Source organism: Phoenix dactylifera, chromosome 14, assembly GCF_051530095.1.
Source record: "Phoenix dactylifera cultivar Ajwa chromosome 14, Ajwa_hap1_PhDact_Kaust_v1.1, whole genome shotgun sequence".
In the NCBI taxonomy this organism is placed as follows: domain Eukaryota; kingdom Viridiplantae; phylum Streptophyta; class Magnoliopsida; order Arecales; family Arecaceae; genus Phoenix; species Phoenix dactylifera.
This window is the reverse complement of record NC_143203.1, coordinates 12,762,516-12,834,604: the sequence shown is the minus strand read 5'-3', so window position 1 is coordinate 12,834,604 and position 72,089 is coordinate 12,762,516. Positions and strand designations below refer to the sequence as shown.

At 38.8% G+C, this 72,089-nt stretch overlaps 2 protein-coding genes across 2 annotated transcripts; one reads left to right on the top strand and one right to left on the bottom strand.

Annotated features, from left to right (window-relative positions):
* Positions 1 to 24,382: 24,382 nt before the first annotated feature.
* LOC103724383 (uncharacterized) lies at positions 24,383 to 35,884 on the top strand. The gene is made up of 3 exons (XM_008815617.5): positions 24,383 to 24,682; positions 35,333 to 35,497; positions 35,596 to 35,884. Exons 1-3 carry the CDS (start codon positions 24,448 to 24,450, stop codon positions 35,640 to 35,642), a joined length of 447 nt encoding a protein of 148 aa, XP_008813839.3. The 5' UTR covers positions 24,383 to 24,447; the 3' UTR covers positions 35,643 to 35,884.
* A 4,840-nt stretch (positions 35,885 to 40,724) lies between these two features.
* Positions 40,725 to 45,937, bottom strand: LOC103698989 (uncharacterized). The gene is made up of 5 exons (XM_088710536.2): positions 45,013 to 45,937; positions 41,937 to 42,016; positions 41,530 to 41,794; positions 41,161 to 41,440; positions 40,725 to 40,988 (listed from the first exon to the last, which is right to left on the bottom strand). The coding sequence occupies exons 1-4, from the start codon at positions 45,737 to 45,739 to the stop codon at positions 41,175 to 41,177; spliced, it is 1,338 nt and encodes a 445-aa protein (XP_088566662.2). The 5' UTR covers positions 45,740 to 45,937; the 3' UTR covers positions 40,725 to 40,988; positions 41,161 to 41,174.
* Positions 45,938 to 72,089: the final 26,152 nt, after the last annotated feature.

The following is a 72,089-nucleotide window of genomic DNA, read 5'->3' as shown; positions in this document are numbered from 1 at the left end:
GAATGTGCATATGCAGAATCCCAGATTTCTCTAACACCCATCAACCCTTCCAATAATCTAAATCGCATAAATTCAGAAGCATGATGTAAGACTCTTAATGTAGTAACTAGAGGGCTTTTTCTGGCATTTTCAATAAGTCTCTAGTTCTTAGCCAACCATATATGATAGACAATATACATACATACATACGTACATATATACATACGTACATACATATATAATAAATCCATCTGTTTGTTTAGGTTTTGGGTCACGTGAACCCTTAACTCAAACTCAAGTCGATCCATTTAGACCTCTAAAAATTGGAATCGAAGTCAATCAATCCTATTTTAAGCTTGGACCAACCTAACCCATCAAGCATGATTTGGTTTTTTTCTTGGGTTGAAACAAACTCACTATTCCTTAGACCTAAAGATTGGGGATTTGGAGTGGGGAGGTGGTTGGGGGGGGGGGGGGGGGGGGTCATGACATAGGGATTTGTGATTTGGTTGAAGGCTACCCTGGATTGGTGATGTAAACATCTAGAGTTTTTGCAAAGATAGGGAGTGTGTATTTACTCTTGTGTGGATGGCTAGCTATAATAATTGAGTATATAGGTGAAATTAGGAGTTGATCTAGGGGCAAAGAAAAGAAAAATGTTGCAACAAAATTTAATTCTAGGAGCTTGGGCAAGGCTTTCAGAAATTAGATAGGGATCTATAATCAAGATAGTAATTGGGCTAAGGAATGATAAGCTAAGGGAAACCAAATACAAAACAACTAATTGATTACATATTGGAGATCTTGACTTGGAGAAGGAATAAGCATGTATTTAAGAACACTTGGCGCAATAAAAGAGAGAGGATAATTAGCTATGGGTGTGAATTGGGTAGATTCTAGAAGGATCAAGGAGAATGGGACATGTGGCTGTTTAGTTATTAGGAGAGAGTAAGCATAGGAATTAGATCTAGGGGATAGAGTGGGATTAGGGAGATCCTATAGAGATTGAGATGGTGTAAGGAGAGAGTGTCAAGTAGCGAAAATCTATATAATTTAATTTGAGGAAGAGAGTATGTGAGATTTAAGTAGAGTAAGAGTAAACATGGTTAATTACAGAAAACAATATCATGCAATGCAATTTGATATGATGAATATGATCATGATAAGCACCATAATTAAATGAGGGATGAGAGTATAATCACCTAATGATGATAGAGGTAATATATGCTGCAATTTTGACAAAATTCAACAATGGATAACAAGAAATGGTGACGTAAGGATATTCAATGAGACTTTTATTATGGCATGGCTACGTGCCCCTTTACAAGTATTGATCTCTTAGGTTTAATTAGGAAAATTTTGTGCATGTCTAAAAATTTAAGATGATGGTGTTGACCCCCTAATGGATTTTGATGAATACAAAACACTAGAGTATAATTCCATTTATCTTAACAATTTAATTGAGAAATTCATGTGTTTTATTAAGAATATTGTTAAGAAATGTCTAGGCAAGTTCCCATAATTTTTATGAATTTATTGAAGAATTTTTTTGAGATGAAAGAAAAAGTTCAGGGACAGCCGAGACGTCTCCTGATAGTCTCAGAGACGTCTCTGGCACAAACAGGAAGAACTGGCACACTTGGAGACGTCCCCGGCACCTGCCGAGTCGTCCCCACGACAGCGAAGTCGACTCTCTCAGTAGCGGAGTCGACTCTCTCAGTGGCGGCAGAAAGGCAGTTTTCAAGAGATATGCGCGAGACGTCCCCACAGCAAGCAGAGTCGTCCCCACAAGTAAAAAGGAGACTTCCCGAGTCGTCCCCAAGATAGCGGAGACGGCTCTCTCAGGGTTTTCCAGAGAATGATTTTTTTCGGTGATAAGGCAGCGGAGACGTCCCCTGAAAGAGCGGAGTCGGCTCTCTCAGGGAATTCCAGAGGACATGTTTTTCGGAGATAAAGAAGCGGAGTCGACCCCGAGACAGCGGAGTCGTCCCCATTCAAAAAGTGCAAACAAGCAGAGTCGTCCCCGTAAAGTGCCGAGTCGACCCCAGACAACGTAAAAAGTAAAATCTTGTAGCCGAGACGTCTCTCGTTGAAGCGGAGACGTCCCCGGAGCGCCTGGGACGCGACTGACAACTTTTTCAGGTAGATTTGAATTTCAAACGGTCATATCTTTGTGTCTAACGGCTATATTTGCTTTTTGGGCTATAAAAGGGACCTCTTAAGTGCTTCTCAACAACTTTTCACCAACCCAAAAGCTAGATCATTTAAGAGAGAAGCAAGAGAGAGAAGTTCAAGGGAGTGAGTGCATTCAAGTGAAGAAATCAAGTGCTTTCAAGCTTCCCAAGTGATTTCAAGCTCAACCACTCTCTTCCGCTCGTGCATTCAAAGCTCACACTCAAATCTACGCGATCCACATCGGAAGAATCACCATTTCCCACGCTTCCAACGGTAAAAGGATTCTTCTGGGTTCTATTGCTCATCATTGCCATATTTGCTTTTCTAGAGCTTTTCTTTTCTGTGTAAACTCTTTCATTGTGGTGCTTGTTCCAGTCAAGGGACGTGGAACAAGGGAAAGGCGTCCCAAGCCTAAGTGAAATTGGGGGTGTTAGGGTTTGTTGTGAGCCCGGTGTAAAACAACGAGTTAGGTAGTGAACTCGCAAAACTACCGTACTGTAATCTTGGATTATAGTGAAAATTCCCAAAGGTGATTTGGGGAGTGGATGTAGGAGCAGTGGAAGCTCCGAACCACTATAAAACCTTGTGTTTGCGATTGACCTTTCTCATTCCTCCTTCTTTACTTTAGTGCATATATTTGTGTGTTTTATTTTTAATTAGGCGAAAAGTTTTAAAACACCCAATTCACCCCCCTCTTGGGTGACCATCTCTGGGCAACAAGTGGTATCAGAGCAGGTGCTCTGTGTATTTCTTGAAAGACCTAACCGTCTTAGCCAAAGATCTAGATGGCAACACCCTTTAACAATGTTCCTGCCGAGGGGCAAGCAACCAATAGACCTCCACTCTTCAATGGGACAAATTATACCTACTGGAAGACTAGAATGAGAATTTTCATTCAAGCACAAGACTATGCCTTGTGGAGGGTTATAGTCAAGGGACCACAAGAACCATCACACGTGGTTAATGGCATTCGAGTTCCCAAACCTGAGGAGGATTGGGATGAGAATGATGATAGGATGGCTCAACTCAATTCGAGAGCCATGAACTCATTATTTTGTTCTTTAGATGTAAATGAGTTTAATAGAGTCTCCACATGTAGTTCCGCTAAGAAAATATGGGATAGGCTTGAAGTTACCCACGAGGGTACAAATCAAGTCAAAGAGTCCAAAGTGAACATTTTAGTTCACAAATATGAATTGTTTAAGATGGAACCTAATGAAACTATTACATGCATGTTTACACGCTTTACCGATATTATTAATGGTCTAAAGAGCTTGGGTAAATCTTACACTAACCCGGAATTTGTGAGTAAAATTCTCAGGTCTTTGCCAAAAGCATGGGAAGCAAAGGTCACGGCAATCGTAGAAGCCAAAGACCTCAACACCTTGGGGCTAGAACAACTTTTGGGGTCATTGATGACGCATGAGCTCACGATGAAGCAACATGAAGAAGAGTTGCCTAAGAAAAAGACAATCGCACTCAAGGCTACCTCAAGTGTGTGTGAAGAAGAGAGTAGTGAGAGTGAAGAAGAAAGCCAAGATGAGGACTTGGGTTTGATAGTAAGGAAGTTTAAGAAATTCATGAGAAGAAAGAAACCCTTCCCAAGAAAGAAATTTGGAGGGAGAAATGATTGGGAAAAAGAAAAGGAAAAAGAAAGAGACCCAATCATATGCTATGATTGCAAGAGACCGGGACACATTCGTTCCGAATGTTCTCAACAAAAGAAGTATTTTGGAAAGAAGAAGAAGAAGGCATTGAAGACAACATGGGATGATAGTGACACATCATCCTCCGAGGAAGAGAAGGAAGAGACCGCCAATTTGTGCTTCATGGCGTTCGAAGACGACGAGGTATGTCAAAACCCAACCATAAATTTTACTTTAGAAGAATTGTATGAAGCTTTTCAAGAACTTATGGGTGATTGTAGTATGTTAGGAGCAAAAAATAAAGAATTAAAAGCCTCCAATCAAAAACTGAAGGAAGATATTGAAAACCTATTAATTGAAAAGGAGAACGTTAAAAATATTAACACTACTAACCTAGAAATCAAAAATTCAAAACTTACCATTGAAAATGAAAAGGCAAAAACAGTAATTAAGGAATTAAATCTAAAAGTAAAATCCCTACTCGATAATAATACCTCACTTGCACAAAATGTTGAATCTCTTAAAAAGGATAAGGAAGAACTAGTCAAAGAAAATTTGAATCTTAAGAATGAGGTACATAAGTACAAACCAATTGTTGAAAAATTTACACAAAGCTCTGAAAAATTAAATCTTATTCTTTCAAATCAAAGAGCTGTTTTTAATAAAGCCGGATTAGGATATAAAACTAACAAGCAACAAAAGTATCTAAAGAATTTCTTTGTAAAAGCAAAAGATGTAAAAACTGAAAAACCTACATGCTTTCATTGTGGAAAGAATGGACATAAAGCCTACTCTTGTATTCAAAGAAAGATCCAAACTAACAAGAGTACATTTGTGAAAGCTAAAAATATAACTAAAGTATGGGTGCCTAAGGGAACCAACTACACTAACCACGAAGGACCCAAGAAAACTTGGGTACCTAAGAGCTTCACGTGATCATTTTGTAGGTATGCCTTGCAGCCGGGAATAAAAAGAGAATGTGGTATCTTGATAGTGGCTGCTCAAGGCATATGACCGGTGACAAGAGTCTCTTCGTCATCTTGGAATCAAAAGAAGGAGGAGTAGTCACATTTGGAGACAATGCTAAAGGCCGAATCATTGGTGTTGGTAAAATCTCCATATCACCCTCCTCATTCATTGATAATGTATTGTTAGTTAATGGACTAAAACATAATTTATTAAGTATAAGTCAATTTTGTGACAAGGGATTTAAAGTATCATTTGAATCATCACTATGCATAATTAGTAGTCCAATTGATAATGAGATCATACTCACAGGACATAGGCATGGAAATGTTTACATGGTAGATCTTGATGATCTCACCATGAAGGATGGCCAATGTCTTGTAGCCATGAATCCCAAAGTCAATGAGACTAGTTGGTTATGGCATCGTAGGTTAGGGCATGCTAGCATGGATTTAATCTCTAAATTAATTACAAAGGATCTAGTTAAAGGACTACCAAAAATAGACTTTGAAAGAATAAAATTTGTGCTGCATGTCAATTAGGAAAACAAACAAGAAATTCTTTCAAGTCTAAGAACATAGTCTCAACAACAAAACCCTTGGAACTAATTCACATGGACTTGTTTGGACCCACTAGAACTGCTAGTCTAGGGGGTAAGAAATTTGGTCTTGTAATTATTGATGATTTTTCACGTTTTACATGGGTTTCATTTCTTGCACATAAAGATGAGTCCTTTCCCGCTTTTATCAAGTTTCATAATAGAGTTTCGAATGAACTCAATCTTAAATTAAAAGCAATTAGGAGTGATCATGGTACCGAGTTTGAAAATCAGCACTTTGAAAAGTTTTGTGACGAAAATGGTATCAATCACAATTTCTCGGCACCTAGAACACCCCAACAAAATGGGGTGGTAGAGAGGAAGAATCACACACTAGCAGATATGGCTCGTACCATGTTGTGCGAATCGGATCTACCAAAATATTTCTGGGCTGAAGTAATAAATACTGCATGTCACATTTTGAACCGTGCATTAGTTAGATCCATCTTGAAGAAAACACCTTATGAGTTAATAAAAGGTAAGAAACCAAATATAAGCTATTTTCATGTTTTCGGTTGTCGATGCTTTGTTTTAAATAATGGAAAGGACAATCTAAGCAAATTTAGTGCTAAATCAGATGAGGGGATCTTCTTAGGTTATTCCTCATCTAGTAGAGCATACAGGGTCTTCAACAAGAGAACTCTTGTTGTTGAAGAATCCATTCATGTTGTTTTTGATGAAGCTAATGGAGATTCTTCTAGAAAAGAAGAAGATGGTGATGCAGGTATACTTGAAGACCGAATGAAGGAATTCTCCATACAAGACAAACAACATGAGGATGAGATCAAAGAAGATACAAATCAGCAAGGTGAAGAAGATCAACCTCCATCAAGAATTCAAGATCTTCCTAAGGAATGGAGGTATGCACATGGTCATCCAAAGGATCTAATCCTTGGTGATCCTTCACAAGGTATAAGAACTAGATCCTCTCTAAGAAATACTAGTAATTATCTTGCTTTCGTTTCACAAATAGAGCCTAAATCACTAGAAGAAGCTGAAAAAGATGATAATTGGATGAATGCTATGCAAGAGGAATGAAATCAATTTGAAAGAAATAAAGTTTGGACTCTAATGAAAAGACCCCCTAATGTTTCAATTATAGGCACCAAATGGGTATATAGAAATAAACTAGATGAAGATGGGATAGTAATAAGAAACAAAGCCAGGCTAGTGGCCAAAGGATATAATCAGGAGGAAGGAATAGACTTTGATGAAACTTTTACTCCTGTTGCTAGATTAGAAGCTATTAGATTACTTTTGGCATATGCATGCTTCATGGATTTTAAACTCTATCAAATGGATATAAAAAGTGCATTTTTAAACGGCTATATAATGGAGGAAGTTTATGTAGGACAACCTCCAGGTTTTGAAAATCACTTACATCCAGATTATGTGTATAAATTGTATAAAGCATTGTATGGCCTTAAGCAAGCCCCTAGGGCATGGTATGAAAGATTAAGTAATTTTCTAATTGAAAACAAATTTAAGAGAGAAAATGTAGACAAAACTCTCTTTATTAAAAGAAAAGAAAATGACTTATTGCTTGTACAAATTTATGTGGATGATATAATTTTTGGTGCTACTAATGATAGTCTTTGTCAAGAGTTTGCCAAGCTTATGCAGGGAGAATTTGAAATGAGCATGATGGGTGAGCTCAACTTCTTCCTTGGGCTACAAATAAAACAATCAGAGGAGGGCATCTTCATCAGTCAGTCCAAATACATCAAGAAAATGTTGGAAAAATTCAAGATGAAGGATGCAAAGGAAATCAGCACACCCATGGGCTCAAGTTGCAAGCTTGACAAAGATGAAAAAGGTAAAAGTATAGACTGCAAATTGTACAGAGGTATGATAGGCTCTCTACTTTACCTTACTGCTAGTAGACCAGATATATTATTCAGTGTTTGTATGTGTGCTAGATACCAAGCATGTCCTAAGGAATCACACTTGCAAGCTGTTAAGAGAATTTTTAGATATCTAGTAGGGACATCTAATGTAGGCTTATGGTATTCTAAACAATCTGACATAAATTTAATTGCTTATTCCGATGCTGATTTTGCTGGGTGCAAACTCGACAGAAAAAGCACAAGTGGCACATGTCAATTCTTGGGTGCCAATTTGGTTTCTTGGTTTAGCAAGAAACAAAATTCAGTTGCCTTGTCCACAGCTGAGGCTGAGTACATTGCAGCTGGAAGCTGTTGTGCCCAAGTTCTTTGGATTAAGCAACAACTTGAAGATTTCGGTATCAAAATGGATAATATACCAATTAAATGTGATAATACAAGTGCAATTAATTTAACAAAAAATCCTGTCCAACACTCTAAGTCAAAGCATATAGAGATTAGGCATCACTTTATTAGGGATCATGTGCTGAAAAATGATGTGATGATTGAATATGTATGTACTGAAAATCAATTGGCTGATATCTTTACAAAGCTCCTTTGTAAAGATAGATTCAATTTCTTGAGGAATGCTTTAAGCTTGTATGATCCTAGCAAATGAATTGAATTTGTATTGCATTGCTTTGCTACTCAAACTAGTAATCCATCTCAAGGTCAATATAAGTGAAAGCATGAATCCATCTAATCTAAATGACGAACTGTTTGACTTTCCGGAGGATGGTTACCCTCCCTTGGACTCTTCATAGAGATATTTTCAGAGCCTATATCATAGGTATTCGAAATTTGGTCAAACATTCCTCATTTCAATATTAATAATTCAAAAATCATAACCAAATTATTATAGGGTGTATTATTAATGGGGAGGACCACAAACAAATTCACTCTGTGTTTATCAAAAGAAATCATGTTGTTTAGGGCGATTAAATAAAAATTTGGGAAAAGATAAAATTCAGTCTGAAATTTTTCAGTGCCGGAGACGTCTCTGGCAAGTCGCAGAGACGTCCCCCCAGGCGAGACGTCTCGCCTTAGTCGCAGAGACGTCTCGGGGACCGAACTAGGGTTTTTAAAATAAGTGAAACAGCTCGAGCCGACCCGAGCTATCTTCTCTCATCCCCGACCAAAAACGAAAACCCTAGCCTCCATTTGTTCTCCATCACAAACCCTAGCCTCCTTCTCCACTTTTTCTTAGGATTTCCAATCATGGCACCCAAAAGAGCTAGGACAACCCGTGGAAGGCGACCTAGGGCAGCGGCCGACGATGAGGAATGGAGGGAAGAACATTCCCCGCCGTCTCCTCCGGTTGCTCCGCCAACCACGACTATTTCCTGTGCAAATCGCACAGTCACGACCGGAAGGTACATAGATTTCTCATTTTTAGATCATGAGGGGTTCTCTATTGGAGAGAGACTCCGAGCCCAAGGGTGGGAGCACCTTTGTACCCTAAATACCTCGACCTACCCCGGCCTAGTTAGAGAACTTTTTAGCAATATGGCCTTAGGGGACCAAGGGTACACTGCATATGTCCGGGGGACATTAGTAGAAGTCAATGAAGATGTCCTATCCACTGTCTTACAAATCCCTAAGGACGGTGAGGCTCCAACCTCACATTCCCAAAGGGAATCAGCCCTAAATCTACTTTTAGGAAGAGAGGACTGCGGCCCTCTTGATGTTGTCAATTCCCAGGACCTAAATGCAGAGATGAGACTTCTTTTAAGTATTGTCAACCGGGTCCTATTTCCCAAAACCGGTCGCTTCGATTTTGTTTCGGAGCGAGATTTAGTTATAATGCACCATATCCTACTAGGGATACCCCTAAACCTCCCTAGACTTATGCTAAACTACATTGCCCTATGTCATAGGTATTCTAGGTTTAGTTTACCCTACGGCATGATCTTTACCTTAGTTTTCAAACACTTCAAAGTTCCCATTCCAACAAATGAACCTGCAAAGCCCTTGAGAAACACCGACTATTATAATGAGGGCACAATGAGAAGAATGGAATTTCATAAGATAGATGGGTCGTGGGTGAAGGTACCAAAGAGAAAAGCCCAAATCCTAGAGCCCGAGAACCCACATCATGAGTCTGACCATCACTCTCCTCCACCTAGCCACTTGGATATCCCTGATATACCCTCCAGCTCAGCTGGACCTTCCACATCCATGCCACCACCTCCTCCAGTTAGCGGGCCCTCCTTTCTTTCAGAAGATCAGATGTGTTAGATGTATGCCCTAGAAGCCAATCTGGCTGACACATTATTAATTCTAGGGACATAATTTTGTACTTGACTATTTATTATTGAATAAATAAAAGGCATCTTTTCATTCATATTGTTTATGTGTCTATGAATCGTCCAAGGAATTAATAAGATGATGATACATATTCTCAAGAGTTGAGAATTTGAGCCATGTATCATTGGTGATTAATTTCTAAATGCTCCTGATCAATGGATCATCACGAGGACGGTGATCGATCCGATCAGTGCACAGATCACTTTCCTTCTGGATGGATGAGACTTGAGTCCACAGTGTAGGGACACTGAAGTGATAGTGCAGGTGCTTGTTAGAGAACAAGGGTACTGAGCGTGACCAAGACAAGAAGTCACTTGGATGTCTATCCACTCGTCAGTGACTTGCTTGATGTTGCAGTAGTGTGACTGGTCCTTTGACCTGCGGTGCTTCGGCTACTCACAGTGAGGTTATTGTAGTTTGACTGCACACATACATGGTCTCTAGCCATATGGGTCCATGCAGTGTAGATTGGCTGCAGTAAGTTCACTGTAGGAGTAGGGTATGCACCTATAAGGAATCTATCGACATTGATAGAAGAGGAGTGATCCTATGTGATTTGTTAGACTGAGTTCTAAGACCTTGGCCAGGGCAGTAATATAAAGTGGAGAAAGAGTTTTCCACTATCGAACTCGAGTCGAATAAATCTTGACATATGACAGACGATGGGGTTTGACGAGTTGTCCATGACCTCCGTCCTGTAGGGATCCACGATAGTAGGACTGTATCACACGTTAACTGCACCTAGAGGTTCATCATTCCATTCTGCTGGGTAGCCACTACATGCTGCTAGGTGTCACTGGTGGATGGTGGGACTCATAGGGATTATCTTGATGATCGATAAACCCTAATGAGTTGAGTTGGAATCGTTCCAACCCATTGAAAGGAGTTTTCAATGATATTGAGATAGAGATCACAATATATCTCACTACCAGTCAGAATAGAACCTATGGGGTCACACACACTAGAAGTATTGACCGATCCGATGGTTGAAATCGTGATTAGAAATCACAAGAAATCAATTTGATTGATAAGAAGTTGAAGGAACAAAGGGAATTAATTAATTGGACTTGAAACAAGAGTCCTACTTCGGGTAGGATTCCTAGAGTCCTAATTGGATTAGGACTGAGAATCCTAGTTGGAGTAGGACTGGGATTCCTACTTGGAATAGGATTCCTCAATCCTAATGAGATTAGGAGTTTTGAATCAAAAATGGATTCCTACTTGGAGTAGGATTCCTAGAGTCCTAATTGGATTAGGACTTTGGATTCAAATAGAGTCCTAATTGGATTAGGACTAAAATTAAATACATCCTAATTAGATTAGAATTCCTTAAGTCTAAATTAATTAATAATCTAATGAATCAACATGACTCCTAATTGGATTAGGATTGAAGAGTTCAATTGAGTCATGGTTCATTCAAGTCCTAATTGGATTAGGACTAACATAGATTGAACCCAATTGGCCAATCCTAATTAGATTAGGATTAAACCATGAAAGAGGGACCTAATCCTCTTTGGAAGAGGATTAGGCTAACCAAGTAAGAGGGGCATCAGCCCCTCTCCACTTGATTAGGTGCGACATGAAGAGAGAGGGGGCCGGCACCCCCTCTTGGAAAGTTGTCAAGGGCTCCTAACTTGTAGGAGCCCTTCATCCTTATTAAAGGAGGACTAGGGCCGGCGCCCTAGTGAATCTCTTTTCCTCCTCTTCAAGCCGTGGAAGCCCCTCTCCTCCTCTTGGTTCAGCCGCCATCAGCAAAGGGAAAAGAAGAGGAGGCGTCTCCCTCCTCTTGGTCTTCTTCCTTGGCTCCAACGCATGAAAAGAGAAGAAGGCTGCAGGGATTCTTCTTCTTCCTAGTCTTCATCCTTCTTCTTCCTCCTTCCAAGCACAATCAAGAGTTGATTGAGAGGGAGGACATCAGCCATCAAAGCTATCTCTGCAAGGGAGCTAGCACCCCGGTGAGATAGAGAGCTTGGATCGGATCCTGCTTCGTGTGGATACCCGTAGAGGCCGGACGTTTGAACGGCTTCAAGCGAACCCTCTTCCAAAACCACGAATTCAGATTTGCGGTGATCATCTACCCGCGCAAGGTGAAGATTTGATCTTCCTAATAGTTTTAAAAGTTTTAATTCTTACCTAATTACGAAAGGTCTCGAAACAACGTTCATGCGATGAACGTCGAACCCGTGCATGCCGATTCCGCTGCCATCTGAAAATTTTTTGAAATATCAGCGGCATGGGCGGGTTCCCAACAGTGGTATCAGAGCCTAGGCTTCGTAGATTAAGGTAAGAATTAAATATCTAAAGGCATATTAGATCTGAAAATTGAATGATCATGCATGCTGAAAAATTCTGCATGCAGATTTTTTCAGGGGTGCTGATTTTTTTTTGCATGTTGATTTTTATGTGATAAAAAGATGATTCTAAATGCATTGTTAATGGGATTACAAAGTTTAGAATCATGATTAGCATGATCAGCGACCTATGTCATGATACAATCAGTTAGTTTTCAGATCTGAAAATTATAATTGTTGCATACGGTGATGATCATAGGATTCAAACCCTTTTGGTATCAAATGTAATGACCTGCGATGTGATCTACGATGTCATGTAATTTTTCAGATGCTTGCATGCATCTTGTTTGATGTTTTGAGAGGCCTGCGTGCCTCCTAAAAGGAGATGTAAATTATTTTTATTTTTATTTTACATCTGGTTGTATTTCTGTGATGTGATGTACATCAACGATCAAGTTGAAGCAAAGGCATGAGATGAAAGGTGATCTAAGCGGTTGATGGCGATGGGATCAAGAGTTGATCAAGGATCGAATCAAGGAGGCTTGGAACCAATTCAAGAGTTGAAGACCACTTGATCGATTGATGTGCATGTGCTTGTAATACGACCTAATTAGAATCCATGATCATCACCTAGTTAAAGTTTAGCTTTAATTTGATGCTGTGATTATAACTGCCTGTGATGTGCCGTTTGCATGTGATGTAAATGCGAGTCGGGTAGATAGGTTTACATGTGATGTAGCAAATCCAATTGAGACCTAAATCAAAACCTCCTCAATCAAGTCGAGAGTGAACCGACATGAGCAAGTCATATTAGATTAATTGATCTAATTGGTGTCTAGGAAAGCATAAAAGGTGGTTACTTAATTAGGACCTTACTCTCTGAGTAAGGGGAGCCTCCCACATGCTTACCTGGCCAATTGTTCGATTACCTCTTATGAAGGGCTCAAGTTGCAAACACTAAGACCTGATTAACCAATATTAAGTCAATAGGTCTTCCACTGTAGTAGAGCTGCTAAGGCCTTTCTGATGTTGATTTGTCTCGGCTGGACACAGTGGTCAAGTTGCATCGGGGGGCTGGACCTCTCTATAGACATGAGATGTTGTAGGGTAAAGGTGGGGTTGGGCACCAATAACTGTTAGGTGAGGACCCAATGACGACTTTATTCCTACGGTTATACGGTGGGTCTGACTTAACTAAGAAATGGGACCAATAACTGTTAGGTGAGGTCTTCATGGCTTAGAGACCAAGTTACACTGCAACATGCTTGAGAAGCATTGTACAAGAGTTGTACACTCATCCATCTATGTGTCACCAATAACTGTTAGGTGAGGTGGCATGTAAATCGGTGGGACCGCAGTACCCACTAGAAACCCTAGTCGTGTGGGATTTCCGTTTTCCTACCAGGGGAGTGTGAGGAATTCGAGAAAATAGTGGGAGTTACATTTGTTCTAAAAGACCTTAGAACAGATTAGGATCAAGTACAAAAGTCTAACTAGAATCTTTACTCTCTGCAGATACAATGTCAGCTTCAAACCCTTTGACCCGTATTCTTGAGACCAACCGACTGACCGGAACCAATTACAAAGACTGGCTTAGAAATCTCAAAATAGTTTTGGACTGTGAGAAGATAGGCTACATACTCGATTCAGATATCCCCACACTACCAGCACGTCCTACTGATGTTCAGCGTGAAATGCATAAAAAGTGGTTGGATGATGACATTAGAGTAAAATGCTATATGATGGCATCCATGTCTAATGAACTCCAATGCCAGCATGAAAATATAAAGACTGCTAGGGACATACTGGCACACCTGCAAGAGTTGTATGGTGAGCAGAGTCGCACAGCTCGTTTTGAAGTGTCCAAGAGGCTTTTCAAAGCGAAGATGCGCGAGGGGCAGTCTGTCCATGATCACGGTCTGACCATGATCAAGGACCTAGAGGAGCTTGAGAAGCTCGGTATGGACATGCACAAGGAATTACAAGTGGATTTGATCCTACAGTCACTTCCTGATTTATTTGGTCAGTTTATAGTAAACTACCACATGAATAAGATTGAATGCACTAAGACTGAACTAATCAACATGTTGGTAACTGCTGAGGGAGCCTTGAAAGGTTCAAGGGGCAATGTCCTTGCTGCTGAGTTGACTTCTGGTTCCAAGAGAAAGTCTACTTGGAAGAAAAAGAAGCCTGCAAAGAAGCAGAAGAAAGACAAGAAGCCAAAGAAGGAAGTTCAAAAAAAAAAGGCTAACGACAAAGGAAAATGTTTCCACTGCAATGTCGAAGGCCACTGGAAGAGAAACTGTCCTTCATACCTCGAGAGCCTGAAGAACAAGAAAGGTGACACACCTTCAGAAGGTATAGACTTGCTCATAATTGAAACTAATCTAACGGTTTCTTCTACTTCTAGTTGGGTTATAGATTCTGGTTCTAGTGCTCATTTGTGCACTACCATGCAGGGTCTAAAGGAAAGTAGAAGGCTGGCGGAAGGTGCGGTAACCTTTCGGGTTGGCAACGGGGCAAAAGTTGCTGCTGTGGCTGTAGGCACCTACCATCTGCGACTACCATCTGGATTTAGTTTAATACTTAGAGACTGCTATTATGTACCTGTTGCTAGCAGTAATTTGATTTCTGTTTCATGTCTAGCACAGGAAGGTCATGTTTTTACATTTGACAAAGACTGCTGTTCTATTTATTTGAGAAATAAAATAGTCGCACGTGGTTTCATGATCGACAGTCTCTATCATTTACATATGGATGTATCTGTGAATGTTACCGAGCAAGATATGAGTGCCAAAGGATCCAAAAGATCCAGAGATGAGATAAACCAAAGATATTTGTGGCACCTCAGACTTGGCCATATTGGAGAGGATAGGATGAACAAAATAGATAAAGATGGGCTTCTCGGCTCATTGACTTCCGAGTCATATCCAGTTTGCGAGTCCTGTCTTCAAGGAAAAATGGCTAGACTGCCCTTTGTAGGACATGGGGAGAGGACCACTAAAATACTTACCCTAATACATACAGATGTATGTGGCCCATTCGATGTGCTAGCCAGGGGACGTTATTCTTACTTCATTACCTTTACCGATGATTATTCACGGTATGGGTATGTGTATCTTATGAGACACAAGTCTGAATCCTTTGAAAAGTTCAAAGAGTTCAAGAATGAAGTAGAAAAACAAACTGGAAAACCTCTTAAGGCTCTTCGATCAGATCGAGGAGGAGAATACCTTAGTGGGGAATTCCGGGACTATCTCAAAGAAAACGGCATAGTCTCACAATGGACACCTCCGGGTACACCTCAACTCAACGGGGTGTCAGAGAGGAGGAATCGGACCCTGTTGGACATGGTCAGGTCCATGATGAGCTTCACTGATTTACCTATGTTCCTTTGGGGAGATGCCTTACTCACAGCAATTTATTTATTGAATAGAGTTCCCTCTAAATCCGTTCCTACCACACCGTATGAGATATGGCATGGTAAGAAACCAAGTCTGGGTCATCTCAAGATTTGGGGATGTCCGGCCCATGTCAAGAGACTACAGGCGGACAAGTTAGAGGCTAGGACCATAAGTGCTCGTTTTATAGGATATCCTAAAGAGTCATTAGGATACAATTTTTACGTCTCAGAGGATCACAATGTGTTTGTGAGCCGTCATGCCATCTTCTTGGAAAATCAGTTTATCCTTGATAGAGGCAGTGGGAGGAAAATTGAGCTTGAAGAGAAAGTCTCTGAAAAGCAACGAGTCATGGATCCTATTGAACCCATTCATACAGAGCCAGTACACGATGTCCCTCGACCACCTCGTAGATCTAGTAGGGTCTCCCATCCTCCCGATAGATACTTAGGTATACTAGAAGAGGATACCGAGGAAATGTTCCTGGTGGGAGATAGGGATCACATACAGGATCCCAAAACCTACAACGAGGCGATATCTGATGTCGATTCCGAGAAATGGCTGGAAGCTATGAAGTCAGAGTTAGACTCCATGCGTTCCAACCAAGTCTGGACCTTAGTAGATCCACCAAAAGGTATTGTACCTATTGGATGCAAATGGATCTACAAAAGGAAGATAGGTTCGGATGGAGAGGTAGAGACCTATAAGGCAAGGCTTGTGGCGAAAGGGTATAGTCAGCGCGAAGGCATTGACTATCAGGAGACCTTTTCACCTGTTGCCATGCTAAAATCCATCCGAACATTGCTTGCCATTGCAGCATTTCATGATTATGAAATTTGGCAGATGGATGTGAAAACTGCTTTCCTGAATGGATATCTTGATGAAGATATCTATATGGAACAGCCTTTGGGTTTCACTTCCAGTGATGGAGATCACAAGGTCTGCAAGCTGCAAAGGTCCATCTATGGACTAAAGCAAGCATCTCGGAGTTGGAACACTCGTTTCGATGATGCAATCAAAACGTTTGATTTCATCAAAAACGAAGAGGAACCGTTTGTTTACAAAAAGGTTAGTGGGAGTGCTGTCGTTTTTCTCGTACTGTACGTAGATGACATTCTCCTAATAGGGAATGATATTCCCATGCTAACCTCGGTTAAGGTCTGGTTGTCAAAAGAATTCTCCATGAAAGACCTTGGGGAAGCATCCTATATTTTGGGAATAAAGGTCTATAGAGATAGATCTAAAAGGATGCTTGGCCTGTCACAGAAAATGTACATAGAGGAGGTGCTGAAGAGGTTCAGCATGGAAAACTCCAAGAGGGGTCTCTTACCCCTAAGACATGGAATTCATCTCTCCAAGAAGATGTGCCCCAACACATCTGAAGAGATTCAACACATGAGCAAGATTCCCTATGCATCGGCAATAGGAAGCCTCATGTATGCCATGCTGTGTGCACAACCTGATATAGCTCTTGCTGTGAGTGTCACAAGCAGATATCAGTCGGATCCAGGCAAGAAGCACTGGATAGCTGTGAAGAACAGTCTTAAGTACTTGAGAAGAACTAAGGACATGTTCTTGGTCTTTGGAAGAAGATCAGAGTTGAAGGTAGAAAGATGCACACATATTAATGATAGAAAGTCTACATCAGAATATGTGCAATTGTGGTTCAGTAAATTGGAAGAGTTCCAAACAACCGATCATTATAGATTCTACCTTAGAAGCTGAATGTTAAGCCGTATCTAAGGGTGCAGTGGAAACCTTCTGATTAAAAGTTAATTGCAGAATTAGGTGTAATGTCATTAGATGCCATAACATTTTACTGCGATAACATTGGCACCATAGCACTAGCTATGGAGCCATGGTCTCATCAGAAGTCCAAGCACATAGAGCGGCGCTTCCATTTCATACGCGACTATGATGTAGAGGTGCAGAGAGTAGACTCCGCGGATAACGTGGCAGACCTGTTCACTAAGCAGCTAAATCAGCAAAAGACTGAAGCCCACCTTGAGAAGATGGGGCTTAGATATATGACTGATTGGCTTTAGTGCAAGTGGGAGATTGTTAGATGTATGCCCTAGAAGCCAATCTGGCTGACACATTATTAATTCTAGGGACATAATTTTGTACTTGACTATTTATTATTGAATAAATAAAAGGCATCTTTTCATTCATATTGTTTATGTGTCTATGAATCGTCCAAGGAATTAATAAGATGATGATACATATTCTCAAGAGTTGAGAATTTGAGCCATGTATCATTGGTGATTAATTTCTAAATGCTCCAGATCAATGGATCATCACGAGGACGGTGATCGATCCGATCAGTGCACAGATCACTTTCCTTCTGGATGGATGAGACTTTAGTCTACAGTGTAGGGACACTGAAGTGATAGTGCAGGTGCTTGTTAGAGAACAAGGGTACTGAGCGTGACCAAGACAAGAAGTCACTTGGATGTCTATCCACTCGTCAGTGACTTGCTTGATGTTGCAGTAGTGTGACTGGTCCTTTGACCTGCGGTGCTTCGGCTACTCACAGTGAGGTTATTGTAGTTTGACTGCACACATACATGGTCTCTAGCCATATGGGTCCATGCAGTGTAGATTGGCTGCAGTAAGTTCACTGTAGGAGTAGGGTATGCACCTATAAGGAATCTATCGACCTTGATAGAAGAGGAGTGATCCTATGTGATTTGTTAGACTGAGTTCTAAGACCTTGGCCAGGGCAGTAATATAAAGTGGAGAAAGAGTTTTCCACTATCGAACTCGAGTCGAATAAATCTTGACATATGACAGACGATGGGGTTTGACGAGTTGTCCATGACCTCCGTCCTGTAGGGATCCACGATAGTAGGACTGTATCACACGTTAACTGCACCTAGAGGTTCATCATTCCATTCTGCTGGGTAGCCACTACATGCTGCTAGGTGTCACTGGTGGATGGTGGGACTCATAGGGATTATCTTGATGATCGATAAACCCTAATGAGTTGAGTTGGAATCGTTCCAACCCATTGAAAGGAGTTTTCAATGATATTGAGATAGAGATCACAATATATCTCACTACCAGTCAGAATAGAACCTATGGGGTCACACACACTAGAAGTATTGACCGATCCGATGGTTGAAATCGTGATTAGGAATCACAAGAAATCAATTTGATTGATAAGAAGTTGAAGGAACAAAGGGAATTAATTAATTGGACTTGAAACAAGAGTCCTACTTCGGGTAGGATTCCTAGAGTCCTAATTGGATTAGGACTGGGAATCCTAGTTGGAGTAGGACTGGGATTTCTACTTGGAATAGGATTCCTCAATCCTAATGAGATTAGGAGTTTTGAATCAAAAATGGATTCCTACTTGGAGTAGGATTCCTAGAGTCCTAATTGGATTAGGACTTTGGATTCAAATAGAGTCCTAATTGGATTAGGACTAAAATTAAATACATCCTAATTAGATTAGGATTCCTTAAGTCTAAATTAATTAATAATCTAATGAATCAACATGACTCCAAATTGGATTAGGATTGAAGAGTTCAATTGAGTCATGGTTCATTCAAGTCCTAATTGGATTAGGACTAACATAGATTGAACCCAATTGGCCAATCCTAATTAGATTAGGATTAAACCATGAAAGAGGGACCTAATCCTCTTTGGAAGAGGATTAGGCTAACCAAGTAAGAGGGGCATCAGCCCCTCTCCACTTGATTAGGTGCGACATGAAGAGAGAGGGGGCCGGCGCCCCCTCTTGGAAAGTTGTCAAGGGCTCCTAACTTGTAGGAGCCCTTCATCCTTATTAAAGGAGGACTAGGGCCGGCGCCCTAGTGAATCTCTTTTCCTCCTCTTCAAGCCGTGGAAGCCCCTCTCCTCCTCTTGGTTCAGCCGCCATCAGCAAAGGGAAAAGAAGAGGAGGCGTCTCCCTCCTCTTGGTCTTCTTCCTTGGCTCCAACGCATGAAAAGAGAAGAAGGCTGCAGGGATTCTTCTTCTTCCTAGTCTTCATCCTTCTTCTTCCTCCTTCCAAGCACAATCAAAAGTTGATTGAGAGGGAGGACATCAGCCATCAAAGCTATCTCTGCAAGGGAGCTAGCACCCCGGTGAGATAGAGAGCTTGGATCGGATCCTGCTTCGTGTGGATACCCGTAGAGGCCGGACGTTTGAACGGCTTCAAGCGAACCCTCTTCCAAAACCACGAATTCAGATTTGCGGTGATCATCTACCCGCGCAAGGTGAAGATTTGATCTTCCTAATAGTTTTAAAAGTTTTAATTCTTACCTAATTACGAAAGGTCTCGAAACAACGTTCATGCGATGAACGTCGAACCCGTGCATGCCGATTCCGTTGCCATCTGAAAAATTTTTGAAATATCAGCGGCATGGGCGGGTTCCCAACAAGATGCGCACCCTAGCATCTGCAATTTGCCAACAAATGAGGGAGGAGATGAGATCCATGATCTCTACAGAGTTGGCCCCCTTCAGAGCTTCACATGAAGTGCTTCTACAAGAGCTGAAGGACATTAGAAGTCAAATTGAAGCCACAACACATGAAATAATTGGTGTGGATGCCTCCCAAAAATTCAGATCAATAGAGCTCAAGGACAGCTTGAAGACCATTTCCAAGAGCCTCAAAGAGTTGACAAGCCCAGGAGGCAATGTGGGCACTTTAGTTGCCCAACTTAGAGGGAGGATTGAAATGGCAACTGAAGAATTTGAAGCACTTGTGGCAGCCTTCCACAAGTCACAGGGAGATCAATTTAAGACCCTAATGGATTCAATCAATGCTTTTATAGATGCAGCTTGTAGGATTTATGAGCAACGTCGCCGATAAGGGACGCTTTGTAAACATCTAGGAATCTTCTTTTTGTAAACCCTAGGCTATTTTGAAACACTTTTTGTATTAGAAATCAATACTTGTAATGATTTCTTCTTTTGACTATGTACTGACTTCAAAGGTTTACAATGACATATGAATGACATACTATCTCTTTTGAAACCCTGTGTACATTTCTAACTCTGTGTATGTGATTGTGTATGTGAGTTTGTGATGTGCCATAAAAATCTCATCACATACCTTGAGTGTTCAAATTTGATACAAAGAAACAATGCATCTAAAACAGAGGGGGCACATCTTGTGATAACTATACTAAACAAAAAGATGAGTCTGAAATGAATTCCAAAACAAAGGGGGAGTGATATGAATGACTGAATTCATTAATAGAAATGACTTGGACAGGGGGAGCACAACTTGAATATTCTTGAGTCGTTCATGGAAATATGCTGAATCTTACTAGGAAGTATGCTTTAAGCACCTACAGATAATTTGTCCCCTTCATTGTTGATGACAAAAAGGGGGAGTAGAACCATAGAACCAATATGGATAAGGGGAGTAGAACCAATATGGATACATTGGAATGCAAAATACAAAATTCATGCTTAAAAGTTGAATTGGAAGAGATAAAATTGAAGAATATTGGCTTTAAGATAATTGCCCTTCTGGAAAAAAAGGGGGAGTCAAAAAGAACTTAGCTTTCAATTATCTTTATACCTGTACATCTGAGCAAATACTGTGTATATGTTTAAATTTCGAATTTTGCATATACTCGGTGTTTTGTCATCATCAAAAAGGGGGAGATTGTTGACCCCCTACTGGATTTTGACGAATACAAAACACTAGAGTATAATTCCATTTATCTTAACAATTTAATTGAGAAATTCATGTGTTTTATTAAGAATATTGTTAAGAAATGTCTAGGCAAGTTCCCATAATTTTTATGAATTTATTGAAAATTTTTTTTGAGATGAAAGAAAAAGTTCAGGGACAGCCGAGACGTCTCCTGATAGTCTCAGAGACGTCTCTGGCACAAACAGGAAGAACTGGCACACTTGGAGACGTCCCCGGCACCTGCCGAGTCGTCCCCACGACAGCGGAGTCGACTCTCTCAGTAGCGGAGTCGACTCTCTCAGTGGCGGCAGAAAGGCAGTTTTCAAGAGATATGCGCGAGACGTCCCCACAGCAAGCAGAGTCGTCCCCATAAGTAAAAAGGAGACTTCCCGAGTCGTCCCCAAGATAGCGGAGACGGCTCTCTCAGGGTTTTCTAGAGAATGATTTTTTTCGGTGATAAGGCAGCGGAGACGTCCCCTGAAAGAGCGGAGTCGGCTCTCTCAGGGAATTCCAGAGGACATGTTTTTCGGAGATAAAGAAGCGGAGTCGACCCCGAGACAGCGGAGTCGTCCCCATTCAAAAAGTGCAAACAAGCAGAGTCGTCCCCGTAAAGTGCCGAGTCGACCCCAGACAACGTAAAAAGTAAAATCTTGTAGCCGAGACGTCTCTCGTTGAAGCGGAGACGTCCCCGGAGCGCCTGGGACGCGACTGACAACTTTTTCAGGTAGATTTGAATTTCAAACGGTCATATCTTTGTGTCTAACGGCTATATTTGCTTTTTGGGCTATAAAAGGGACCTCTTAAGTGCTTCTCAACAATTTTTCACCAACCCAAAAGCTAGATCATTTAAGAGAGAAGCAAGAGAGAGAAGTTCAAGGGAGTGAGTGCATTCAAGTGAAGAAATCAAGTGCTTTCAAGCTTCCCAAGTGATTTCAAGCTCAACCACTCTCTTCCGCTCGTGCATTCAAAGCTCACACTCAAATCTACGCGATCCACATCGGAAGAATCACCATTTCCCACGCTTCCAATGGCAAAAGGATTCTTCCGGGTTCTATTGCTCATCATTGCCATATTTGCTTTTCTAGAGCTTTTCTTTTCTGTGTAAACTCTTTCATTGTGGTGCTTGTTCCAGTCAAGGGACGTGGAACAAGGGAAAGGCGTCCCAAGCCTAAGTGAAATTGGGGGTGTTAGGGTTTGTTGTGAGCCCGGTGTAAAACAACGAGTTAGGTAGTGAACTCGCAAAACTACCGTACTGTAATCTTGGATTATAGTGGAAATTCCCAAAGGTGATTTGGGGAGTGGATGTAGGAGCAGTGGAAGCTCCGAACCACTATAAAACCTTGTGTTTGCGATTGACCTTTCTCATTCCTCCTTCTTTACTTTAGTGCATATATTTGTGTGTTTTATTTTTAATTAGGCGAAAAGTTTTAAAACACCCAATTCACCCCCCTCTTGGGTGACCATCTCTGGGCAACAGATGGATAGTAGGATTTAAGAGAAAAAGATAATGTTTGTTGGCAAAATTGAAAAAAATGAAGGAAATTATTTATCAAATATGGTAAAATGAAAACATGACTTTTGATGGAATTAGACTAAATTAGAGAAAGGTGGGGATTGGTCTAGGACATGATTATGGGGGTTTAATTAAAGGTTTAGAATGAGTTTTGGCTTAGAGCAAGGGCTGTAGAACTTTATTTTGGCGAGAAATAGAGAAAATTATTCATAAAATAGTTTTAAAATAGAAATTAGGTTTTCAAGTGATCATGGTGAATTAGGATGCAAAAGTACAATATAGTTTTCAGATGTTCAGAAAGGTATCTTGTTATCATTTAAAGAACTTATTAATATATGATAGCTTGGGTTATCTACAAATTATGGTTTCATCATTTTTACCATGGTTGATTTTGCATAGGCGTTATAGTTCATTCATAACTTTTTCCCCTCCTTTTGATCCTTTTTGAGACCATTATTTTTCTTATAAGCAACTACATTTATGCCTAGAAGGAATCCACACTCATCCAAAGCTTGTAATGTAGATGCGGGGTCATCTCCAAAACTACCTCCTTATTTGAACAAACTCTTTAGTCTAAAAGATCACAATAATAGCAGAAATTTGATACTTTCTTATATTTAAAAAGGCACTTAATCATCCTTATCTACCAACACTATTTTTTGGCACAACAATTTTATGACCTCTTTCTCTCCCGAGTACAAACTAGTTTTATGATATCAATTCTAATTCTAATACGCAAATATTTTCCAACATGTGACTGCACTCTCTAAGTCGGCTTCCTCCACCTTTTCAATTCCATTTCCAATCTCTTTCCTTGTAAATTCTCTCAAAACAATCTAGGTTTCCTCAATACTCCATGGGCCACTAACTACAACTTTACTTTCTTTCAATTTTATTTTAGAATTGCAACAAAATAGGATCTCATCTAGATCTCTAACGATAACTCTTTCTAGTAGCTTTCAAACCACCTTGAACGTATTTTTTTGTAGCTTTGCCGTTGAAAGGTTTTTTATAAGAATTTTTGTTAATTGACAAGTACTTTTTGTCACCATTACTATGATCAATTTTTTTCTTATTCTAATTCATTCTTTTTTATCAACACTAGTTTTCTCGATAGCATTGTGAAGTTCCTCTATCACAACTGCATAGTATCTTTGAATCTACAACCTTTCACAAGAGATCAAAGCCTCTTGAGAACTAGATTAAATCAATGGATTCCAAGGAGACCAAACCAACACGTATTGCTGTTAGATGAACTTTTTGCTATCAGTTGAATTCTCCCTTCCCTTCTCACCTTCTACATTTTCTTCCAGACATATACCGGAAAATTTCACCATTCACTATGCTAATTAGCACAAAATAGTGAAGATCTTAAGTTATTTTAGTAACCCATATATAAGTAATATGTAGGATAGATAAATCATTGGATTTCATGATTTGGCGTACTATACCCAAAGCCAAAATACATGTATTAGATCCAAATGCAAACCCAAACCTAATGTACAACTCAATACTCACACCCAATTGCGGGTCCAAGAGTAACTGAGCAGTAGATTGGATTTCCGTATATGAGACAATAATTGTTCTACCTCTAACCTTGGGTTTTTTTTTTTTTTTTTTTTGGTGAAATAACCTTTCAATTCAAATGCAGGACTCTTATACAACTATCACCAGCCTAAGTAGACTTCATTGGCTTATAGTGGCAAGTAAGCATTAAGAAAAAATTGAGCTAGAGCCTAGAGATTGATACTTGAAGTTTGGAAAAAAATATGGCAAATTCCTTAAAAATTCGGAAAAGATTTGGATAACTAGAGATAAAAACAAAATAACAAAATTAAAAATCGGTGGCTCCTTCAACCGCGAACTCCAATTTGAAGAGCATGTGATCTCCACTCTCCGATTCAAGAATTCCATGAATTGGACGGCCACGATTACATCAAACTCCACAGCTATGTTCTCTGATTCACCGCAGCTCAACTTACCCCTCCCGGCTCTGCGGCGTTCTTCGAGAGTCTCTTGATGGAAATCGCACTCCATGGACGGCGAAGACCTCGCGTCCGCCGGCGGTCCGTCGGAGCATATCGCGACCGTCATCGATGCGGCAGCTCCCTGGGCGGAGGAGTTCGGGCACTGCCGGGAAGGATGCGAGGCCCTGGCGAGGGCGATCTCCACGACGTTGTGGAGTGTGATGAGGGAATTCGATGCCAGAGCGGAGGGCGCGGCTCGAAGTCAGGACCATCTCCTTCTCTCCTTCGATCGTCTCACTGGCGGTAATTCTTCTCGTCTATCTATTTCAGATCATTTTCAAAATGAGGTATAGCTTTGTCATCTTCTGCCATCTCGATTTTAAGGGAAAAGGGTGTTATCAGACTTTGATGTAGCGTTCTTCTTAGTTTTGAATTCAAAATTGCTTTTTTTATTCGAATTTTATGGGTTTCATAGGTTATGTTGTCAGATTCTGATGGAAGAATTCTATATTTTGATTGATTTTCCATTTTGCTTTGAGAAATTTATAAATGTTGCTGTTTCTTTCTTGTTCTTTGTAAAAGAATCAGTTTGTCATTTTATGGATTTGCATGGATATTTTGAGTATCTGTTCTTAGATTGAATGGGAAAATATCCTGCATTTCTTATTATTGGGAAGCCTTTGTTATGAGTTCTTAGTTAATTGCTTTAGGTTATTTCCTTGATACATGGTTTTTAAGGAAGAATTTGGTGTATATAATGCTTCCCACTTGCTTGGACCATGCTGTTAAAATTAATTTCTTTATCACAATGTAAGGGTTAGAATAACTGGGTATTATTTCCTTGATTTTAATATATTCTGTGTGCTGTCAATGATTTAGCTTTGTAGTGTAACTTTGGTGGTTAAAATGATACAAAAATAACTTTCCTTAAGGTTGCAATCACTTTAGGGCCTATGTGGTAGGAGCATAAGACCTGTTTCTTGTGCGCATTGTTGTTGGTGCCCCGCAAAATTTATTCTCCCCTCATTGCTTGTGGTGATTTTGGCATTGGTGTTGCTTTCTTTATGTCATTTGGCTCTTGCCCTCGTACCCAGCACCGGTGATTGGGGGCAAGTGGCAACGCTCAAGCTGGTGAGGCTTTTGGCTGCTACTGCAAGATCCTCCCTCATTAATGGAAATCGGTATTAGTTTAAGACTATCATCTTTGACATATGATCTTGCTTGAACACGATTTGTTTTATAGGCTCGTACATCCATATCCTTGATCACAAAGGAGACTATCATCTTTGACATAAACCTAGAAAATTGTGGATTGGAAATGAATGGAGTGGAGCTGATTGGGAACTTCCATGGACAATGACCAACCAAATTTAGAGTAATTAAGTATTATTGGGACAATCTTTTGTTTGAGTTATTAATTAGGCCCATGCAACTTTCTATTGTTTTTTTTATTTTTCATTTTTTCTTGGCCATCTAGTTACTTTTTTGGGCAACTAGAGATGGTTATTGTATTTCAAGTTAACTTGATTTATGAGTCATTTGAATTGGTCAACAAATTACTTGGGTATGAAGCGAGGATTGGCTTGCAGTTAGAACTGCATGAAGGGACATTTTGGTCATAAACCCCTTTTAAGTTTTTTATAAATAGTGGCTGCCCTCCGCTAGTGTTTTCATATAATGTTGATAAATGAAATCAGTTTCCTTTCTTCTAAATTTGCTTCATGTGATGCGAAGTTGGGAGTGAGGCGCCTGCTAGAGTAACTGCAGTCTTCTCTTCTCCTATTTCTCTATCACTATTATTTTCTGCCTAGAGCTGTTTTTTACTCCTTTGGCACAAACACCCTAAAATCTCTAGCTGCCAAACCCTCAAATCACTACAATGAATCCTTCAACCTTTAACCCTTATCTATTCCTATCTCCCTCCTATTGTTGCTGCCTAAACCAGACTCTTTGATCTATCCAAAACCCATTTGGACCTAAATTTTATGGATACTGTGACTTCTTACAACAGCCATCTTATCTAAGCCCTTATCCACTGTTTAATTCTTCACTACTAGATTGCTGATTAAGGGAGGTGGTTGTGCTTACTACTGATTGGACTTGGAGAAGCTCCTCAACAGTTAAAGGCAGCCTTCTGATGATTAGCAGATCCGATCTCATAAAAACCTTCTTGAATAATGTCCTATATTGGTTTCTATTACCAGAATAGTTGTTTATTTGCTTAATTCTGATCATGATCTTAACTTAACTTATTTAAGGCATCAATTTTAGCTCATAAAAGCACTAGATTTCATTGCATCATCATTTATTTTGAGTTTATTATCCTTATTTAAGTGTTTTGCATTATGTTATTCTTCTTTTTTTTTTTTTTTTTTTTTTTTTTTAAGGACTAGGATAGGAGAAAACCCAGTCAAAAATCAGGTATCGTCTTAAACAGCATACAACGGAGAGTTCGAATATGGTATTCCTATTCTTTAAGCTACAAACTTGGAATAATTTTGATAAGAAAATATTAAAGAATTAGTTGAAAATATTGAAGATAAGCTTCCAGGTCTTCTAGCTGTCTGCAAGCAAAAGTTGATCGACATGAGACTTTGTGAAATAATCTATGAACTCTGTGCTGACCCTAGAGCTGGAACATGGTGAATACACTAAGCACATGTAATCAGTCATGTTAATTTGTTTTATTTAATTAAATAATCAATCAAATACTGGTTGCTATGGCTTCTTTCTGTATGAGCAAATTTTAAGTATGTATTTTTTTGTAGGGACAAGATGTCTGCCTGCTATATGAGGCTTGAGATGTTATGGAGAAAGATTTAGGAAGGTAAATTAACACTGATAGATGATGCTGGTACTCGCTATAATTAAATTGGTGATGGAATTGATCAATATGTTTGGCCTTAATCCATATGAAGAAAGGACTCATCTTACCATGCCTTTGAGGAGCTAATTGCTCCTTGGCAATATGATCTCGAGTCCAAGTGTGCCAAAGTTTTCATCCTGTTGATCCCATCTGGTAATCAAATAGCATCCTCTAGTAGGATGTGGCATCCTCTGGTAATCAAATGCCACATCCTCTAGTAAGATGTGGCCTATGGTTCATGTTCTTCAGCTTCATGTGCTACAAGGGCATCAATAGAAACAAAGGTATGATTGGATATTACATGATTTGGGATGAGATGAATGGGGATTGCTTTGTAGCTCTTTGAGAAGAGCATGGTTACTAAGTTATATGTGTACCTGATTAGGGATACCGTGGCTAAATTAAGAAGGATTCCATAATTGAGTACTGAAGGAACAATAGCTCCATTTAAGTCTTTCAAGGGTGAGAGCAACATCTCTACTGTTATGATTGAAATTCCCAAAGTAAGACCCCACCATTATTTTTACTTCCCCTTCCAAATAATCACCAAATTGTCATGCAAAACCCCCATAATGGTTGTGGGTGTATCATAGAGCTTGAAATCTTCATTACTTATTTCCCCTTTGTAGCCACATGTATTGCATGTGCTTGACCCTAGTAGATGTTAGCGGGTAGAAAGCCAAGTATTGATTCAATCAGTCTTTTGGCTTTGTTTTCCCTAGCACCATCCCTTATCATTTATGCCATAGAACTTCCGATATACCATCAGCCAACGTAGTAAGTTCTTAGCTTTTTTGAATAATGGAGCCCCCTTTGGATCTTATCTCTTGATGGGCTTTTGGTTGTGTGTCCACCTTTAGACTTGTTTAATGTTGGTTTAACTCAAACTATGTGTGATGGATTATGTTAAATTGGTTATTGTATTTTAATAGTTTCTGGTGGTTGAATCCACCTAATTTTGGTGGATGTTGCTAGGCTTATGATTTGGTGATGGTTGTGATGTTTTATACAATGTTTTTTATTGAATGGTTTGAGTTTAATAGTATGCCAACAACCACTTGAAATTATTACTGCAGATTGACTCTACTTATTGATTTTATTTTATGATAATACTTAATGGTTTGAGTGTTACCCATGAGTCATCATTGGATCGAATTATGCTTGTGATTACTTTATGCACATTTATAGCCATTCATGTGCCTATTGTAATCAAGAATGACATGCACATAATATTGGCAATCATAAACATAATTCCATCCAATATGAGTTAGGATTTAGATAAGAAATTTCAAAAATCCATGCTAATAATTCAAGTAATAATCCACATATAGATAAATGATCTAATAACAAACATCATAATGCCGACCATAAAACATCATAGCCATCATCCAAATGAGAAAGTCGAATAATGTCTAAGAAAATTAGGTTGATTCAACCCATAAAAGTATAAAACATTACCAAAAATATAGTAACCAATTTAAAACAATCCATCACACATAGTTTGAGCTAAAATTACAATGACCAAGTCCAAGGAGGATACAACCAAATGCCCATCAAAAAATGAGATCCAAAAGGGTCCATCACTACTATATTGCTTGATGCTAGTGCCATGGATATTGGATGGTCTTAGTGGAAATTGCTAAGGAATATGCTAGAGACAACTAAGGCTGATAATTGCATAACTGTATGCCTCGAGGTTTGTTGTACCGATCAATACCGATGTGTACCAACTATACTGTACCGTGTAATTACCGAACCAGTATGCGGTATGTGGTGCATACCAACACTCAATATGCCGAACCAGTCTCCATATCATATGTATCAACATTGTAATAAGATGGTACCAGTACGGGGTCCGGTACCGAGACGTCGAACTTTGGTATGTTTATTACCCATTTAGAGTACTTCTTTACATTTAGGTTCATAAGAACATCTTTATTGCTCTCATGCTTTAGTGCCTTAGATGCAACCAATGTTCTTCAAAAGCCAATCCTAGAATCTCTCCTAGCAATTCAATCCTTAATCAAGACACATCTTGACTATAGCAGCCATATTCCCATCCAGTAGCCACTAAGCAACATGCTTGCCTACTGATACCTTCTACCACATTAAGAGAAAGATGAACAAGTGCTTTGCCTCTTGCTAGAGGAAGTTGTTCGATCACCATATAATTTATCTATAGGATTACGCTTGGCCCACCTGGACTAGATTGACTAGACTAGAAACCGTAAAGGAATAATGGGCTCTTCAAAGACATGGTATGATCATGTTCTTTTTTCGCTTAGGTTAAGGCCGGACTTATGATTCATTCCATATTATTTGATCTAGTCATAGCGGAGTTATACTTAGAGCGATCAACTAGTTATCATGGTGATGTTTCCATGCTTTCTAGTTGCTATAATCTTTCCATGTAACACCTTGATTTCCTTATAGTAAGGAAAATGCTTTGTCCCTGCAAACAACTTAGGATTTGCTTACATATAGAAAAACCTATAACATGTGTCATTTGTTGGATTATTTATTTAAAGGAAACAATTTAACATGACTAACTATATATGCTTACCGTGATCACCATACTTAAACCCTCTTCTGGTCACAAAGTTCGTATGTTTTTGACAAAGTGCCATTCTCGTCCAGTTTTGCTTTTGAGCTTCTAGTGGAGTTAGAAGCTCGCCTTCAAAGTTTTCAACTGATTCTTCAGTTTTTGTTAATCAAAATTATTCTACATTTGCTAGTTAAAGGTTGAGATTATCGCCTTTCTATTCTCCTTTGGAAATTGTCACCTACAGAATTGCTCAGAAGGATTTGATCCTTCATTATTCCTCAAACATGGTTCGCCATATTGGCCCAAACCGAATGGTACGGGGCGTACCGTACCGGTTTGGTATCGGTACCTGGTATGGGTGGCCTACTAACACTTGGTACGCCAAAAAGATTCCATACCATACAGTACAAACATAGTGCTAGTGTGGCACTGGTACGGAGTTTGGTATCGAGACGGCGAACTTTGCTCACAAATGTTCGTTTAGTGGATTAATCCAATTAGCCAATCATGTCATAGTGATCTTTTGTATATTTTTGTTAAATGGCACATTTCTATTGCTCTTGGACATTCGTTTCCTAGAGGCAACTGATTTATTATCATGCCTATAGATCTATGAGTGGAAAGAAAATAGAGCATCAACAATAACCTCTTAGGTCAAACAAGCACTGGTCAAACTTTTAAAAAAACTTTAGGCATAAATGGCTATGAATGAGATTATGATCACAAAAAAAGTAGGTACACCAACATTACTTGAGAATCAAAACAAAATCAATGTAAATATTCTTAATAGCCTTCATGAGATAAATCATAGAAGTTTTAATATCCAACCATGAACCAAGCACGACAAATATTCTTAATAGCCTTCATGACATAAATCATAGAAGTTTTCATATGATACTACAATTCTTGCATGGAACCATGCATGAGCAGTCATGTAGTGGAGTCACTATCATGGCGAGTTTGCAGATGACTGCAAGAGAAAGGTGAAAAGACTGTAGCAAATGTATTGATTTTTTACAGAAAACATAATTTCAAATGAGATCATAATCATCAATCCATGTTTCCAAAGCAAGTCATAAACTAATATCAAGCTAATAAAATTGATGGAAAAGATATATGGATTAGTTCCATCTTTCATGCTGAGTCTCATGGCACTCAACTTGTAGGACAGGGTGGTGGATGGATTCCACCACTAGCATACCCCAAGACATCATTGACACACCACCTTCTCTCATTTCAATGAGCATCACAACATTGTCTTCATGCTTCCCTTCATTGGAAGCACAGCTCCAAATAGGGGTGACAGTGGGTTAGGTTGTGTTTGGATTGGATTGAGACATAACTATTAGGAAAAGCCTGTCAAACTTGAACCAAACCTATTTATTAAATGGATCATAAATCAAAAACCAAAGCTGGCCTATTTATTAAATAGGTAACCTGTTCCAACATGCATAACCCATTCAATAAACAGGCTGCATCAAGTCTGATCTGTGATAAAAAAATAAATATGTTCTACATAGGCTAAACAAATCATAAACAATTTAAAAAAATTAAATGGGTCTTAAGTGAATCGAATTGTAACCATGTCAACTGGTGCAATTATTAAACAGGTGTAAGGTTAGACAGGTTAGTACTCTAAACCTAAACTAGATCAATTTTAACTAAATTGGTTAAGTCGGTTCAACCTGTTAATGACCTAAAACTATTTATACTAAACTTGAACCTGTTTATCTAAAGTCGGTTGTTGGTTGGGTCATAAATTGCCACCCCTAGCCCTAAAAAATTTCGAAAAAACAAAAGAAAGAGAGATAGGTTTGACATACCTTCTAGAGTTTTGCAAAATGGAGCTTCAGGTTATCTTGGAGCAAGGGGTGGCCTTGAGGGAGGATGTGGTGGTGGCTGATGGAAGACACTCCAAAAGATGTCAGATCAGGAGACAAAGCATGCTACAGATGATGAGGAAGCAACCTAAAGCCTCACTACCTTGAGGATTGGTACTTGCCACCAACCACAATACCATGTATCTTCGCGCTGTCTGGTGGCGGCATCAATGTTGGGATGGCCATGAGCAGTGAAGGTATGGGACAATCAGGTGAAAAAAGAAAGAGGGGTTGGGGTTAAAGACGAGAGAGGAATTCTTAAGGGGCATGACCAAAATGAGCATAAGAAATGAGCATAAAACATGACATAAGTCTATTTGCAGGTGTCTCAGGAGCGATGGACCAATCATGTTAGATCAGCCCATTTTGTAGTAGCCTATATGCTAGTCTGAGTCAAAAGTCTAGTCAAATACTAATTATTACTTATTAACAACTAGTGGTCATTATTCCTAAATTAAGTGTTCATAAATGTAGAATAAGTCATTTAGTGTTTATAGGCTTTATTAAATATGGTTTATGCATGGTGTCTTTCAGAGTTTGTAGTAGTATTTTTTTTTGTCTTTTACAAAGTTGTAAGCATTAATGCGTTGGAATATGTGAGGTCATTTTGTGAGTATAAAAATAGATATGTAGTAAGGAAAGAAATATAATGAAGAATTGAATTGTTTGTGTAATTCTATTTGTATTTAGTCTGGCTTCCACTTGTTATCTCCCTTCTCCTATTTCTTTATCTCGATCTCTTTTCCCTCGTTTGCTTAACCCTACTATCTTCATTGTCGATTGGTTTTTTATCCTTTCTCCAATTCTCTCCTCTTCAAGAAGATATCTCCATCTTAAAATTATAGTCAGCAACAACAATGAGCATGATGAACTCCTTTCACATCATGATGAGCTAGTTCGTCAACATGAATAACACTTTGATAAAATAGAAGGCTGAATAAAGTTTCAAAGAAGTAACCAATCAGCTCAGAGAACAAGCAAACAAATTTGAAGATTATTTCAGACAACTTCAAGCGATGTTGACTTGTGACTACTAGAACTTCTATGATGAGTAACTATTGTAAGTTGTTCCTCCATTATAGGATCAAGATCAATTTAAGGGAAAGGCACAAATTGAGAAGTTGGTTGAAGTTAGGAATTCACCTCAAATGCTTTCTAATGTGGTGAAATCTTATCGTTAAGTTCTCTTCCAAGAACTTCTTCATCTCCTCCTCTAGTTCTTCAACCTCATATAATCCAAAGAAGCAATGCGAATAAACGCATTAATCCAATTAGCTTTATATAATCAGTGTTCTATTTAAGAGGAGTGAAAGTTGAAGTTTCAAATTCATATTTGAAGGTGGAACTTGAAGTTTTTGTGATAGACTTCATGTCTCAAAATCTTTATGGAGAAAGCAATGGCCAAAGTCATATTTTTGATTTAGGAGACTCATTCAATTACACCTTCTAGTGCTCTTGTCTCTCTGTCCAAAAACCAATCTCATTTATTGCCTGTTTCCATCATTAACATCCAACAAGAAGCAAATTAGTTTTTGGAGGTTTTACAAATCACAAGATCAAGGTAATACACTTTGAAGATATGAAATTCTAAAAGCATTGATGATTGAAAAACTCAAGGAAGAGTTCATATGCGGCGGAATGTCTATGTAGGACTGATGGACCAACCATGTTGGATCAGCCCATTACCTATTTCCATCATTAACATCCAACAAGAAGCGAATTATTTTTTGGAGGTTATACAAATCACAAGATCAAGGTAATACACTTTGAAGATATGAAATTCTAAAAGCATTGACGATTGAAAAACTCAAGTAAGAGTTCATATGCAGTGGAATGTCTATGTAGGAGCGATGGACCAACCATGTTGGATCAGCCCATTTTGGATTATCCAATATGTGGGTCTAAGTCAAAAGTCTAGTCAAATAGTATTTATTAGTTATTAGTAGCTAGTGATTGTTATTCTTAAATTATGTTTTCATAAATGTGGAAAAAATCTTTGTGTTTGTAAGTTTCATCAAATATAGCTCATTGCATGGTGTTCATTAGAGGTTGTAGAAGTATTTTATAGTTGTAAGCATTAATGCATTGGAATATGTATGGTCATCTAGTGTCTATATAAATACATATCTTGTAGGGTTGGTGGAGTGCATTTGTTATCTCCCTTCTTCTACTTGCTTCTCTTCTCTCTCGATTTCTTTCTCCTCTTTTGCTAGCCCTTACTATATCTGGTGTTAAGGGATCCACCTGGAATAGCCATACCATGTAAAATGGGCATAGCCTATTCCAAGTCTATCCCTGATTTGCAAGGTGTTTGATTGGAATAACTCTATTTCAGGTCTTATGCTCCTACTAGACAGCTCCTCAAGGTTTTGAACTTAGCTTAATTCCATCTTCCTCACCATAAGGAAAAAAGCAAAGGAAAGATGAGCTCACATGCTTGCTCTAAGCACATCAGATAGACAACTAACTGATTATGGTATTTAGGTTTTAATCTAGCAGGTAACTCAGAAATGACCTTAAGCTCATGTCTGATCTATGCAATAACTTCGAGGGATCAAGGGATGTAACTATGTTTTTTATGCAACAGCTAGTAAGGAATTTCTCTAGTGTCAGCTTTAAAAGCTGGCTAATGTCGAAAACAAATTCAATCCTTATTCCCTGTGTTCTCCATGTGCATACCTCTATTAGAGCACATATTTAATATACCTCTCTAGACTGCCTTTTGTTTTGAACTATCAAGGAAAAATGAATTATATGTTTCAGACTTCTTCACTACAAATCATTCCACATTATTGATGTGTTATTCAAAGTATACGAATGTCAGGTATGATTTCAATTTTGACTCCTTGTTGCATTCTTGTTTTCTATCAGTTCTATTATTTTGTTAATTTGATTTTGCTCATTTCAGTCTTCAGTTTTCCCTCTATTATAGGGGAGATGCCTGATTCCCACATCAGTGTGGTATCCCTCTCATGGATGGAAAAGAGTTTAGGAGAGAGTCAAGGAGGGGGAGAAGCTGAGGGGATCTGGGAATGCTATGGATCCTACCAACCCAGGATTTTTAGGATACTAGACTTCATATGAAAAGGTCATATCCTGCATTTTGAAAATTTTGGTTGATGGAATTTGTTCCATCCTTTGATTATATCTTCTTTCTCCTCTCCCCAACTCCTCTCCCATGTCCTTCCCAATCATATGAAGGATGTCAATATATATGAGGAAACCACATGTCCCAACAGCCCAATAAATCATTTTTTTTTCTGTGAAATTTCTAATGTTTTATAGTTTATTCACTTATGTTTCCCTCTAGATGTATGAATTAGTGACTTAAATATTCCTAGCACCAGTTGCCATATGGGAGATAACACTCATAGCCATGCCCAAGACATGTACTTAGACCCTTATTCTATTGTAGGCTATACCTTATTTCTGTTAAAAATTTATGTGGCACAAGTTGATTTCAATTACTTTTCCTTGAAATAGCTACTTATTTTCTGAATAAATAAATCAGTGTAAATCAAAGTTTGAGCAGTTGTGCTTGAACCATGTTTTTCTTTTCCATATTGGTGATTGTCTCAACATGCATTCGTGTGCACTTTTATTTGTCTTTTTAAAATTTATTCTTGATTGCTAAATCCTCCTATATTATGTTGTTGTTGCAGAACTAGATAAGCTAGTAGAAGATGCACCCATGCCATTCATTATGCAACATGCAGTCAAGATATCCTCTATCCGTAAGAGAGTTTCATCATTGAACTTGCTCTTGAAGTCAATACAGAGGCGCATTGATAACATAGATCGAATGCTTTCTACAGGCATACCAAATGGTACTGACTGATCTTTACAACTTCTGCTAATTTTAGTCTTTATATATTACTGTGAAATATAGTATCAGTGAACAGAACCTTAAAATTTTCTTTTGCAGATAACGTCTCTCCTGATATAGTGGAAACATCAGCACTGACTTTGTAATTCTGGTATTCTCGTTGTTAGTAGTCATTACTTAATCATAGCTTTTTGATTAGGTTTTTGGATGACTGAGTGTTAAACATGCACCTTCAAAATTACATATGCTAGACTACTAGTGAGACACTGTAATATGCCGGATTATACTTTTACATATGCTGCACCAGCCTTCACTGAGTATGCTCATATCTTGATAAAATAAGCACTGAAGGTGCAGTTTAATATCATTACAATATTTGTTTCATGAATCGAATATTACCAGTATATGCTGACAGGAATCATATACTTCTTTTTTTCCCTCTTCATAAGAAGTTATACACTGCATGGTCTTTTTCATTTCAGTTTATCTGTCAGATGCCTGTAACTGAATTTCTAGGGTCCAAAGCCATTTCTTTTTTAATATGCATCTGATTAAGCAAAGTGTTCATAGGAGATTTCATTCATCTAAACACAGTTTTAGTTTAACTGCATGGACGTGATTCTGAGTGATCACAGGGATGCTTTCCAGTTACCTGAGAATAAACCAAAGAATTTTTTGTGTATCTACCAGCAACTTTTCTCCATGGCATTGATGTTGTAGGTCATGTTCATCTAGGCTCTTCTCTATGTTCTACCTTTGCCTAAGTGTTCAGAATAAAAGCTAATTTTAGCTGGACTTGAAAACCCATTCTAAATTTAATACTCCACAAATAAATCTATGGGATGTTTATATGAGAAGAAAATTATGTTTTTGCCAACCTGGATAATGAACCTTAGATGAGCATGAGTCCATTTTCGGTATCTGAAATTTGCTGTACATGAAAATAATGTCGACAAGATCCTGAAAACATTGCTATGAGTGGTTCATCAAATTGTGTTCATAACTTTATCAGTTTATATTGTATAGGGAAGATCCCCAGCCAATATAAGTCCTCTTAGCTGCTGCTGACAAGACCTTTGAGATTCTGGAACCTTGTGGTATGAAGTAACGTTGTTGTAGCTTGCCATGATATTTGATTTACCATGAAGGATATGGCACGAAATGGATGAATATTAGAAGCCTTTTTTTAATAAAATAAAGAGATTACAATTGCAGTAGATATGTAGTTTTGGGTTTTGGTAGAAATTATCTACTTCTAAGTTGCTTATCTAATTTATTACTAATTTCTAGGTTTAGGTCCTGATGGGGAAAATATTAGATACCTTGACCTCAGGCTAGACCTACTTCCTTGACATTGAACATAAATCGAGATGAACGACTTCGGCCCCAGCCGAGGAGAACAATCAGCACGTGTCGATAAGAACTGACAGTCCTAACAATCGACAGCTCTGGCAGCTCGCAGTCATGGCAGTGTTATGGCTTGCGCCCTACCAGTCCTAACAATCGACAGCTCTGGCAGCCCGTAGTCATGACAGTGCCATGGACTAGCTCCCACGCCGTGGCCGTATTTCCAGCCATTATCTGGCCACGCCATGTTAGGTTAGGTAACGACAAAGTGAACTCCTCTATATAAAGAGGTAGCATGAGGGACCTCAGGTATACAACACATGCAACATTACTCATAGAGTCACCCTCTGCTGAAACCCTCTTCATACCGTACTATTGCCTCGTTATTCTAACTTAGGCATTGAACGATCCTCGACTAGAAACTCTCCGTCAAGTGGACTTTCTTATAGGCCATTTTTGGAGGAGCCCAACATCCAACACCCCAACCGACCTGCTTAGCTCGTCTCCAGCCGACCTCAGAGTCGACTGAGCTATACACTGACCTTGGTCCGGATTCGGCGGCAACAGATTGGTGCTAGAGAAAGGGCCACCCCCCAGCTACATCAACATCAATCAAAGGGAGAGACAACTGACATGAGGTTGCGAGGAGCATACAACGCATCATGTGCTTCACAACGCCGCGTTCCCGAGGGTCGTTATAGAGCCCGGAACTTGCTCTGCCAGAACAATCCGCCGTCTCTGTGGACAATGAGCAATTCAACTTGCTCACTCAATATGTGCAGGCGTTGACCGTGGCGGTCTAGGGCCTGGAGCAGACAGTGGCGCGACCGAAGCCAGTCCAACTGGAATTCGGCCAGCCCAGCCACTATTCTCAGTCGTCAACGCATCGCATGCGCCTAGTCAGCCACCGCTCACGGCTGGGACTTCGAGCGGTCGCGTCAAAGTCGACACACCCAGAGGAGCAGCCTTAGACAGCATGGGAAGCGGCATGCTCCAAACCCCCACTCCAACGAAGACTTTGTTCCGAGCCTCTCGCCTTCATGTCAGGTGGAGACCCCACCCCAGCGGGATGCGGACCTCGATAGAAGAATTGAGGAGTTGAGTCGACAGACTCAAGTTCTCAAAGGATAGGTTCCGAGGGCGAAAAACGAGCTCAACTTCTTCTCGAAGCCTCCCTTCATCAGGCAAATCATGAAGGAATCAACTTTATTTCGGTTCAAGATGCTTCAAGTAGAGTCGTACGATGGCACCTCGGATCCTCTGGATCACCTTAAGAGCTTCAAGGCCTTCATGATGCTGCACGGAGCCACCGACGACAAGCTTTGTAAGGCATTTCTTGTGACCCTTTGCAAGGCGGCTCGATTCTAGTTCTCCGGGCTTCTAGTCCATCCACTCATTCCAACAGCTTGCCTCCCTCTTCGCGACAAACTTCTCCTCTAGCCGAAGATAACACTGCAGTTCGGACGCGCTGCTCGGCATCAAACAGAGGGAGAGAGAGTCTCTCAGAGAATATATCAGCCGCGTCAGAAAAAGATCGTCTCAATCGGACATCATATGATCAAGTTATGGCCTCCGGAAGTTTGACCTACGATTTGGCTTTCCGATGTGGTAGATCTTGCTTCTGAACTCTGTCCAGCCTTGCTTGTAGTGGTCAAAATGGTCCATATCGAGTATGAGAATCCTTCTGGATCAAATTTTCCACTCTCCACCCTCTTTTTTTCATAGGAAAGGGAGGGAAATCCACCTGCACTATAATTATCTAGGTTTGAAGACTAGGAATGCAACATCCAAGACTGGAACCCAGAAGTTCAGAGAGGTGCATTCATTAGGATAAGCCTCAGTTCCCTGATTTACGAGGAAGAATTTGTCTTCAATCTTATGGTGACCTTGTTGATGTAGCAGTGGCAGAAATATATTTCATCAAGGAATGACACAGTAAATGTATTCAAACTTTAGCTGGAAAAGTTAAAAGAAAAACTAGTTTATAATCCAGAGAATTCAGATCAGATTATTCTCTCAGTTTATTTTTATATTTTTGGAGAATGAACGTATAAGTTCTTTTTCTTTTATTAAGTGTTTTAGTACTATTGAAATGTAATTATGCTTGTAAACTGCAGACAGTTCTTGTATTTGTCGTTACTAGTGAATAGTTTTAGTACTTGGAATGCGACCAGATGCGATTCCACCTGGAAGAACTGAGTTAAATGCAATACATGCAATACCTGATAAATTTTAGAACTTTTGCTGAGTGCAGAGTGCAATTATAAATTACAACAGGATTCACATGAAGCATCCAAAATTTTCACGATGCCCATGGAAAGGTGGGTGTCTCCTCTCTATGAATACAAGCAAAAATGGTTTTGTTGAACATGCATGTTGGTTGTAGATGTAACGTGTTTTGTGAGGATGAAAAGGAGGGGATGAAGCTCGGGATTGCGCGATGGGGTGATTGGAAGAGCTTCTGTTGTTATTTTGATTGCTAAAATTTATTAGAAGCTGCATGCCTTTCTATCATGATATAGACTTGGCCCTCCAGCTTTGAGTACGGAAGGTTCTCATCAGTTTATATAGATTGGTGCTATGCAAAATAATACTATGCAATAAGCAAGCAAGCCTTGGCATATCCATAATTTAGTCAAGAATGTCCAAGGCAAGAAGGTACACCAGTGTCCCGCTTTTTGTTGTTGTTCCCTACAGAAAACTCAATTAAGGCTGCTAATTAGATTTCAAGTTACATGTATATTAGGATCATGGAGGAAATAATGTATTGAGACCATCCTTAGGGTAGAGATGCAATCATGGTGATGGTTGAATGAGATAACCTAAGGGCTCATATTACCCGAGGAACAGAGGCTATGATCTCGCCAATGGTTCATATAGCTGTTTCATTCCTATTTGTGATGTTCAATATTCAAACAGCGGAAATTTACGAACAAATATTGCGCTATTTATCAGTGTGATATTATTGGGCCGATCCTTTGGTAGGAAAAAAAGGGTAGATCAAGAAACAGCAGTAGCAGCTGCAACAGGAGCTGAATATGCAACAACAATCCAAGAACGCATACCCAGGCGGAAACTAAGTTCCCACTCACGACCCATGTAACAAGCTACACTTTTGATTTCAGATAATGAGGCCAGCCTATATAACAATCAGATGTGTGTATGTCCCAACCTGGTTTTCATGAAAAGTTCAAACCGGCATATTGCAGGAGTTTGGCTACAGGCATGTTGAGATCGCTTGAATAATAAGCAAGAGCAACGAGGGTGGGACATGAGCGATGCACATGATAAATGCCTGGCTAGAGTTGGCCCAAGGGAAGGGGAAAAGATGAGTAGTTCTTGGCTCTTTGGATAAAAAACCAAAGGCATGATCGCTCTGAAAAGAGAAAAAAGTTGTAAAATAAAATCAGGGGTGGTAACTGTCAGTGTTCGCATTATATACTGAGAAAAAAAATGAGGTAGAACGGATAACAATTGCAGCTTACTTCTTTTAATCGAGTGAAAGTAGTGAAACTAAAATTAGTAATTGCCTTGATGAACCCAACTGTTATCCTATCAGTCTTTCAATTGGTGAAAAGACGATACTGCGAATGGTGACCTCAACAATTTTCCTGAAGCAATGCAAGCATGAGATAAATCGCATGCTGCAAAGTTCCACGCAGATGCATAATTCTATTTGTATGATATGGAGACAGATGACAGTTTGAGAAATTGGAGTTTGAATTCAATGGTAGAAATATTATTTGGGCCAAAATGTTTCTCGTAAAATATGATGTCTTCGTTTTTTGGTAGAATAAAATGTGATAATGGAATGGATAGAAGATTAACCAATGACCCAGAATTATTATCTTTCTTCGTCAATAATTGCAACAGCTCTACACTTTCAAAACAATAATGAATAAAAAAATTCAGAAGTTTCAATAGATGATGATTTTAACTTTCTTTGTACACTGTAAATTAAATATCAAACTACTTTTCAATCTTCGGAGCACACTTCAAGCTTCTGATGCAGAGGTCCCACTGATCTCGTTTTCACATCTGAATATAAGGAAGAAATCTTTCCTTGGTGTTCCATGCTCTGAAATTTTACTCCATGATCGTGTTAAGACAAACTTTTCTTTCAAGGGGCAGGAGGACAAGACTTCCTGAAAACATATGAAGAACCAGTCATGCACATGAAAGAACTGTTTAGATGTGCTAATGTCAAGAAAGGAAAGTATATCTGAGAACAAGGACATCTTCTCTATCTAAAATGTAGAGTAGAAGCCCCACAAAAACAATACAATAGCAGCAATAAGCAGAGTAGACATACAATACCTGGAGGTAACTAGTCAGATGCGTGTGTAACCTTCTCTCTGAAGTCCACCATTAGGAAGCGTTCTTCTCAAGAAAGATTTTCTATTAAGAGACCAGCTCTTTTTCAGTGCATGCTTTCTTCTCCAAGCAGATACACGTGTGTAGAGAGATGGAAAGATGAAACAGAATAACAAAAGAAACAGTATCACTGCACAGACTATCATAACATTAATGAATCCATCTTTCAATTCAGGGTCCCTCTGATTTGTCCATGGAACACCTCCGACATTCATCCCAAATACTGCAGCAGAAAAATGAAACCATCAGCTACTATCGAAAGAAACCGGTAATTTAAACTTAGACTCTGATTTGTAGGGCAAGAAAACTTACTTCCAGTAACAATAGATAATGGAAGGAAGATCATCGAGAGGAAAGAAAGGTAGTATAGCTTCCGGTTTATCTGTTCTGATTGCCAGCTATCAAGACCAGCCTGAACTGCTGTCACCCGATTCGTTATAAATCCCAAATTCTCTTTTAGCCTCCTAAGACGACCAATTAGTTCTTCAAGAGCAACAACGTCTTCACTTGCAAACCAACTTTTGGTTGCACACTTCTCTTTTACACGTGGAAAGACCTGTTCGCCATGAGAAACTACCTGCAGGGCGTTCATAAACACAACCAGAAGAGTTCAAAATTGAGACAGCATTGAATGACCAGCCAACTTGGATGACTAGGATTTAGAGTTAGCAAATAATATTTCCTATTCAAATTATGCTCGTGAGAAAGAAAAGAATTACCTGTAGAAGGCGCTGCAAATTCAGATGCATTTTGGGGAATCTTCTGTCATCCAACATTTGTTTCTTTAATGAGGAGCCACCTGCAGTGAAGTAATCTCATTATTTATTTATTTATTTTCCATAAACAATGGAAGCATATAAGAATATGACTACTCTAATAAATTATTTTACACGTCCTACTATGAGCTTATGGTGTAGCTTTTAAAGCTACAGAAATTTATAAAGGGCCAGTTCGACAAAATATAAGGCTGATTGACTACAAATGTCAATTGTTATTTCTCTCTGAGATTAATAGAAGTTTACAAACACTTGAGTAATATCATAAAAAACTTTTCAACAAGTATGCAGTACGTAACTGCTGATATACATACTCATGTGGGTTATACAAACTGATGATATGTTTATGAGACACAGAAGATATATGGTCTTGTTTCGATGGTATGAAATTGTATAAAGTTGTCCCAGCTTGATGGATGACCAAATTATTGGTCTGTAAACAAATTTGTTGAAGACAAACAAGCATAAAACCCTTTTGGTGGAGGAAAATAAATTTCAGATAGAAGCATCTTTTCCAAGGAATGTTCTGCTTTCAGAAAGTCAATCATGTATAAAAGAAAATGTAATCATAAAGTAATATGCTAAGCTCAAAAAATATACCTGCAGATTCCATCATTAAAAGCAATCCCTTTCAGTCACCAAGTCAAACAGACATTTAAAGATGGGAAACAGGATACAGTATCACCAAATTGCCTTCACTTTCAAAGGATGAAGATTGTGAAGAGTTGTGATAGCTTGATGGATGAGCTCAACTATTGGAACTAATGTTTCAAAAGTCTAGTTTCTATCCTCTAAGTAGAGTTACGATTTGGCTGTTTCAATGATTTCGGCAAATTTCGCTCCAAAAAAAGAAAAATAGCAAAATTTTATTCTATATTACTGATTGTATTTTGAGTTCTTTAGGGTTATTATTTGTGACTTTAGGTAGTTTCAGGTTGAAAACTAAAGTTACTAACTGTTTCAAAGCTTAACACGTTAGACATATTTGTACTTTCTCTAACATTTATAATATCTTATACTTTTCACTAATTCTTGTAATTTCCCTCATTTTTCTCTTTTTTTTATAATTTTTCATATTTTCTCTGTTATGATTAACTTTTCCCAAAGCATATTTCATTTAATAACACAAACTAAGTAAGAACAAAACCATTTAAGTGCATTTGAATCCATAAAGCTAGAGAAGACCAATCAAAATAAGAACATATTCTCTTTCACTACTTTAGTGGTTATATCATTTTATTCTAAAGAAGAGAAAAAAATCATTTGAATAAGAAAAAGAAACAAAGTAACACATGATACTTTATTAAGCAGTAAAGATACACAATAAATTAACAACTTGTGCACAATAATTACAAAACTTAGCCAAAAGTAACATAAAATATACTATTAGATCCATAGATAAATGTGACATTCAATAATACTAACAAATTCCAGAAAATGTTAGAATTTATTGAACATATAAACTTGTCAAACGAAAAAAAAAACAGTTTCAGTCATTTTGGTTGAAACTGACTGAAACTGAATATTTTGGTCTGTTTCAAATTGGTGTTGGGTAAAAAGGATTGTTTCAGCCGAAACTTCAAACCTTGTTTGGAACCTAAAAATAATTATCAAAAAATTGAAGCCAGAATTTCCTAATTGGTGCAAGAAAGTAGTTCATGGTGAATGTATTTTGTTCCATGAAAATGTTGAGTTCGTTCACTTTAAAGTCATGATAAACAAAATCTAGTATCATATAGCTCCACTATAGAAATCACTTCTTTGACAAAGCTACCATATGCCTCCACTATAAAAATCACTGTCCCCAAATTCTCTTCCTTTCCTTCCCCTTGACTTTTTTTTGAATCCATAAACAAATTTTATTAATTTAGAACAATCCGAACTAAGCATCTAGTTGAAACAAATCTTAATTATTTTGGTATAAACTTGACAATTTATTTTATACATATTCTACTGAAGCCAACAGTAAGCGTATTTATAGCACTAGTTCATATTTGTGAATCGCTTGCTTATAACCTTGTAGAGTTGTAGTTCACGACGATATCATTGGCATTCAACGGACTTTTAGAAACTAACTTGTAATGTAATAAGCTCGTCCTTCTATCCCTACACTGGATCTTGTCTTAAGAAGCAACACCAAATATCTAATTGAAATGCTCTCCAAGCTAAACTCAAGCAATATAGGGCTTCCTTTCAATAAATACACCACGTAATATACTGCAAAACATCTATTCTTCAAGAAAATAACCTGCAACCCAATCATATATCCATAATGTAAACTTCATACTCCTAAGTAATACCTTAAATATACATCTTCAAATAGTCCATCCACATGAACCAACCAGGTCCAGCAATGAAAGGAAATAAAAAGGTGTTTCCTATTATCAAAACGTCCAGAGGAAGATGTGTCTTTGAGGAAATCCGAGTAGATATTTTCTCGCTTTTTTTCGTGATGGAATAAATCTTTTCTTCAACAAATATTTAAACTTACACTAGACCCAACATGTGGTGATATGCATATTTATCACTTTTTTATTCTCAGATCTGAAATAAGTCTTCCATCATGAGGTGGCATCCTTTCTGATGGACTTGGTCCACTCTTAGAAGTCCCTAAATTCTCATCTCCTTAAAATGTATGTCTCTTTTCGCCAACACCACCAATGCAATTTTAATACGTCTTCCTTCTTTTCCAATACACACAACTTAGTTGATCTACCCTCTCAAATCCTCATTAATTTCATTCTCAACCTAAGAATACCTTTTCTCCAGGTCCAACTTCTCCCAATCCCCCACAAATTATTAACAAATTTTTATTGCTTATCCAACCAAGTGTTCCTAATCGTGTAACTTATGTCACAAGAATCATCAGTTACTCAGAATACATCAAGAACAGTTGCATCCAGATAAATAGCAATTTGTAAACTTAGAATCTGATTAAGCAGTAATTAGTAAGCACTAATCCAACAAAAAAAGAGAGAGAAATATTACATGAGCAAGATTTGTCAGGAGCATGAATTACCTTTATCCAATTCGAGCTCCACAGAGTCCAATTCCATCTCCATCTTTGTCACTATATCCTGCATATGATCCAAATGTGTATCAATAATATGGACGACCAAATTCGACACCGTCTTCGGCACCGGGTTGTCGGCCTCCTCCGAGTGATTCATCGTCAACAAGAACTCCAGCACATGCTCCGGAATCAAAAAACTCCCATTCGCCGCCTTCTCCCCATCGCCCCCGACGCTCGGAATCTCCGAAAGCAGCGACTGCCCCGTCGGCGAGAACCCGAGCCTCGGCACCCTCCCGAGCGACACCGTGACGACCGAGTTCTCCGTCACCCTCGCCGCAAGCCGGAGAGTGAAATTGCTCGCCGCCGGGCCCGGGGAGTTCACCCGGAAAACCAACGCGCCGTCGACGTGGCCGACGAAGGGGCCATTGCTAACTAAAGCGAGGATGTCGTGGAGCTTTAACGGCGGGCAGAGGACGTCGATGAGGTATTGAGCGAAGCCGGCTAGCTTCTGGTTCCCCTTGGGTAGCTCGACGTGGTACCAGTAGAACTCTTCGCCGTTGCCGCTGCCGTTGGCTTGTGTGAGGTCCCATTGTTTGGTGGTGTAGTTGCCGAGGCCGTCGAAGCGGTAGGCGCGCTGCTTGACGGCGCCGGGGAAGTGGGCGCGACGGAGACGCGCCTCTTTGGTGGTGGGAGTCGCATTGGAAGGCATGTACTCGCCGCCGGCAAGATCCATCGAAGAAGGAAGGGGAAGAGCGTGGGTTGGAAGCCGATCGGAGGAAGAGCCAGGGGGATTTGTTTGTTTATTAAATTGGAGTTGGTTACAACACGCGGTGAAACACGGTTACAGATTGGAGACAGAGCCATTGTATGACTGGGGAGGGACTAGTTTTATCAGATATTAAAAAAGAGGTTCAGGTGGGAATTGACTCAGAGATAAAGGCTCCAACTCATCAGCAAAAGAGGTCTTCCAGCGAAAATTTAGGTTCTAGAAAATCGTTAAGTATGTGTTTTTTACGGGTGCAAATGGTTTGGATTACACCCGGCGGTCACGAGTAATTTCGATCGAATCTGGTTTCTTATTTGAATCCTAAATTTGCACCCAGATCTAATCCAATAGAAAATTAGGTCAAATTGGGTCGAATCTATGGCTACAATTTTGACCCAACGGGTCAATTAGGTCGGGTCGGATCGGGTCCATGTATAATTCAGTTCCAAGTCAAAAAAATTCGAGTCTGAGACGGATCTATTTGTTTAGGTCCGGTTCATCAAAGAACTATCCAAGTGTAACGAATTTATCAAATCAATTGATTTTAGTAGCATCCTAGCATCACTCAATCCCTTAAAGCTTGTTCAACTAAATTTAAAAAGGTATTGTCAAAAAAAAGAATAATACACTTGAGAAAAATAATCAATCGGTTAGATTTTTTTGTAAAACGAGTTCTTGGTAAATTAGCTGAATAAGAACTAGAAAGTGTATGTAATCACATAAAGCAACGGTCTTGAGGAAACAAATCTGACCAATATGAACTAATTTAACCAAGAAAAAAATTTCATGGAAGTCAACCAAGATTAGTTATAACATAGCAATGCATTAATCAAGTGCTTAAAGAACTATGGGTTGAGAGAAAAGGCTATAGTAAAATAAAAAGAGTGGGCACAAAGAGAGGGTGAGGGAGAGGAGAACGAGGAGAAGGATGTGTGGGCGGAGGAGGACCAAGAACCATGGTACACGACGCCTCCATCGAGAAGAAAAAGACAGTGAAGGATGGTAGAGAGAGAACAAAACGGAGGAGGGAGAAAAGGGGTGGGTGCAGAAAATCGGAGGCAAGGGGAGGTGAGAGACAAATAGAGTGAGTGGGGAAGGGAGCGTCACCTTGGGCGCCGGCTTCGATGAAGAAAATAGCCAGCAAGGTTCGGCGAGGAGGGGAGGAAAGAAGGATCAAAGATGGGGGTGACCTTTGAAGGGTTTTAGCATGTTATAATGTGCAGCGGAAGCTAGGAATTTTAAAAATTTCTTAATAAAGTTCCTTAACATTAAACCCTTATAAGCCTAGATCACCTTAATAGAAGCAATCAAATAATATAATATAAATGCAGAAATAGAAGAATACCTCTAACGCTAATCCAATGTGCAGAATTTCCACTAGGTGCCCAAATGTTCACCCTCCAACGTTGATCCACACGAAAACTTAATTCAAGTCTTAAGCTCCAAAGACTTTGATCCTTAATGCAGAATTCTTCTAAAGAACTCTAATGGCTTGCTTTCCTTTCTTTCTATTTTTCTTTCACCTTCTAAAATCACTTCTAATCCTTTTGTCCTAAAGAAGACCACCTTGTCTTGGATTAGGACACCCTAGAAGCAATGCTAGAAAGAGACAAAGCCTTGTAAGAAAGAAGGGATAAGGGAGAGAGAATGCGGTGGAGTTGGAATGATGAAACCCATGGAGCGCTAGCCTATTTATAATAGGCGTAGGGATGCATCTCCAAGGGATGCATCCCATCCACATATCTTTTCATGAAAGGGCATCATCTAAAGGGCCATATCAAATAAGAGGAGGCACAAATCAAGTGAGGAGGTGTATCAAATGATATTTCCTTTCATGTGGTGCCATATTTTGACCAAGTCAACATCACATGCCAATCACATGTCCATCATGCCTCACCTCTTGATCTTTCATGATGATGATCCAAGGGCTCCAATGCAAGGCGCCATTCACTTGACCCATTATGTCTTCATCCAATGGTGGGATTAAGATCCAATGGTCAATTATGATAGCCATCCTCTAACCCAATCCAATTGGGTTAAACCAACTCTCCATTATGTCTTCATCCAATGGTAGATCAAGATCTAACGGTCTAAATTGAATGATTTATCAAATCTAATCCAATTAGACTCAAACCAAGCCAATTAGGTGCCAACTCTTGGCTAACCCATATTAGAACATGATCTAATCAAATTAGATCAATTAAGAATCAAATTCGAATCCAATTCGAATTAGGAGCTAAGGGTTTGCAACACCTGCTAGGATGTTTATCTTGCAAACATGATCTAATCCAATTAGACCCTTGATAAGTTTTCTTGTGTGTGACCCATTGGGTTCCATACTTAGCCAGCAATAGGTGTGAGTGCGAGTTGACCCAATTTGATTAGAACTCTTTTAATCGATTTAAGTCCAAACTGCGCGAACCCGAACTTAACAATTAGAATCCTTTCTAATTGGTGATCGAATTAAACTCTTTAATTCGATCAAACCTATAAGATAAGATTGACGTCTAGCAACGTGTCATGTCTACCCAGAAAATATGGAATTTGGTGGAAATACCAAAAATACCCTTCAGTGGCAAGTTACCGTGCAATTCAATCCTTTAATCAAACTGCATCCCGAATATGTATATGAGTATGAATATATGTCAAACTTAATTTCATATTCATATCTTTCTCAATCTTTTAATGATAATTCAAATAATGAAACATTAGAAACTCTTTCTAATTTTCATTCTGCTTTGATCAAAGGCTTCCTGAATTATCATATGATTAGAATAAATAGGATGCTATCTTCTCTTACTAGAAGTGATTAATTCCTTGTTGACCTACTCATAATCTTCATACACAATTCACCATATCCAGAAGACCTCGTACACAACTTATTGTCATGAATGAGTGTAAACCAAAATATGGGTTCATGTGCACAAGATACCATGGTGATCTCAGGTCATAGGATCAGTTTCACAACTCCCACTAAGAGAATCATCTTTTGACATGTAAGTAAGACTTCATAAGATTTTCTCTTTGTAGGTCAATTCAGTGAACTCATTCTTCTAATGAGCACCCACATCTTTGTATTAGTGTCTCCACACAAGTGATTGTGAGATCAATCACCCTCTGCATTGAGCATACATAAAATGTGCCAGTCTTTCTGGTAAACATTGATCTCTGACTCAATGTACCAATGACTTGGAATATTTAAGATTAGGATTTCAGGATTTTAGGTCTCACTAGTATGATCTCATCATAGCCTCAAAACCATTGCCCTAATCTAAGGAGTTTATCACAAATATAATCAACAGCATATGATAAAACACAATGCCTTTATTCATATTTAAATGTCATGTACATGATTTGGAAAATCAAAAGAAAACCCTCCGCAATACATATTGCGATTGGCTTGTAGGGCATCTACTCTTTCAATCTCCCACTTGCACTAAAGCCAATCGCTCTTATATTTCATCCCCATACAATCGAGGTGGCGATCGAACTGCTGTTGTGGTAGAGCTTTAGTGAACGGGTCTGCTAGGTTGTTCTTTGTGTCTACTCGTTCAATCACTATGTCTTGTCTCTCGACGATCTTTCGAACAAGGTGGAAGCGTCTTAGAATGTGCTTGGATTTGTGATGAGACCTTGGTTCCTTCGCTTGAGCAACAGCTCCAGTGTTATCACAATAAACTGGGACTGGTCCAGCAATCTCAGGAACTACTCCTAACTCAGAGATGAACTTCTTCATCCAGACAGCTTCCTTAGCGGCTTCACTTACAGCAATGTATTCTGCCTCAGTAGTTGAGTCAGCCACAGTTTGCTGTTTGGAACTCTTCCAGCTCACTGCACCACCATTTAGGGTAAAGACATACCCTGAAGTGGACTTGCTATCATCTGGATCTGACTGAAAACTAGAATCAGAAAATCCTTCTAGTTTCAACTCAGATCTTCCATAAACTAGAAAAATATCTTTAGTCCTTTTCAAGTACTTAAGAATATTTTTCACAGCTATCCAATGATCCTCTCCTGGATCAGCCTGGAATCTGTTTGTTATGCCTAAGGCATAAGCAACATCAGGCCTAGTACATAGCATAGCATACATAATCGATCCTACTGCCGAAGCATAGGGAATAGAATTCATTCTATTTCTCTCTTCAGATGTCTTAGGAGACATCTTCTTAGAGAGACGTATGCCATGACTCATAGGTAAGTAACCTCTTTTACTTCCTTCCATGCTGAATCTTTTCAGCACATGATCTATGTACCTAGACTGGGACAAGCCTAGCATCCTTTTAGATCTATCCCTATAGATCTTTATACCAAGTATATAGGATGCTTCTCCCAAGTCTTTCATGGAAAAGCTTTTTGATAGCCAAGTCTTGACCGATTGTAACATTGGAATATCATTTCCAATGATCAGTATGTCATCTACATACAATATTAAGAAGACAATGGCACTCCCACTAGTCTTCTTGTACACACATGGTTCATCCACATTTTTGATAAAACCAAACTCTTTGACTGTTGTATCAAAACGGATGTTCCAACTCCTCGATGCTTGCTTTAATCCATAAATGGATCTCTTAAGCTTGCATACTTGATTTGCTCTCCCACTTGAGATAAATCCTTCTGGCTGTGTCATGTAAACCTCTTCCTCAAGATAACTATTAAGGAAGGCAGTTTTGACATCCATCTGCCAGATTTTATAATCATAGTATGCAGCTATTGCAAGCAAAATCCGAATAGATTTAAGCATGGCAACTGGTGAAAAAGTTTCATCATAGTCAATTCCTTGCTTTTGCCTGAAACCTTTTGCCACCAATCTAGCCTTGTAGGTTTCTACTTGGCCATTTGCTCCAATCTTCTTCTTATAGACCCATTTGCAACCTATAGGGTTTACACCTTCTGGTGCATCAACTAAAGTCCATACTTGGTTGGTATACATAGAGTCTATTTCGGATTTCATAGCTTCTAACCATTTGTTAGAGTCATTACTCATGATAGCTTCCGAATAGGTCAGAGGATCATCATTTTCAACGATGTGGGCTTCATCATTCTCAATGATAAATCCATACCTCTTAGGTGCATTTCGCACTCTATTTGACCTTTGGAGAGGAGATGTGTGTTGTGGTTGTACTTCATCAATGGGTACATCTGGTTGAAGAATTTTTTGTGTTTCTATTTGTAGGCCTTGAACTTCATTAAGTTCAATTCTTCTTTTACTGCCCTTTTCTATGATAAACTCTTTTTCTAAGAAAGTGGCATGCTTACTAACAAATGTCTTTTGTTCAGTAGGATGATAGAAGAGATATCCAATACTTTCTTTGGAATAACCTACAAATGTACATTTATCTGATCTAGCACTTAGCTTATGTCCAAAATTTCTTTTGACATATGCTTGGCAGCCCCATATTTTAAAATATTTAAGATTGGGTTTTCTACCTCTCCATACCTCATATGGAGTACTAGATACAGATTTTGAAGGTATCCTGTTTAGCACATATGTGGCAGTTTCTAAGGCATAATCCCAGAAGAAAATAGGAAGATCTGTAAAGCACATCATGGACCTTACCATATCTAATAGAGTACGATTCCTCCATTCAGCTACACCATTTAATTGTGGCGTATACGGAGGTGTCCATTCAGAGAGAATGCCCTTTTCTTTAAGATGATTTAAAAACTCACTAGAAAGGTATTCACCTCCTCGATCAGATCGAAGGATTTTAATACACTTTCCGGTTTGTTTTTCAACCATACTTTGATACTCTTTAAACTTATCAAAAGCTTCGAATTTATGTTTCATAAGATACACAAATCCGAACCTTGATAAATCATCAGTGAATGTGATGAAGTAAGAGTATCCACCTCTAGCTGGAGTTGTCATAGGACCACATACATCTGTATGTATAAGTCCTAATAACTCACTTGCCCTTTCTCCATGTCCAGTGAATGGAGACTTGGTCATTTTTTCCATAAGACAAGATTCACAAGTTCCTAATGATTCATAATCATAAGGATCAAAGAACTCTTCTTTGTATAACTTGTTGATTCTTGATTCACTTATGTGACCAAGTCGGCAATGCCAAAGGAGGGTATTATTCACTTCCTCTCTCTTTCTTTTATTGCTTTTATTAATATGAAAGACATTGTCATTAAGTAATAAAACAAGAAGACCATTTTCCATAATGCCATTGCAAAGATACTTATTAGAAAAATAAATAGAGCAACCATTGCCCTTTCCATTAATTTCAAAGCCTTTCTTTAACAACAAAGGAATGGAAATTACATTTCTAATAATTTTGGGCATATAATAACAATCTTCTAATTGTAGGAGCTCTTCCGAAGGCAACTCCAAGTTGTAGGTTCCAACAGCTTCAGCCTGGATGGACTCTCCTCCAGCGCCATATAGCTCGAAGTCACCTTTCTTCAAAATTTTAATTTTCTGTAGTCCATGCAAAGATTTGCAAATGTGAAAACCACAGCCAGTATCCAATACCCATGAATTTGAATTTGAAGAACTTAATGACAAGTTGGCATGTAACATAAACATACCTTTCGATGCAACTCTTGCATCAGTCTTCATACTTGCAAGAAAACTCTTGCAATTCCTTTTCCAGTGGCCAGCTTTGCCGCAATGAAAACAGGTACTTGATCCGGAGTTTTTCTTTCCTTTTTTCTTTTTGATGCTACTCTTAGGGTTCAATCTTTTCTTAGAACCCTTATTTCCCGATTTCCTCTTAGAGGTGCTATCTATAAGAAGGAGTGGACCTTTATCCTTCTTAATATGGCTTTTAGCTGTTTTGAGCATATTTAACAGCTCGGGCAGGGAGGTGTTCAGCTTGTTCATGTGAAAGTTCACAACAAACTGAGAGAATGAATCAGGCAATGATTGCAGGATCAAATCCTGACTGAGCTCACTATCCATAGCAAAACCTAATTGACTTAATCTGGTGATTAAGTCTATAACCATAAGAACATGGTTTTGCACTGGAGTTCCTTCATTCATTCTAGCACGGAACAACTGCTTAGATATCTCATACCTAGCAGTCCTGCTTTGTTCTCCATACAACTCTTTTAAATTGAGAAGTATGGATTGAGTGTCCATGCTTTCATGTTGCCTCTGTAATTCATTGCTCATAGAGGCAAGTATGATACATTTGACAGTCAAACTGTCATTTTTCCACATCTTATGTGTGGCAACCTCCTCTTCTGTAGCATCATCCCCTAGATCTCCAAGATCAGGGGTTTCAAGTATATAGGAAATTTTCTCCTGAGTGAGTACTATCTTTAAATTCCTCAACCAGTCCATATAGTTTGGACCGGTCAACTTGTTGGCATCTAAGATGCCTCTTAGTGAAAGTGAAGAAGCCATTTAATAATTCTACATATGCAAGAACAAAACTAACATAAGCAGACCAATCATGATGACATGTTTGCAACTAGATAAGGACTTTAATCTAATTTGTCTCCTACTATTTTTATCGAATATCATAGCCCTCTCCTATGATAAACGTAAAAATATAATTTTTCTTAGTAGGGTTGAGATCCTAATTCATCATAAAAAGCCTTGTGGTTACACAACAAACCCTTATGAGTTCAAAGGTAGGAAACTCTTTCCAATTGCATCTCATGCAATTCTCAACTTTATCTTGTCCTCTTAAAACACTTATTGCCTTGTGTTAGCACAACAAACAATAATGTTTTAGTTAAGTCAAACCCTTCATTTCCATATAGTCATATTCGAATAATATTGCCCTTGTGGTTGCACAACAAAGCAATATATTAAAATATGCAATAAGCATCTTAATGCACCAAGACAATATAAAATCAGCCCCCATAGCAAGCCTTGTGTTAGCACAACAAACTAGCATGGATCTTGACATAATAATGTCAAAGCATGAAGGAAGGCTATCAATAGTGTTATATCAATATTAAGCTTATCCATAATAGGCAATCAAACAATTGGCCAGGTAAGCAGGTCGGAGGCTCCCCTTACTCAGAGAGTAAGGTCCTAATTAGAGAATCACCTTTAGTGCTTTCCTTAGACACCAATTAGATTAATTGTTCTAGAATGGGTTAGCCCAAAGTTTTTCAACACTATGACTTAATATAATTTTTATTGAGGGCTTACTAGTCTCTAGCACATTCTTTAATTGTAACATATATTTAACATGTCTAAAATAAACTATCATGCATCATGGCTATCTCATAGCATGTATAAATCATAAGCAATTAATTAACATCCTTCAACATATCTTCATATGGAAAATTTTATATCATGACATTTTATTACATATCATATCATATATGAATCATACATTTCAGCATTTCTCTAAGCATATGACATTACTATCTCAAAGTAAATTAATAATCATACATCATGCATAATTATTTGATTGAACCAATTAAGGATGGCTCTGATACCACTGAAGGGTTTTAGCATGTTATAATGTGCAGCGGAAGCTAGGAATTTTAAAAATTTCTTAATAAAGTTCCTTAACATTAAACCCTTATAAGCCTAGATCACCTTAATAGAAGCAATCAAATAATATAATATAAATGCAGAAATAGAAGAATACCTCTAACGCTAATCCAATGTGCAGAATTTCCACTAGGTGCCCAAATGTTCACCCTCCAACGTTGATCCACACGAAAACTTAATTCAAGTCTTAAGCTCCAAAGACTTTGATCCTTAATGCAGAATTCTTCTAAAGAACTCTAATGGCTTGCTTTCCTTTCTTTCTATTTTTCTTTCACCTTCTAAAATCACTTCTAATCCTTTTGTCCTAAAGAAGACCACCTTGTCTTGGATTAGGACAGGACACCCTAGAAGCAATGCTAGAAAGAGACAAAGCCTTGTAAGAAAGAAGGGATAAGGGAGAGAGAATGCGGTGGAGTTGGAATGATGAAACCCATGGAGCGCTAGCCTATTTATAATAGGCGTAGGGATGCATCTCCAAGGGATGCATCCCATCCACATATCCTTTCATGAAAGGGCATCATCTAAAGGGCCATATCAAATAAGAGGAGGCACAAATCAAGTGAGGAGGTGTATCAAATGATATGTCCTTTCATGTGGTGCCATATTTTGACCAAGTCAACATCACATGCCAATCACATGTCCATCATGCCTCACCTCTTGATCTTTCATAATGATGATCCAAGGGCTCCAATGCAAGGCGCCATTCACTTGACCCATTATGTCTTCATCCAATGGTGGGATTAAGATCCAATGGTCAATTATCATAGCCATCCTCTAACCCAATCCAATTGGGTTAAACCAACTCTCCATTATGTCTTCATCCAACGGTAGATCAAGATCTAACGGTCTAAATTGAATGATTTATCAAATCTAATCCAATTAGACTCAAACCAAGCCAATTAGGTGCCAACTCTTGGCTAACCCATATTAGAACATGATCTAATCAAATTAGATCAATTAAGAATCAAATTCGAATCCAATTCGAATCAGATTCGAATCCAATTCGAATCAGGAGCTAAGGGTTTGCAACACCTGCTAGGATGTTTATCTTGCAAACATGATCTAATCCAATTAGACCCTTGATAAGTTTTCTTGTGTGTAACCCATTGGGTTCCATACTTAGCCAGCAATAGGTGTGAGTGCGAGTTGACCCAATTTGATTAGAACTCTTTTAATCGATTTAAGTCCAAACTGCACGAACCCGAACTTAACAATTAGAATCCTTTCTAATTGGTGATCGAATGAAACTCTTTAATTCGATCAAACTTATAAGATAAGATTGACATCTAGCAACGTGTCATGTCTACCCAGAAAATATGAAATTTGGTGGAAATACCAAAAATACCCTTCAGTGACAAGTTACCGTGCAATTCAATCCTTTAATCAAACTACATCCCGAATATGTATATGAGTATGAATATATGTCAAACTCAATTTCATATTCATATCTTTCTCAATCTTTTAATGATAATTCAAATAATGAAACATTAGAAACTCTTTCTAATTTTCATACTGCTTTGATCAAAGGCTTCCTGAATTATCATATGATTAGAATAAATAGGATGCTATCTTCTCTTACTAGAAGTAATTAATTCCTTATTGACCTACTCATAATCTTCATACACAATTCACCATATCCAGAAGACCTCGTACACAACTTATTGTCATGAATGAGTGTAAACCAAAATATGGGTTCATGTGCACAAGATACTATGGTGATCTCAGGTCATAGGATCAGTTGCACAACTCCCACTAAGAGAATTATCTTTTGACATGTAAGTAAGACTTCATAAGATTTTTTCTTTGTAGGTCAATTCAGTGAACTCATTCTTCTAATGAGCACCCACATCTTTGTATTAGTGTCTCCACACAAGTGATTGTGAGATCAATCACCCTCTGCATCGAGCATACATAAAATGTGCCAGTCTTTCTGGTAAACATTGATCCCCGACTCAATGTACCAATGACTTGGAATATTTAAGATTAGGATTTTAGGATTTTAGGTCTCACTAGTATGATCTCATCATAGCCTCAAAATCATTGCCCTAATCTAAGGGGTTTATCACAAATATAATCAACAGCATATGATAAAATACAATGCCTTTATTCATATTTAAATGTCATGTACATGATTTGGAAAATCAAAAGAAAATCCTCCGCAATACATATTGCGATTGGCTTGTAGGGCATTTACTCTTTCAACCTTTTCTTTCTCTGAATAAATGAAGGCTTTGTATTAAGTCGACAATTCGAAATAGTAAAGAGATGAGACCGAAAACTTAAGAGTTAAAACTTAACTCTTAACTCTTAAGAGCTAGTGACTCACAGAGCTTTGGGCCAGGCCTTAAGCACCCAACTGACTTGTTTGGCTTGCACCCCTATGGCTCGCTGGCCCAAATAGTTTTGCAGATTCGGATCGGGTGGAGGCGGGTCATAGGGTTGAAAATCCAAAATTATCCAAATTTCAAACAGAATGGATCGGGTCGTCTCGGGCCAAAATTCAGAAAACTCAGACCCGACCTCGAAAATGGAACAGATTCAATTTTATAACCCAATCCGGCCCCACGGGTCTTTTAAAATAGGTCAGATCAAGTTTAATCGGGTCAGATCGGGTCGGATCGGATCACAAGTGAACCTGACCCATTTGCACTCCTAGTGTTCTTCTAGAGACATTTTATGTTTTATCAAGTTCTAGAGACACTTCTTGATGCCCGTTATTGGAAGCCCACCCAAATATACCTAATGAGACTATCATACCCTTCCAGGCTGGCTCCTAGTCCCACTTTAACTTGGTCAGGATTCAATTTTAGGTACAGGATTGCTCCAAGCTAAGTGAGGTCTAGTTCGAATGTAGGTCTAATTGATATGTTTCACCTCTGATCTGTTCTTTTTTTATCAAAAATGGCTGTCGTGAATCATTAGACAAGCTAAACAAAATAGAAGCTAAACAAAAATAATTGGAGATTGAATTAGTAGAACAAAAGTAGAACGTTACAAACCCAACCTAATGCATGGGTCAATCCAATCTCGTTAAAGCTTGTGCCATTGCTAGGCGACCCCATTTTGCACCAGTAACTCTGGCATCTTGTGCCTGAGTGAACTGCGTTGGAACTTGCCACGTAGAGGGCCTACATCCAACGATGCTATGATATTTTTGGTAATTATTAATTTTATTTTATCTAGTGACTACAGTTGTCAATAACTTGTGAATAAATATTATCAAGACAGTAAGGCTCATCTTGGGCGTTGATTGATAAGGATAGATATATCTATTTAAGCAGATAATAGTAGTGGTTGAGTCAAAAAATATGGTGTTTATTATGTTGGATACATAGTCCTATACGAGGATAACTTTGTAATCCAAATCTCTCTATAAATACCCCAATTGGTCACGCTCCGGAAATGTTCTATTAATTCTACCTACTAGAAAGATCCAACATCCAAAGTGGACGCTGGATTGGATAATCATGGAAGAGACACACGGATGTCGGATCATTGCCAGATATGAGAAATTTATTGGAATTTATTTTTTTGGTAGTTGAGGTAATGCTAAACCTTATTCTTATTATTACTACAATATTTTTTGCAAATATTTCATAATTTGATCCAGTTAAAATAATAGTGATATGTTCTCTTACAAATTGATACTTGAGCAATTTTATAAGGTCATCGATAAAAACATTATTCAAAATTTGTGTGTGTTGATATGGAACCTCAAATCGATGGGGTGAGTTGCTTTCGTAGATTCGCGAGATAACAAAGAGTTAATAAACTCGCCCTCCGATGTTTAAGTCAGAAAGAGTATTTTTAAAATGGGAATGAAGAAAAAATCAGCTAGATAGAATATTGTTCTAATGGATGTTTAGTAGTTATCTTTAGTGGAGGGTCTTTGGGCTTATTTATAGCTGAGAGATGCAAAATTCTTGAAGATTTTGCTGTAAACATATGAGATCTAGCCGTAACCGCTCGGAGATTTTGCTGTAAGCATGAGATATAGCCGAAACTGTTCGGGATTATATTGTAACCACCTAGGGTTGCTCAATAACTATAGCGGAACATGTTGTAACCATTCGGTGAGTGAGTGCTAGCTGTTATTCGTGCCTCTAGCCGTTGTCCGAGGTAAGAAGGCCCAGGGTCTGCTAGGTGTCGAGCTGAGAGGTTGTTCGGGTGAGCTGGGGAACCCAACCTCAGATATTGGTTACTTCCGATCTGGTTGACTCAATCATCTAGTTGGGAGAGTTGACTTAGTCTAATCACATGAAGGAGGTACTAGGGCTGCCATGTTGGTTATGAGTTGGTTGAATTTGATCGCACCACATCACCATATTTATTTGATGCCACATCACCTATGCCCCCACTTCCTTGCTCGAGTTGAGACTAGCAGCTCAGCTCAAATCAAGGAAGTAATATGCCCAAGTGCTTTTAGGTCGGTAGCTCGACAATCTGCCTTATTTTGATGTTAGCTTCGAACACCTAGTACTTATCTCGTAATTTCAAATCTACCTGGAACGTGCGATGTTTCGGATCCTGCACTTCAATCATAGCAAATTGATTCGAATTTGTAGCCTGTCACTCGGTGTTTCAATGCTGCCAATTCATGCACTGAGTGTTAGAAACCCCGCCCATGCCGCAGAAAAATTTCAAAAATTTCAGATGCAGCGGGAAGAGGCATGCGCGGGATCAACCGTTCATCGCATGAACGTTGTTTAAAAACCGTTCGTAGATAGATAAGGATTAAAAACTTTTTAAAAATATTAGAAGATCAGATCTTCACCTTGTGCGGGTAGATGATCACCGCAAACTGATGATCGTGGTTTTGGATGATGGTTCGCTTGAAGCCGTTCAAGTGCCCGGCCTCTACGGGTATCCACACGAAGCAGGAACCGATCCAAGCTCTCTATCTCCCCGGGGTGCTAGCTCCCTTGCAGAGATAACTTTTGATGGCTGATCTCCTCTCTTTCTTTCAACTCTTGAATGTGCTTGAGAGGAGGAATAAGAAGGATGAAGAATAGTAAAGGAACAAAACCCCTGCAGCCTTCTTTCTTTTCCTTGCGTTGGAAGGAGGAAGGGAGGATGAAGAGGCCACCTTTCTTTTTCTTCCTTTGCTTGCGGCTGAACCAAGAAAAGGGGAGGAGAGGGCGCCACGAATTGGAGAGGGAGAGGGCTTCAATGATGCCCTAGGTCAGCCCCCACGCCTCCTCTTAAATAGCATGTGGAGCTCCTACTTTGTAGGAGCTCCTTGATAAACTTCCAAGAGGGGCGCCGGCCCCTCTTCTTTGCCGCACCAAGCAAGGAAAAGGAGGAGGGGCATGTGCCCCTCCTTCATGGTTAACCTAATCCTCCTTTAAGGAGGATTAGGAAGGTCACTCATGGTTAGGTCCTAATCTAATTAGGCTTGGACCAAGGGTGAACCAATTTGGGTTTAATCTAGGTAAGTTCTAATCCAATTAGAACTTAATGAACCATGACTCAATTGAACCCTTCAATCCTAATCCAATTAGGAGTCTTGTTGATTTATTAGATTAATAATTAATTAGAACTTAAGAAATCCTAATCCAATTAGGACTTATTTAATTTTGGTCCTAATCCAATTAGGACTCTAATTTGAATCCGAAGTCCTAATCCGATTAGGACTCTAGGAATCCTACTCCAAGTAGGAATCCAAATTTAATTCAAAATTCCTAATCCAATTAGGATTGTAGGAATCCTATTCCAAGTAGGAATCCTAGTCCTACTCCAAATAGGATTCCCAGTCCAAGTAGGAATCCCAGTCCAAGTAGGAATCCTAGTCCTAATCCAATTAGGACTCTAGGAATCCTACTCCAAGTAGGACTCTTGTTTTAAGTCCAATTAATTAATTCTCTTTGTTCCTTCTTCAACTTATTATCAATTGAATTGATTACTTGTGATTCCTAATCACGATTCAACCATCGGATCGGTCAATGCCTCTAGTGTGTGTGACCCCATAGGTTCTATTCTGACTGGTAGTGAGATATATGCCATGACTCATAGGTAAGTAACCTCTTTTACTTCCTTCCATGCTGAATCTTTTCAGCACACGATCTATGTACTTAGATTGGGACAAGCCTAGCATCCTTTTAGATCTATCCCTATAGATCTTTATACCAAGTATATAGAATGCTTCTCCCAAGTCTTTTATGGAAAAGCTTTTTGATAGCCAAGTCTTGACCGATTGTAACATTGGAATATCATATCATTTCCAATGATTAGTATGTCATCTACATACAATATTAAGAAGACAACGGCACTCCCACTAGTCTTCTTGTACACACATGGTTCATTCACATTTTTGATAAAACCAAACTCTTTGACTGTTGTATCAAAACGGATGTTCCAACTCCTCGATGCTTGCTTTAATCCATAAATGGATCTCTTAAGCTTGCATACTTGATTTGCTCTCCCACTTGAGACAAATCCTTCTGGCTGTGTCATGTAAACCTCTTCCTCAAGATAACCATTAAGGAAGGCGGTTTTGACATCCATCTGCCAAATTTCATAATCATAGTATGCAGCTATTGCAAGCAAAATCCGAATAGATTTAAGCATGGCAACTGGTGAAAAAGTTTCATCATAGTCAATTTCTTGCTTTTGCCTGAAACCTTTTGCCACCAATCTAGCCTTGTAGGTTTCTACTTGGCCATCTGCTCCAATCTTCTTCTTATAGACCCATTTGCAACCTATAGGGTTTACACCTTCTGGTGCATCAACCAAAGTCCATACTTGGTTGGTATACATAGAGTCTATTTCGGATTTCATAGCTTCTAACCATTTGTTAGAGTCATTACTCATGATAGCTTCCGAATAGGTCAGAGGATCATCATTTTCGACGATGTGGGCTTCACATTCTCAATGACAAACCCATATCTCTTAGGTGCATTTCGCACTCTATCTGACCTTTGGAGAGGAGATGTGTGTTGTGGTTGTACTTCATCAATGGGTACATCTGGTTGAAGAATTTCTTGTGTTTCTATTTGTAGGTCTTAAACTTCATTAAGTTCAATTCTTCTTTCACTGTCCTTTTCTAAGATAAACTCTTTTTCTAAGAAAGTGGTATGCCTACTAACAAATACCTTTTGTTCAGTAGGGTGATAGAAGAGATATCCAATACTTTCTTTGGAATAACCTATAAATGTACATTTATCTGATCTAGCACTTAGCTTATGTCCAAAATTTCTTTTGACATATGCTTGGCAGCCCCATATTTTAAAATATTTAAGATTGGGCTTTCTACCTCTCCATATCTCATATGGAGTACTAGATACAGATTTTGAAGGTATCCTGTTTAGCACATATGTAGCAGTTTCTAAGGCATAACCCCAGAAGGAAATAGGAAGATCTGTAAAGCACATCATGGACCTTACCATATCTAATAGAGTACGATTCCTCCGTTCAGCTACACCATTTAGTTGTGGCGTATACGGAGGTGTCCATTCAGAGAGAATGCCCTTTTCTTTAAGATGATTTAAAAATTCACTAGAAAGGTATTCACCTCCTCGATCAGATCGAAGGATTTTAATACACTTTCCGGTTTGTTTTTCAACCATACTTTGATACTCTTTAAACTTATCAAAGGCTTCGTATTTATGTTTCATAAGATACACAAATCCGAACCTTGATAAATCATCAGTGAATGTGATGAAGTAAGAGTATCCACCTCTAGCTGGAGTTGTCATAGGACCACATACATCTGTATGTATAAGTCCTAATAACTCACTTGCCCTTTCTCCATGTCCAGTGAATGGAGACTTGGTCATTTTTCTCATAAGACAAGATTCACAAGTTCCTAATGATTCATAATCATAAGGATCAAAGAACTCTTCTTTGTATAACTTGTTGATTCTTGATTCACTTATGTGACCAAGTCGGCAATGCCAAAGGAGGGTATTATTCACTTCCTCTCTCTTTCTTTTATTGCTTTTATTAATATGAAAGACATTGTCATTAAGTAATAAAACTAGAAGACCATTTTCCATAATGCCATTGCAAAGATGCTTATTAGAAAAATAAATAGAGCAACCATTGCCCTTTCCATTAATTTCAAAACCTTTCTTTAACAACAAAGGAATGGAAATTACATTTCTAATAATTTTGGGCATATAATAACAATCTTCTAATTGTAGGAGCTTTTCCGAAGGCAATTCCAAGTTGTAGGTTCCAACAGCTTCAGCCTGGATGGACTCTCCTCCAGCGCCATACAGCTCGAAGTCACCTTTCTTCAAAATTTTAATTTTCTGTAGTCCATGCAAAGATTTGCAAATGTGAAAACCACAGCCGGTATCCAATACCCATGAATTTGAATTTGAAGAACTTAATGACAAGTTGGCATGTAACATAAACATACCTTTTGATGCAACTCTTGCATCGGTCTTCATACTTGCAAGAAAACTCTTGCAATTCCTTTTCCAGTGGCCAGCTTTGCCGCAATGAAAACAGGTACTTGATCCGGAGTTTTTCTTTCCTTTTTTCTTTTTGATGCTACTCTTGGGGTTCAATCGTTTCTTAGAACCCTTATTTTCCGATTTCCTCATAGAGGTGCTATTTATAAGAAGGAGTGGACCTTTATCCTTCTTAATATGCCCTTCAGCTGTTTTGAGCATATTTAATAGCTCAGGCAGGGAGGTGTTCAGCTTGTTCATGTGAAAGTTCACAACAAACTGAGAGAATGAATCAGGCAGTGATTGCAGGATCAAATCCTGACTGAGCTCACTATCCATAGCAAAACCTAATTGACTTAATCTGGTGATCAAGTCTATAACCATAAGAACATGGTTTTGCACTGGAGTTCCTTCATTCATTCTAGCACGGAACAACTACTTAGATATCTCATACCTAGCAGTCCTGCTTTGTTCTCCATACAACTCTTTTAAATTGAGAAGTATGGATTGAGTATCCATGCCTTCATGTTGCCTCTGTAATTCATTGTTCATAGAGGCAAGTATGATACATTTGACAGTCACACTGTCATTTTTCCACATCTTATATGTGGCAACCTCCTCTTCTGTAGCATCATCCCCTAGATCTCCAAGATCAGGGGTTTCAAGTATATAGGAAATTTTCTCCTGAGTGAGTACTATCTTTAAATTCCTCAACCAGTCCACATAGTTTGGTCCGGTCAACTTGTTGGCATCTAAGATGCCTCTTAGTGAAAGTGAAGAAGCCATTTAATAATTCTACATATGCAAGAACAAAACTAATATAAGCAGACCAATCATGATGACATGTTTGCAACTAGATAAGGACTTTAATCTAATTTGTCTCCTACTATTTTTATCGAATATCATAGCCCACTCCTATGATAAACGTAAAAATATAATTTTTCTTAGTAGGGTTGAGATCCTAATTCATCATAAAAAGCCTTGTGTTTACACAACAAACTCTTATGAGTTCAAAGGTAGGAAACTCTTTCCAATTGCATCTCATGCAATTCTCAACTTTATCTTGTCCTCTTAAAATACTTATTGCCTTGTGTTAGCACAACAAACAATAATATTTTAGTTAAGTCAAACCCTTCATTTCCATATAGTCATATTCGAATAATATTGCCCTTGTGGTTGCACAACAAGGCAATATATATTAAAATATGCCATAAGCATCTTAATGCACCAAGACAGTATAACATCAGTCCCCATTGCAAGTCTTGTGTTAGCACAACAAACTAGCATGGATCTTGACATAATAATATCGAGGCATGAAGGAAGGCTATCAATAGTGTTATATCAATATTAAGCTTATCCATAATAGGCAATCAAACAATTAGCCAGGTAAGCAGGTGGGAGGCTCCCCTTACTCAGAGAGTAAGGTCCTAATTAAGTAACCACCTTTAGTGCTTTCCTTAGACACCAATTAGATTAATTGTTCTAGAATGGGTTAGCTCAAAGTTTTTCAACACTATGACTTAATATAATTTTTATTGAGGGCTTACTAGTCTCTAGCACATTCTTTAATTGTGACATACATTTAACATGTCTAAAATAAACTATTATGCATCATGGCTATCTCATAGCATATATAAATCATAAGCAATTAATTAACATGCTTCAACATATTTTCATATGGAAAATTTCATATCATGATATTTTATTACATAACATATCATATATTAATCATACATTTCAGCATTTCTCTAAGCATATAACATTACTATCTCATAGTAAATTAATAATCATACATCATACATAATTATTTGATTGAACCAATTAAGGATGGCTCTGATACCACTGAAGGGTTTTAGCATGTTATAATGCGCAGCGGAAGTTAGGAATTTTAAAAATTTCTTGATAAAGTTTCTTAACATAAAACCCTTATAAGCTAAGATCACCTTAGTGGAAGCAATCAAATAATATAATATAAATGCAGAAATAGAAGAATACCTCTAACGCTAATCCAATATGCAGAATTTCCACTAGGTGCCCAAGTGTTCACCCTCCAACGTTGATCCACACGAAAACTTGATTTAAGTCTTAAGCTCCAAAGACTTTGATCCTTAATGCAGAATTCTTAAAGAACTCTAATGGCTTGCTTTCCTTTCTTTCTATTTTTCTTTAACCTTCTAAAATCACTTCTAATCCTTTTGTCCTAAAGAAGACCACCTTGTCTTGGCTTAGGACACACTAGAAGCAATGCTAGAAAGAAAGAAACTAATGTAAGAAAGAAAGAAGAGAGGAGTGGGGTGGAGTTGGAATGATGAAACCCATGGAGTGCTAGCCTATTTATAATAGGTGTAGGGATGCATCTCCAAGGGATGCATCCCATCCACACATCCTTTCATGAAAGGACATCATCTAAGGGCCATATCAAATAAGAGGAGGTGCAGATCAAGTGAAGAGGTGTATCAAATGATATGTCCTTTCATGTGGTGCCATATTTTGACCAAGTCAACATCACATGCTAATCACATGTCCATCACGCCTCACCTCTTGATCTTTCATGATGATGATCCAAGGGCTCCAATGCAAGGCGCCATTTACTTGACCCATTATGTCTTCATCCAATGGTGGGATTAAGATCCAATGGTCAATTATGATAGCCATCCTCTAACCCAATCCAATTGGGTTAAACCAACTCTCCATTATGTCTTCATCCAACGGTAGATCAAGATCTAACGGTCTAGATTGAATGATTTATTAAATCTAATCCAATTAGACTCAAACCAAGCCAATTAGGTGCCAACTCTTGGCTAACCCATATTAGAAGATGATCTAATCAAATTAGATCAATTAAGAATCAGATTCGAATCCAATTTGAATCAAGAGCTAAGGGTTTGCAACACCTGCTAGGATGTCTATCTTGCAAACATGATCTAATCCAATTAGACCCTTAATAAGTTTTCTTGTGTGTGACCCATTGGGTTCCATACTTAGCCAGCAATAGGTGTGAGTGCAAGTTGACCCAACTTGATTAGAACTCTTCTAATCGATTTAAGTCCAAACTGCGCGAACCCAAACTTAACAATTAGAATCCTTTCTAATTGGTGATCGAATTAAACTCTTTAATTCGATCAAACCTATAAGACAAGATTGACGTCTAGCAACGTGTCATGTCTATCCGGAAAATATGGAATTTGGTGGAAATACCAAAAATACCCTTCAGTGGCAAGTTACCGTGCAATTCAATCCTTTAATCAAACTGCATCCCGAATATGTATATGAGTATGAATATATGTCAAACTCAATTTTATATTCATATATTTCTCAATCTTCTAATGATAATTCGAATAATGAAATATTAGAAACTCTTTCTAATTTTCATTGTGCTTTGATCAAAGACTTTCTGAATTATCATATGATTAGAATAAATAGGATGCGATCTTCTCTTACTAGAAGTGATTAATTCCTTGTTGACCTACTCATAACCTTCGTACACATTCCACCATATCCAGAAGACCTCGTACATAACTTATTGTCATGAATGAGTGGAAACCAAAATATGGATTTATGTGCACAAGATACTATGGTGATCTCAGGTCAAAGGATCAGTTGCACAACTCCCACTAAGAGAATCATCTTTTGACATGTAAGTAAGACTTCATAAGATTTCTCTTTGTAGGTCAATTCAGTGAACTCATTTCTCTAATGAGCACCCACATCTTTGTATTAGTGTCTCCACACAAGTGATTGTGAGATCAATCACCCTCTGCATCGAGCATACATAAGATGTGCCAGTCTTTCCGGTAAACATTGATCCTCGACTCAATGTACCAATGACTGGGAATATTTAAGATTAAGATTTTAAGATTTTAGGTCTCACTAGTATGATCTCATCATAGCCTTAAAATCATTGTCTTAATCTAAGAGGTTCATCACAAATATAATCAACAGCATATGATGAAACACAATGCCTTTATTTATATTAAATGTCATGTACATGATTTGGAAAATCAAAAGAAAATCCTTCACAATACATATTGCGATTGGCATGTAGGGCATCTACTCTTTCAGAAGCGCCGCTCTATATGCTTGGACTTCTGATGAGACCTTGGCTCCTTAGCAAGAGCTATGGCGCCATTATTATCGCAGTAGAGTGTTATGGCATCTGATGTCATCACGTCCAATTCTGCAATAAATTTCTTGAACTAGAAACCTTCTTTAGCAGCTTCAGAGGCGGCGATGTATTCAGCTTCCATAGTAGAATCAGCAATGATCGGTTGTTTAGAACTTTTCCAATTCACCGTACCACCATTGCACAAGAACACATATCCAGATGTTGACTTCCTATCATCGACATCAGTCATGAAGTCTGAATCTGTGTACCCTTCTACCTTTAACTCTGATGATCCTCCAAAGACCAAGAATAAATCTTTAGTTCTTCTCAAGTACTTAAGAATATTCTTCACAGCTGTCCAGTGTTCTTCACCTGGATTCGACTGATATCTGCTTGTGACACTCACAGCAAGGGCTATATCAAGTCGTGTACATAGCATGGCATACATGAGGCTCCCTATTGCTGATGCATAGGGGATCTTGCTCATGCGTTGAATCTCTTCAGATGTGTTGGGGCACATCGTCTTGGAGAGATGAATTCCATGCCTTAGGGGTAAGAGACCCCTTTTAGAGTTTTCCATGCTAAACCTTTTCAGCACTTCCTCTATGTACATTTTCTGTGATAGGCCAAGCATCCTTTTAGATCTATCTCTATAGACCTTTATTCCCAAAATATAGGTTGCTTCCCCAAGGTCTTTCATGGAGAACTCTTTTGACAACCAGACCTTGACCGAGGTTAGCATGGGAATATCATTCCCTATCAGGAGGATGTCGTCCACGTACAGTACAAGAAATACGATAGCACTCCCACTAACCTTTTTGTAAACACACGGTTCCTCTTCATTTTTGATGAAATCAAACGTTTTGATTGCGTCATCGAAACGAGTGTTCCAACTCCGAGATGCTTGCTTTAGTCCATAGATGGACCTTTGCAGCTTGCAGACCTTGTGATCTCCATCACTGGAAGTGAAACCCAAAGGCTGTTCCATATAGATATCTTCATCAAGATATCCATTCAGGAAAGCAGTTTTCACATCCATCTGTCAGATTTCATAATCATGAAATGCTGCAATGGCAAGCAATGTTCGGATGGATTTCAGCATGGCTACAGGTGAAAAGGTCTCCTGATAGTCAATGCCTTCGCGTTGACTATACCCTTTCGCCACTAGCCTTGCTTTATAGGTCTCTACCTTTCCATCCGAACCTATCTTCCTTTTGTAGATCCATTTGCATCCAATAGGTACAATACCTTCTGGTGGATCTACTAGGGTCCAGACTTGGTTGGAATGCATGGAGTCTAACTCTGATTTCATAGCTTCTAACCATTTCTCAGAATCGATATCAGATATCGCCTCGTCGTAGGTTTTGGGATCCTGTATGTGATCCCTATCTCCCACTAGGAACATTTCCTCGGTATCGTCTTCTAGTATACCTAAGTATCTATCGGGAGGATGGGAGATCCTACTAGATCTGCGAGGTGGTTGAGGGACATCATGTACTGGCTCTGTATTAATGGGTTCGATAGGATCCATGACTCGTTGCTTTTCAGAGACTTTCTCTTCAAGCTCAATTTTTCTCCCACTGCCTCTATCAAGGATAAACTGATTTTCCAAGAAGATGGCATGACGGCTCACAAACACATTGTGATCCTCTGAGATGTAAAAATTGTATCCTAATGACTCTTTAGGATATCCTATAAAACGAGCACTTATGGTCCTAGCCTCTAGTTTGTCCGTCTGTAGTCTTTTGACGTGGGCCGGACATCCCCAAATCTTGAGATGACCAAGACTTGGTTTCTTACCATGCCATATCTCATACGGTGTGGTAGGAACGGATTTAGAGGGAACTCTATTTAGTAGATATACTGTAGTAAGTAAGGCGTCTCCCCAAAAAAACATCGGTAGATCAGTGAAGCTCATCATGGATCGGACCATATCTAATAGAGTCCGATTTCTCCTCTCTAACACCCCGTTGAGTTGAGGTGTACCCGGAGGAGTCCATTGTGAGACTATGCCATTGTCTTTGAGATAGTTCCGAAATTCTCCACTAAGGTATTCTCCTCCTCGATCTGATCGAAGAGCCTTAAGGGGTTTTCCAGTTTATTTTTCTACTTCATTTCTGAACTCTTTAAACTTTTCAAAAGATTCAGATTTGTGTCTTATAAGATACACATACCCATACCGTGAATAATCATCGGTAAAGGTAATGAAGTACGAATAACTTCCTCTGGCTTGCACATCGAATGGGCCACATACATCTGTGTGTATCAGGATAAGTATTTCAGTGGTCCTCTCCCCATGTCATACAAAGGGTAATCTAGCCATTTTTCCTTGAAGACAGGACTCGCAAATTGGATATGACTCGGAAGTCAATGAGCCGAGAAGCCCATCTTTATCCATTTTGTTCATTCTATCTTCTCCAATATGGCCAAGCCTGAGGTGCCACAAATATTTTTGGTTTATCTCATCCCTGGATCTCTTGGATCCTTTGGCATTCACTTCTTGCTCAGACACATTTATAGATACATCCATATGCAAATGATAGAGACTGTCAATCATAAAACCACGTGCGACTATTTTATTTCTGAAATAAATAGAACAGCAGTCTTTGTCAAATGTAAAAACATGACCTTCCTGTGCTAGACATGAAACAGAAATCAAATTTCTGCGAGCAGCAGGTACATAATAGCAGTCTCTAAGTAATAAACTAAAACTAGACGGTAGTCGCAGATGGTAGGTGCCCACAGCCACAGCAGCAACTTTTGCTCCGTTGCCAACCCGAAGGGTTACCGCACCTTCCGCCAGCCTTCTACTTTTCTTTAGACCCTGCATGGTAGTGCACAAATGAGCACTAGAACCAGAATCTATAACCCAACTAGAAGTAGAAGAAACCGTTAGATTAGTTTCAATTATGAGCAAGTCTATACCTTCTGAAGGTTTGTCACCTTTCTTATTCTTCAGGCTCTCGAGGTATGAAGGACAGTTTCTCTTCCAGTGGCCGTCGACATTGCAGTGGAAACATTTTCCTTTGTCATTAGTCTTTTTCTTTTGAACTTCCTTCTTTGGCTTCTTGTCTTTCTTCTGCTTCTTAGCAGGCTTCTTTTTCTTCCAAGTAGACTTTCTCTTGGAACCAGAAGTCAACTCAGCAGCAAGGACATTGCCCCTTGAAACTTTCAAGGCTCCCTCAGTAGTTACCAACATATTTATCAGTTCAGTCTTAGCGCATTCAATCTTATTCATGTGGTAGTTTACTATAAACTGACCAAATGAATCAGGAAGGGATTGAAGGATCAGATATACTTGCAATTCCTTGTGCATGTTCATACCGAGCTTCTCAAGCTCCTCTAGGTCCTTGATCATAGTCAGACCGTGATCATGGACGGACTGCCCCTCGCGCATATTTGCTTTGAAGAGCCTCTTGGACACTTCAAAACGAGCTGTGCGACTCTGCTCACCATACAACTCTTGCAGGTGTGCTAGTATGTCCCTAGCAGTCTTTATATTCTCATGCTGGCATTGGAGTTCATTGGACATGGATGCCATCATATAACACTTGACTCTAATGTCATCATCCATCCACTTTTGATGGATCTCACGCTGAACATCAGTAGCACGTGTTGGTAGTGTGGGGATATCTGAATCGAGTATGTAGCCTATTTTCTCACAGTTCAAAACAATTTTGAGGTTTCTTAGCCAGTCCTTGTAATTTGTTCCAGTCAATCGGTTGGTCTCAAGAATACGGGTCAAAGGGTTTGAGGCTGACATTATGATCTGCAGAGAGTAAAGATTCTAGTTAGACTTTTGTACTTGATCCTTAATCTGTTCTAAGGTCTTTTAGAACAAATGTACCTCCCACTATTTTCTCGAATTCCTCACACTCCCCTGGTAGAAAAATGGAAATCCTACACGACTAGGGTTTCTAGTGGGTACTGCGGTCTCACCAATCTACATGGCACCTCACCTAACAGTTATTGGTGACACATAGATGGATGAGTGTACAACTCTTGTACAATGCTTCTCAAGCATGTTGCAGTGCAACTTGGTCTCTAAGCCATGAAGACCTCACCTAACAGTTATTGGTCCCATTTCTTAGTTAAGTCAGACCCACCGTATAACCGTAGAAATAAAGTCGTCATTGGGTCCTCACCTAACAGTTCTTAGTGCCCAACCCCACCTTTACCCTACAACATCTCATGTCTATAGAGAGGTCCAGCCCCCCGATGCAACTTGCCCACTATATCCAGCCGAGACAAATCAACATCAGAAAGACCTTAGCAGCTCTACTACAGTGGAAGACCTATTGACTTAATATTGGTTAATCAGGTCTTAGTGTTTGCAACTTGAGCTCTTCATAAGAGGTAATCGAATAATTGGCCAGGTAAGCAGGTGGGAGGCTCCCTTTACTCAGAGAGTAAGGTCCTAATTAAGTAACCACCTTTCATGCTTTCCTAGACACCAATTAGATCAATTAATCTAATATGACTCGCTTATGTTGGTTCACTCTCGACTTGATTGAGGAGGTTTTAATTTAGGTCTCAATTGGGTTTGCTACATCACATGTAAACCTATCTACCCCGCTCTCATTCACATCACATGCAAACGGCACATCACAGGCAGTTATAATCGCAGCATCAAATAAAGCTAAACTTTAAATAGGTGATGATCATGGATTCTAATTAGGTCGTATTACAAGCATATGCACGTCAATCGATCAATTGGTCTTCAACTCTTGAATTGGTTCCAAGCCTCCTTGATTCGATCCATGATCAACTCTTGATCCCATCGCCATCAACCGCTTAGATCGCCGTTCATCTCATGCCTTGTCTTCAACTTGATCGTTGACGTACATTACATCACAGAAATACAACCAGATGTAAAATAAAAATAATAATAAATTACATCTCCTTTTAGGAGGCACGCAGGCCTCTCAAAATATCAAATAAGATGCATGCAAGCATCTAAAAAATTACACGACATTACAGATCACATCGCAGGTCATTACATTTGATACCAAAAGGGTTTGAATCCTATGATCATCACCACATGCAGCAATTATAATTTTCAGATATGAAATCTAATTGATTATCTCATGACATAGGTTGCTGATCATGCTAATCATGATTCTTAACAATGCAATTAGAATCATCTTTTTATCACATAAAAATCAGCATGCAAAAATCAGCACCCTAGAAAAATCTGCATGCAGAAAATTTTCAGCATGCATAATCATTCAAATTTTAGATCTAATAAGCCTATTAATAATTAATTCTTATCTTAATCTACGATGCTTCGGCTCTGATACCACTGTTAGAAACCCCGCCCATGCCGCAGAAAAATTTCAAAAATTT

Excerpts from the sequence above, each read along its gene's own strand:
- LOC103698989 (XM_088710536.2), bottom strand. The coding sequence starts at position 45,739 with ATGGATCTTGCCGGCGGCGAGTACATGCCTTCCAATGCGACTCCCACC. Across the intron at positions 42,017-45,012 it reads GGAGCTCGAATTGGATAAAG|GTGGCTCCTCATTAAAGAAA; the intron begins GTAATTCATGCT and ends ACTTCACTGCAG. Across the intron at positions 41,795-41,936 it reads ATTTGCAGCGCCTTCTACAG|GTAGTTTCTCATGGCGAACA; the intron begins GTAATTCTTTTC and ends AACGCCCTGCAG.
- LOC103724383 (XM_008815617.5), top strand. The coding sequence starts at position 24,448 with ATGGACGGCGAAGACCTCGCGTCCGCCGGCGGTCCGTCGGAGCATATC. Across the intron at positions 24,683-35,332 it reads CTTCGATCGTCTCACTGGCG|AACTAGATAAGCTAGTAGAA; the intron begins GTAATTCTTCTC and ends TTGTTGTTGCAG. Across the intron at positions 35,498-35,595 it reads TTCTACAGGCATACCAAATG|ATAACGTCTCTCCTGATATA; the intron begins GTACTGACTGAT and ends TTTCTTTTGCAG.